The sequence below is a fragment of the Castor canadensis genome, chromosome 16 (assembly GCF_047511655.1).
Source record: "Castor canadensis chromosome 16, mCasCan1.hap1v2, whole genome shotgun sequence".
Classification (NCBI taxonomy): Eukaryota; Metazoa; Chordata; class Mammalia; order Rodentia; family Castoridae; genus Castor; species Castor canadensis.
The window spans coordinates 23837287-23909375 of record NC_133401.1 but is presented as its reverse complement, the minus strand read 5'-3'; the positions used below and the strand labels follow the sequence as shown (position 1 = coordinate 23909375).

The 72089-nt window shown below is 39.5% G+C and overlaps 2 protein-coding genes and 1 pseudogene across 6 annotated transcripts; 2 read left to right on the top strand and 1 right to left on the bottom strand.

Annotated features, from left to right (window-relative positions):
* Nucleotides 1-14095: 14095 nt before the first annotated feature.
* Nucleotides 14096-33750, bottom strand: LOC109699807 (uncharacterized). Of its 5 annotated transcripts, XM_074058133.1 has the most exons (7): nucleotides 33591-33750; nucleotides 29255-29354; nucleotides 29059-29119; nucleotides 28884-28974; nucleotides 26444-26570; nucleotides 25885-26016; nucleotides 14096-19233 (listed from the first exon to the last, which is right to left on the bottom strand). In XM_074058133.1, the coding sequence occupies exons 4-7, from the start codon at nucleotides 28953-28955 to the stop codon at nucleotides 17651-17653; spliced, it is 1914 nt and encodes a 637-aa protein (XP_073914234.1). In that variant the 5' UTR covers nucleotides 28956-28974; nucleotides 29059-29119; nucleotides 29255-29354; nucleotides 33591-33750; the 3' UTR covers nucleotides 14096-17650. The 5 variants fall into 5 exon arrangements, with proteins under 5 accessions (XP_073914234.1, XP_073914232.1, XP_073914233.1 ...); XM_074058131.1 differs by lacking the exon at nucleotides 29059-29119; XM_074058132.1 differs by lacking the exons at nucleotides 29059-29119; nucleotides 33591-33750 and adding an exon at nucleotides 29474-33584.
* A 23617-nt stretch (nucleotides 33751-57367) lies between these two features.
* Nucleotides 57368-58569, top strand: LOC109699810 (vomeronasal type-1 receptor 4-like). The gene has a single exon (XM_020184670.2). The coding sequence runs from the start codon at nucleotides 57454-57456 to the stop codon at nucleotides 58567-58569; it is 1116 nt and encodes a 371-aa protein (XP_020040259.2). The 5' UTR covers nucleotides 57368-57453.
* A 92-nt stretch (nucleotides 58570-58661) lies between these two features.
* On the top strand, nucleotides 58662-63025 carry LOC109699811 (mitochondrial import inner membrane translocase subunit Tim9 pseudogene; annotated as a pseudogene).
* The last annotated feature ends 9064 nt before the right edge of the window (nucleotides 63026-72089 follow it).

The window sequence follows — 72089 nt, the reverse complement described above, 5'->3', positions numbered from 1 at the left end:
TTAGGTCATGAGGATGGAGCACTCTTGAGTAGAATTAGTTCCTTTATAAGAAGATACACATTGAATTTGGTTCCCCACACTCCACGCCAGATAAAGACACAACATGAAGATGGCTGGGAGGAAGCAGTTCAGAAAAATTAAACTGGCAACTTCATCTTAGACTTCCTAGTCTCGAGAATTCAATTTCTCTGGTTTAAACATCTCAGTATATTGTACTTGTTCGAAGCGACTAAGACAGGAAAGGGACTATTCCATGACACATGAGAGAAAGCTAATAGGTCTTATAAGACAAAAAAACTTTTAAGTCTTAACTATAAAATATGCAATATCCTTAACTATTTTATATACTAACTTGTTAAAAATCCTTGAGGTTAATTATCATTACTCTTCAATTAAGGAAATCAAGTTCACAGCATTTATAGATCTCACTCCAATTTACACAAAACGTGAGACAAGAACAGTTTAATCCTGTAAGATTAAATGTCCTCACTCAGGCAATACAGAAAACAATAGTTCACAGAAAATACAAGGAACATAGAAAGATATATTTCAAGAAAGACAGAAAAGCTGAGCTGTGTTACTTACAGTGTTGCTTAGGCATCTCTCATGTACAATGGTATCTGACTCATCACTCACTAGACACATTCATTTAGGTAGTATCCTGAGAAAGCTGCCTAAATGATGAGTCGGTGTCTTTCCTTACACAATGACTGTAGTCTGGGGAGTGAGGGAATCCTACAAAAAATGAAGTACGTAGGAGTACAAAAAATAACAGGCCAAGAAGTGATGGTACAGTCCATAGATGTCTAGGAATCATGGGAAGAAAGACCAGGATAGAGGAAGGCAAGTGTAGGTTAAGAGATAACAGGAACATGGAGCAAACTTTGCACTTACAAATCTGTGGGGATATAATTACACCAGGGAAGTTGAAATTCCAAACTTGGTAGAAAAGAGGAATTGATTTAGCAAGCAGCACAATATTGTCCCATTCAAAGGGAGGCAGTGTGGTGATGTGGGAAGAAAGCAGGTTTATATGATTTTATTAGCAGGGGGATACACTGTGATATTTACATATGTGCTTACAGTGTATCTTAGTTAGATTTACCCCCTCCATCATTCGCCTGCTTCCTCCACCCCCCTCTTAGAACAATTTCAGGTTTCATTTTTCTATTTTCATATATGGATATAAAACATCCAACATATTCACCCTCATTCCCACTTTCCTTGTTGCCCCTCCAATGGTACCCACCCCTGGAAAAGATTTATTTGGAAAACCTGGAAAACCAGGTTTATATCTCTTACAATATCTGCTATCAAACAAATCAAATTGAATTACCTGTATGTTCTGTTTCTACATATAGTCAACAAAATCTGACATATGGACTCTGGGAGATTATGTATAGAATATACTTAGCAGAATCTGGAAGCTAAAACCCTGAATATGGTCATGAACAGGAGATAGAGGAGTTCATTCTGTGTAGCTGCAGAGACTCACTGAAATATTATCAAGAGGACAGCAATCCAGGGAGCCCATGGATGAGAGTCTCGATATCCTGTCTGAACAGGTAGAGAGATGTTTAAACAAAGTTCACAGGAGGCTTTTGCCAAGATCTAAGACAAAAATCTAATAACCAAAATATTAAACAGCATTTTAAAAAAGAAATTAAACAGTTTTAGTATATTCAAATTTTAATGGTTAATATCCTTGGTTTGGTATGTAAAAAAAATAATCTTTTTTTTTTTTGGCAGTACTGGGGTTTTTGAACTCAGGGTGTCACACTTTCTAGGCAGGTGCTCTAGCACTTGAGTCATTCCACAAGCCCTGATATTTTGTGTTGGGTATTTTTTGAGATAAGATCTCATGAACTATTTGCCTAAGGCTGGCTTCAAACCATGATCTTCCTGATCTCTGCTTCCTGAGTAGCTAGTATTAGGTATGAGCACCCAGAAAAATAATGTCCTTTTTCTTGGCTCTTGTAATTATTTAAAATCACATCTCTGGACCTCTTAACACAGACTCTAGCATAACAGAAGCACAAGGAGCAATGTCAGCAAGATTGCACACTAGACCACTTCCAGCACAGCTTCTTTTACCTACATCTACAGAGAGTTGACAGTACATCCAAATGTGACCCTAAACAATCCTGCTGCCCAATAGCAGGCCCCACATTCCCTTCCCAGGACCATCCCCAATGGATCATCCTTACATGTTTCATGTCACTGAGTTATAGATGAGAGGGGCTGAGTGATGGAATATCAGGCAAGATCACTCTTGAGGAGTCAATCAGGAATGTGGAAAATAAGCTGTTTAATACTTAGAATCCACACACCCTTCTGTACAACAACCACAATTCTACAGAAAAAAAAGGGGGGGAGGGATTTGAGAGGGATATCTATTTAGAAACTTTACCTCACATCTTATTAATTTAGCAGATCATGTAAACAATAGAAAGAAGTTGATGAATATTAAATATCCAAACAAGGTACTACTGTTAAAGCATCAACATCCTTACCAGATGCACAGTGAGAAATTATTTACCAGAAACCAAGTAGTTCCAATATATGATAAAGTAAAAGTGCTTAGATCTCATAATCTGAAATGGTACAATAAATTTAATATGGAGCATAATTTGGAGATTAAAAAAACCCAATGAGTTCTGAAATTAAGTTAAATTTGAAGATATATCAATTTTAGAAAATAATGAGTCAAGGTGATAATGGGTTGTCACAGAGTATATTTCCAGTTAATTATTATTTACAGAAAAGCAGGTATATCTCAATACACCTGAAAAACAATGAGTTAAAGTTAAGGGAAGCAGAAAGTTTCCACTGGAGGGGGAAAAACTCAGTTTCCCTTACAAAGGCACCAGGGTAAGAGAGTCACTTTCTCCTCTACTGCACTTGTCCTTTTCCAGCCCTGGGAGAGGCAAAAGGGTGACTTGCAATTGACTTAAGAGTCACCCTATGCCTAAGTAGCAGTTACAATATCTTCTGATGCAAATAACAAGGAAACGTACAAGCCTCAGACAGTTGGCTTTGAAGACTCAATCTTTTGTGTTTAATTTAGACAATTAAAAATTTATATTAGTAAGATAAAACAGCCAAACACAATATTTTACATACCAATCTTCAACATCCATCTAACTCAACACTCACTGGGTCTGGTTCCCTCATCTGCATTTCCCGACTCTGAATATTTCTCTTTCCTTTTCCCTCCCTTCCTTCCTTCTTCCCTCATTCCCTCCTTCCCTCCTTCTTTCCTTCCGAGAAAATAAGTCTTTTCTGCAAAAGTGTATGTCACCATTTTAGTAGCCTGTATTTCTGGCTGCTTTGTCTGGATTCCTGCTGAGCCTCTTCCGCCCACGAGAATTGCCCACTACGCTGTGTATCTTAACACCTTCCCCAAGTAGGTATAGAGTTTCAGCTGGTCTGGTAGAGTGTGAACTTTTGATCTGGGCCAATCCAGGTTAAGAGACAGGCTATTCATATCAGGGGTATAAGGGGGAATGAACTGCCTTCCCCCCTTTGTGCTGGTTTTGCCCACGTGCAGGCTGGTACCCTTCTGGCCAGAAGTAAAGTTTTGCATTGCTGAGACAACTCTGTTCCTGTGTGTTTAACTGGAATATTCATTTTTAACAAATTTGGTGCACTAGCTGTGAAACATGACTTCCTTCTGGGGAGAGGTCTGCCTCATTGTGGACGCTCTGGGTCATCAGGTGACCGACACCCCTGGGCTGGGGACTCATTCCTTGGTCTGGATTCTCTTAGCAATGCAAGGAGGAAGGGCCCACCATTCCGCGGAGGTCAAGCAATCCGATGCATAGGCCAAGGTAAGAAACACCACTGGATGGCAAAGTATTCCTTGGGGACCAGGGAGGTCTTCGAGTAAAAGTGAATGAGAGGTGTCTAAGACATGAAGTGAGTGCAGACTTCCTTTTCCCGTTTCCGTAGGTATCTAGGTGGCTACATACACCTTCAGGCTGACCGCAAGGCCCTAGTCACGAGTTTGTACAGACTGGCCTGTTGCTAAGTAGCGCCATCTATTGGATATCGTCCTGCAAGGGAATTGGTCAGAAAGGAACAAAGCGCTTGGGGTAGCATGTGAGATACCTCCTGGAAATTAGGGAGGGTGCACAGCTACTGGGTTCTTTCACCAGTCAAATAGACAGCGAAAGGCAATAATACCAGTAAAAAGAGCTCTGGGGATAAAGGATCCACAAATAAAATCCCTTCCCACAGCCCCTTAGGACAAATGTTAAGATACTGGTCTGATAACCTGAGGACCAAAGGCAAAAAGCAGCAGCAGATGAATAAATATTGCTGTTTTATTTGGACTCAGGGACCCATCCTCAAACCAGCAGTTTTCTGGCCACAATTTAGGTTGGATGAGGACTGGGTCTGTCAATTACTGATTGAATATGTTAATGACAAAAGCCCAGGGAGCCAAGAAGAAATAATATGCTCTCTGTTGGAGATAGGGACCTATAGTCCTATTCCCTCTAGAATCAGGGAAAGATGATAAAACTAAAAACAAAACAGAGCCAAAGCCCTCCAGATGGGACCCTTATCCCTGTTTGCCCCTCCACCCCTTAAGATTCCGGGGCTTCTCAGGTGGAATCCCAAGATCAGAATAAAAACCCTAGTCTGGCATCCCCAGAGGCTCTGAGGCCTCCCAACCAGTCTCTGGTTACAGCTGGTCCCTCTCAGGGCTCAGACAGGAACTTCAACAATGTCAGAGGGACATTCAAAACCTTCCCTTTCCCTTGTCTCCCAAGACACCATACCAGACCTTCTACACACTCAGAGAGGTCCCAACTGGAGGTGGAAACTTTGGTTTTGTTGATGCTCTGCTGACTAGCTCTGAGGTCCGAAGTCTTAAGAGAAATTAAAGCCCCTTTTAGAAGATTCACATGAGGTCACTGACGAGTTCAACCAGTTCTTGGGCCTATAAACTCATACTTGGGCAGAATTTATGTCAATTTTGGGAATTTTAATTCTCTGGGGAGGAAAGAATTATGATAAGGAGGGCCACCTTGGCTGTATGGGAAGGAGAACACCCGCCAGGCTGGAGTTGACCAAGCTGATAGAAAATTTCCTCTTGAGGATCCTCATTGGAATAACAATGATCCCAACAACAGGGGGAAAATGGGGGACTTGACAAACTCGATTATCAAAGGAATTAGGGAGTCTGTTCCAAAACATAGCCAAGGCCTTTGATGTGCAACAGAGAAAAGATGAGGGACCTGCTGATTTCCTTCACAGATTAAAAGACCAGATGACAAGATATTTGGGGTTAAATGTAGATGATCCCCTGGGACAAGGAATGTTTAAACTCCATTTTATAACTAATAGTTGGCTGGACATTGCTAAGAAATTGTAAAAAATAGAAAACTGGAAAGACAAGAGTTTAGATGAGTTATTATGAGAAGCACAAAAGGTTTATGTAAGATGGGATGAAGAAAAACAAAAGCAAAAGGCTAAGATTATGCTATCCACTCTGGGGCAGGCCACTGGAGAGAAAAACACTTCTCTAAGAGCTGAATACAACCTCCCCTAAAAGCCTCAGAAAGGAAGACCCCAGAAGGAAGAAAATAAACAAATGTCATCAATGTAAGAAACTGGGACATTTCAGATGAGAATGTCCTTAAGGGAAAAAGGAAGAGAGGATAATTCCCATTATGACCTTTGAGGAGGAATGGAGTTTTAGGGGTTCTCTTATATGGATAGGTCCTACAGAGAACCCTTGATAAATTTAAAAGTAGGACCCAAAGAAAAAGAGGTCACACTTCTGGTGGACTCTGGGGCAGCTCAATCCTCCCTCACTATGCACCCCCCTACCCTCCAGGTCTCTCTCTCTTTCTCTCCAGAATGGCTCTCAATTTCCAGAGTAAAGAGAGAAGAATTCAACATTCCTCTTTTTGTGTACACTCAAGTGAAATTCCAAGATAAAGTAATGTAGGTCAGCCTCCTTTTCATACCTGAGGCTGGAACCAACCTGTTGGCCTGTTAGGAAGGGATTTAATGTCTAAACTGGACATAGGAATAAAAGTGGCTAAAAAGAATTTTGAGATTTCTTTAAATTTTATGACTGAGAAAATTGAGAGCCAAGTTCTTCCCCAGGTTTGGACTAAAGAGGGAAATAGAGGGGGATTACAAATTTCTCCAACCCACATTGACCTTAAAAAAAACCCGACATAAAGTACAGAGGAGACAATACCCCATTCCCCTAGAGGGAATTTTAAGTCTGAAACCCACGATTGAGGGAATATTATGGCCTTCTCGAACCTTGCATGTCCCCCTTTAACACTCCTATCCCATCAGTAAGGATATCAAATGGATCCTATCATCTAGTACTAGATCTCAGGGTTCTCAACCAAACAGTTCGTAACAGACACCCTGGTAGTTCTGAGCAGGATATCCACCCCCATCATCAGTGGTTTGTGTGGTAGATTTAAAAGACCATTCTGGGCCTGTCCTCTAGTGGAGGATAGCAGGGACATCTTTGCATTTGAATGGGAGGACCTCCAGAGTGGCAGAAAAAAACAATATAGGTGGACAGTCCTCCCCTAAGGTTTCACTGATTCTCCAAATTTGTTCGACCAAATTTAGAATGAGTACTGAAAGAATCTGCACTCCCTCCCCAGATAAATTTATTACAATATGTAGATGACCTTCTGTTGTTCGGACTTACTGCAAAACAAGTGACTGATGTCAGTCAGTCTTCTACATTTCCAGGGCCACCAAGGACTAAGGGTCTCAAAAACTAAATTACTGTTTGTAGAGGAAGAGGTGAGATATCTGGGACACATGATCAGTAAATGGAAACTAGACTGAGCCCTGAGAGGATAGAGGGGATTACTAGCATGCCCCTGCCTCTAACGAAGAGGGAACTTGGAACATTCTTAGGATTCATTGGTATTGTAGACTTTGGGTTGAATCCTATACTCTTAAAACCAAAACATTATATTCCAAACTGCTAGAAGAGGAGTCTGATCCCTTAGTATGGGAGCCAGAGGAAATTCTGATAATAAAAAAACCTCAGTCTCTGATCACCTCCCCGTTAGCTCTACCCTCTCTGAAGAAATCCTTTCATCTCTTTGTTAGTGTGGATAAAGGAACAGCCTTGGGAGTCCTCACCCAGTAACATGGTGGGAAGAAACAGCCTATAGCTTATCTGTCCAAAATTCTTGATCCTGTCACTCAAGGATGGTCAGAATGCATCCAGGCAGTAGCAGCCACAGCCTTATTGACTGAAGAAAGTAAAAAGCTGATGTTTGGTGGATCTCTAATAGTCAGCACAACCCACCAGGTCAGGGTTATTCTTCAACAGAGGGTGGAAGACAGTTAACTGATTCCAGGATTTTAAAATATGAAGCTATCCTACCAGAAAGGGATAATCTGACTCTGATTGCTGAGAATTACCTAAATCTAGCTGAGTTTCTATTTGGAGGAAAAACACAAGATCCCATGGAACACTGCTGATTAGATATCTTATAGAGACTCCCTTTCAGGATGGATACAAATTGTTTATAGATGGTTCCTCTAAAATGATCCAGGGAAAAAGACACAATGGATATTCAGTGGTGGATGAAGAAAAATTAAAAGTTACTGAGTCAGGAAGATTACCTAATAACTGGTCAGCCCAGACCTGTGAATTGTTTGCATTAAATCAGGCCCTAAAGTTCATAAAGATAAGGGAGGAACCATCTATACAGATTCTAAGTATGCATTTGGGGTAGTACACACCTTTTGGAAGATATGGGCAGAAAGGGGATTAATTAACAGCAAAGGACAGGATCTAATCCACAAGGAATTGATTGTTAAACTACCAGAGTCTCATGCTTCCTGAAGAAATTGCAATAGTCCATGTCCCAGGACATCAACAGGGTGGCTCCCTGGAGGCTCAAAGAAATAATTTGGCTGATAAGGCTGTGAACAAGGCTGCCCTCCATCCAGAACTCCAAATGTTACATCTCACCCCCATCATCTAGGCACCAGCCGTAAACCCCATTTTCACTCCTTCAGAGGGGGTCCAACTAGAGAAGTTGTGTACTTCCCAAACCCCAGAAGGGAAATGGCTTCATCCAGATGGAAGAGAAGTACTTTCTAAGTCCCTTATGAGAGAAATAATGGCTCAATTACACCAGGGAAACCATTGGGAAATCCAAGCCATGTGTGATGCTATTCTCAGGGCTTATGTATGCACAGGAATTTATACCTTGGCAAAGCAGGTTATTAAGAGTTGTTTAACTTGCAGAAAAGTTAATAAGCAGGCTCTGAGAGAACAACTTCTGGGAGGAAGAAGTCCAGGATTATGGCCCTTCCAGAGTATTCAGGTGGAATACACAGAGATACCTCAGGTGGGCCATTTGAAATATTTACTGGTCATAGTAGACATTCTAACCACTTGGGTTGAGGCTATGCCTTTATCATGGACCACTGCAAAAGGAGTGGTTAAACTACTTTTGGATGACATAATTCCTCAATTTGGACTTGTTGAAAATATAGATCCAGATAATGGGAGCCACTTCACAGCCAGTATAATTAAGGAATTAACAAGGGCACTAAGCCTCAGATAGGAATATCATTCCCATGGCACCCCTCTTCCTCAAAAAGAGTTGAAAGGATGAACCAGACATTAAAGAGACAATTAAAAAAATTAGTTCTAGAGACCAGGCTGCCCTGGACAAAATACCTACCCCTTGCCTTGCTTAGGATCACAACAGCTCCCCAAAAGGATATAGGAGTTTCTCTTTATAAGATGTTATATGAGTTACCTTACTTAGGACGGCCCTCAGGCCTCCTATCCTTTGAAATCAAAGACCAGTTCCTCCAAAACTATGCACTTGGTCTTTCCTCAGTCTTGTCATCCCTTAGGCACCAAGGACTGCTGGTTCAGGCCCCACCACTTGAGTTCCCAGCACACCCACATCAGGCTGGAGATTACATCCTGGTCAAAACCTGGAGCAGAGAAAAGCTTGAGCCATCCTGGGGGGGACCATACCAGGTGATACTCACTACTGAAACAGCAGTGCGTACTGCTGGAAGAGGATGGACCCACTACACTTGAATAAAGTGAGCACTCCAGGGGAAGCACTGGGCTATGTCTTCAAAACCTGGTGAGACAAAAGTAACTTTAAAAAGACTTTAATGAGACTGTTGCTTCTTTTCTACTTAGGGAATGGCATAACCACTATTAATGTTCCACAGGCTTCCTCTCCTATAACTGTCAAATTTGATGCATGTCTTGCTGTCTCCCGTGGTGATCTTAGAAATCAATGTTCTATTCATGGCTTAGATATGTATATGTGTATATGCTCCCCCAACCCCGCCCTGCTCCTATCGGTATAATTGCACTAATCAATACAATGATCCTCCATGTGCTAGTTGGGGTGATGTAGGATTGACAACAAACCCAAAGGGGAGTGCTGCACAAATGACTTCATGGCATTCTAGGTATACAAGTCACCCCTTCTGGAAACATATACTGCCAAAGATGCAAACCCATAAGACCACACCCCTCCCAAAAGTCAGCATCTTCAATGTAACCTGCTTATGCGGATTATCAATGATTCTTCCTCTATGTCCACTAAGCCGTCTATCTTCAGAATATATGGGCTAGGAGCTCATAATGCACATAAACCCCATAGGTATGTTTCTTTTAGAATTGCTCCCAGAGCCCACTACCATAACACCCCTAATGTTCTCCTCTCAACATTATCATCCAAACTCCACCATGGTCAAATGAGAGTAACTATAGTACAGATAAGTCTTAAGACAAGCTATAGCCATTGAGACAGGTTATGGGGAAGCAAATGCCTGGTTGGAAAGAATGAGCTCTGCCATCCACACACTAAATAAAGTGGATTACTATGCATGTGCAGCTGGCAGACCTGAACGCCGAGTTGTCCCTTTTTCTCTGGGATGGACCATAGACCCTGTTGGAGTGGTTTTGTATGAATGCTCTCTTCCAAGAAAGGGCAGCCTGGGGCAATAGGTCTTGCCAGAACTTATTACTACTGTCCCCCTCAACTGATGACCCTGAAAGGCTAAGGCTGCTTCAGTTGATCAGACCCCCATTTCAAAATTCTAACTACACTTCATGCCTCTCCTGGTGTGGGGAGAAACTGGAGTTGCTGGGGAATGTCTCAGGGTGCAGTGAAGGCTGATCCTTTGAAAAGGTAGCTAATAAAACCACTCTAGCTGTTGGCAGCTGGCAGACGTCTGGTGGTATTATGGTAGATCCTTATTTGAGGTACTTGTGGTCAAATGGAGTGGGACTTGTACTTTAGTCCAATTGGCTACACCTTTCACCTTGGCATTTCAAAACTCTAAACGCTTTCTGGCTAGGAGAAAATAGAAACAGGATCTTACTTCCCCCAGAGGGTCATTTGACTCTCATGTTTATATAGATGCTACCTGAGTCCCACGAGGAGTTCCCAATGAATTCAAAGCAAGAAATCAAATGGCTGCAGGATTTGAATCAACATTGTTTTGGAGGTCTACTATCAATAAAAATGTAGAATGGATTAATTACATCTACCATAATCAACAGAGGTTTGTTAGCTACACCCAAGATGAAATAAAGGGAATTGCAGAACTAAGCCCCACTAGTAAAATGGCATGGGAAAACCGAATTGCTCTGGACATGATTCTAGCAGAAAAAGTGGGAGTATGTGTCCTAATTGGAGGAGAATATTGTACATACATCCCTAACAATACAGCCCCAGATGGAAAATATAACCAAAGCTCTCCACGGCCTGTCAGCCCTGTCGAATGAACTAGCAAAAAATTCAGGAATAAATGACCCTTTTTCTAACTGGTTAGAACAATGGTTTGGAAAATGGAAGGGAATAATGACCTCAATTTTAACATCCCTCATTGTTGTATTTGGGCCCTAAACTTAATTGGGTGCTGTGTTATCCCCTGTATACAAGGATTGACAATTTGACTCATAGAGACTGCTTTAGCTAAACAAACTCCTGTGTCACACCAGCTGTTGTTAAGCACAGCTGAAAAAGAAAGTCAACAGATTTTTAAAAGAGTTTGAAGAAACAAGTATAGCATAAAAATGGGGTGGGAGGGGAATTACGAAAAAGTTAAGTCTTTTCTGTCAAAGGGTATGTTGCCATTTTAATTGCCTGTATTTCCAGCTTCTTTGGATTCTCACTGAGTCTTCTCTGCCCATGAGAATTGCCCACTACACTGTGTAACTCAATACCTCCCCCAAGTAGGCATAGAATTTCAGTTGGTCTGGAAGAGTGTGAACTTTTGATCAGAGCCAATCCATGTCAAGAGGCAGGCTATTCATGTCAGGTATATAAGGGAGAATGGCCTGCCCACCCCTCTTTGTGCTGGTTTTGCTCACATGCAGGCTGGCACCCTTCTGGCCAGAAGTAAAGTTTTGCGTTCCTCAGACAATTCTTTGTTCCTGTGTCTTTAATTGGAATATTCATTTCTATGCCTTCCTTCTTTCCTCCCTCCCTTCCTCCCTCCCTTCGAGTCATCCCTCCCTCCCTTCCTTCCTTCCTCTGTCCTCCCCCTTCTGCATTTCTCTCTCCTCTGCATATTTCCTTCTACAAAGTGTTCCATCCACTCTGCTACAAACTTGTTAGACCCCTCTTTGTCCCCAAACTTTCTGATTGTCATTTGACTATTTCTGCCTCTTTTTTTTCCCATCTACATTCCCTCAGACATATTCCCTTTAGCTCACTGTTAATTCCCTCCCCGCTCTTCCTCTGCTCTCCTCACTGCTGATTTTTCTCCCCTAGCATCACCTTTCTGTCTTCCATGGACCCAACTCTAATTTCAGCCCCTGCCCATCCCTCCTACTGTCCATCCAGGTCCCGCTCCTTCAATCTGCTCCCCTACAACTCTCTGGAGATCCCTCTGTTTATTTAGCTCTGTTTTCCTTTTTTCCTACTTCTTGTTCTGGCTCACTCTTTCTCTTAGTGTCTTTTCTAGTGCACCTGCTCAACCTGTTCTACCCGGTGTCTTCCACAAATCTTCCCGCCTCCCTTAAGTGTCAGTCCTCCTCGTGTCTGTCCCTCACTCCCCCGCACTGGCCCTGCATGTCCCACAAGTCTCACCCAGGAAAAAGCTTGCAGTGTTAACCCGGAACGTCAACACCGGGCGAGCCATGGCCCCTGGGTGGGACAGGTGCGGATGCTCAGGACCCAGGAGGGTGTGGGGAGGGGCCCGGGAGACGCGGGGTCCCGTCACAGACACCGGATGACGTCACAAAGGTCAGGCAAGACAACCGCTCAGCGGCGGCGTCCACCTTCAACTCTAAGCATTGGCCCGGGCGCGACCCGCTTCAACCCTAAGCAGAAGCCGACCAGACACGCAGAGAGCGGATGGGCAGCTGGAGTTGGCTTCAACTTGTGGGGTGGCTCCGAACCCCAGTAGGAGTGTACAGGTGGTCGGGAGGAGGGGAAGCCAAACACAGGCTTGACGAGATGGAACTTGGACTCACCGGTCAACTCTGCCCCTCTCCAGCTTGGCCCCCATCCGGGTCTGTAGGAAACTGCGCATGCGCAGCTGATTCAGGCGGGGAGAAGGGCGGGGCGATAGGAGAGCGGGCTGCGGACCGTGGCCCCGATTGGACAGGAATAGCGGCAGGTGGGAGGGGCCAGTGAGGAGGCGGGATCTGGAGGCAGAAGTCCCCGCCCCTCTGCGTGTCCAGCCCTGGGTGACAGCCAGCCACAGGGGACTGCCCAGTTCTCGCATTCTTGGGCGACCTGTGGAGCAGATTTGCCTCCTTGGGGTTTGAAGTTAATGGTTCAACTAGTTAGGGTAAAAGATCAGAGCGGTGAATGCCTCCAGTGTTGGAAGCTGAAACGTTTTCCTCCTAACAAGTAGGAAATAGCTTAAGTTCTTTTCCAAGTAGGTGGCGTTAGTGAATGTAACTAAAAATAAAATCGCCTCCCAACTCAGAAATCCTACCCACAAAGGTAGTAGAGAAAGAAGGCAGTTATATTACTAAATACGCCTTAGCTAGAATGTGATACGCCTCACAGGCAATAGCTAAGATTGCAGTCAAATATTGTTGATCTGTAAAATTACTAAGAGCCTTATTTAGCTTCTGAAAACCTTTATGTATGTTTCAAAGGGCAGAAAAAGAGCTTACAATTTTCTAAACTAAATGCCTAGACAGAGAGGTTTCTCCTTTAAAAGAAAGAACATTAAGCTTTGTTATTTTAGCTTGTCTTCCCTTTCAGAAGCAACATCCATCCGTCCATACAAGCCATGTCATTTGAATATCTACTATACGCTTAACAAGGCTCCTTGTGTGCACTTGTCCAGAAAACTGTACTGGAAACCTAAACAATCATGTGAGATAATCCTTATACACCCTGGGATTTCAGTGTTATCCATCCATTTTTCCCAGGAGCATTTAGGTGCAGCAACATTGGTTTTCTAAGGGCAAAAGATTCTCTAACGCTACTGTCTCCTTTTTATTAATCATAACAACTGATCTTACAAATGACAGAAAGAGACCAAGGCAGAAAGGAATGGCAGAGTAGTGCTTCTGAGGAATTTTTCTGATGGTCACGTTCATGTATTATTTGTTTTAGAGCATTCTGCTGATAACTCACAGGCTATTTAGATTCTGCATTTCAGCACAAAAGTTTAAAAAAGTGAAAAATAATTTAGGAAACCATAGTGTGATTAGTCATCAAGTCTTTTTCTTTTTCTCTGGACTATGAAATTTTGTTTCCATATTTTCTAGCTCTGAATAGGGACACCAGCCAGTGGGAAGTGACCAAGCAGCCTAAGGGATTTGACAATAGAGATGTCTCTCTTACTATTATATATTCATTTACTTCTTCCAGTGCAGGCTAAACTCCTTGCAGCAGATGTTCAAGCACCTGATTTTAGCCAACTCCTGCATTAAGAGACTTCAGTTGAGCATCTTGTATTGTCAGTCCTTCCATTGATTTGAAGAATTAAAGGAATATTCCCTCTTCATAATTACAGAGCACCTATGTACACTTTGTTGCCTATGTACACTTTGTTACAAAATTTGGTCACCAAACATTTATGAATCCCCTAAATATTTCACTGGAATAATCAATGGAAGAAATCTACATTATATAATTTGTACTATGCATATGGGGGAAATTGTAACAAAAATCCATTTATTATAAAACAATTGTTCTGAAGTTGAACATAAAGCCATGTAACATACTGCTTAATATAACCCAAAATTGAGGATTTTATACCTTTGGAAATACTCTTCTAGTGAAATGGTTTAATCATATTTATTTTCTAATAATCATTTCCACACATTTTCACTAAACTACTATAAAAATGCATTAGGCAATCAATCTAAACAGTATTTCAAAACCATTTTTGACAGTCATATTATGGAATGACAGCTATGCATGTGACATTAAAAAGAATATGGTAATAAACTGTTAGCATGATGAAAATTTGTATTTTTCCCAACCAAAAAGTCCTAAGTACCAAGAGAAGACATTCAGGGCTGTACTAAAACAGGACTCCAGATACCTCTTCAATCTCACCATCACCTCTTCCTGTTCTCAGCTGGGTAAGGTGGTAAATCCTTTGATAGGAGCTTGAAGTTCAAAACACATTCAGGTACCCACACTCCAGCCCCTCAAAACACAAGGTAGTCACCATTCCCTGCTCTCTAGTCATTTCTGGAAGTTTAGGCAGTCTACTGCTTCCAACAGAAAGCCTCTTTATGTAAGAAACACTGTAGTATATGACATCACCACTCTTGACAAATACACCAAATTTTCAGTGGTGTTCAATTCAGTTCCAGAGGGAGTGGTCACAAGTATAAATTACCAAAAATGTTATGAGGGTAAATATATGAGGTTTCTGTTATGTACAAAAAAAAAATCCCATTGTGTATGTTCATTCTTAAGAGAAAATTGACATTAATCTTTTTCAATTATTGCATGGAGCACTCCAGAAACAAAAACAGAGACGTTATTTTTATACTTATTGCCCACTTTATGTCATATTCCTATTTTTGTACTTTTACTTTATGTAAATTAAGGTGTATTTTACATGTCTTGTTTGGCACACAAACGAAATACATTTAGAAATATTTAATAGCTGAGTATGGAGGCCCACCTGTAATCCCAGCATTAAGGAGGCTGAGGCAGGATTGCTAGTTCAAGGTGAGCCTGGGCTACATAGTGATGAGGCCATGTCTCTAAACAACAAAAAAGAAATAAGAATACTAGCATACAGCAATGATGCAGGCTTTAGGGTGTATCTGAACACTACTTCTCTGGGACTTTTTTTCTACCTACATAATTATCCCAGGACATAGTGATTATCTATACTCAAAATTATGTTGATCCTATCATGGGAAAAATGTTACAGAGCTTGAATATTAGGGGATTAATGGTGCATTGTAAGTGTAAATAATAGTTTTCCACCGAGGTAGGACAAAACTATGTTGGTAGAAGGAACAGGATTCACAGTTGTAAGAAAAAGATTAAATTTTATTACCATATAAAATTTTGCACATTCTGAATAAAACAGCAGCAAATGTAGTGCCAGCAGTTAAATGTGATTCCACATCAAGAACATGCTGTTGTTTTTGTTTCTTAACTTTCCTCTGTGGTAACTGTTGTCTCTTCAATTCTAAGAATAAGACATCAGTCATGCTATACAGCAGCCATGGGCATTCACTAGAGTAGGTGACCACATTTCCCCTGCATTATTTCTGACATAATTGGTCCCTAAGATCTTGGTTTGCTCTGTTTACAGTTATAGTACATTCCTTACCTATATCCTACATTGGACCTTTGTGTGGATGAAAGTATGTTGAACACAGTTAAACAAGAATACTGGCACTATAATTGTCTGTTACTCTCAGCCCTTTCCAAACACTCTTTAATACAGACAAGATTTGAAAAGGAAGTGCCCTGGTTTTCCAGGAGCATGGACTTGATGAAGTAAGGCCTTTCTGCCTTTCTACCAATTCTTTTAGACACCACCATGAAAGGTCTGAATGAAAGGCATAATTTCAACATGTTTACATTTAAAATTCAAAATAATAAGGCAACCTTTGCAAGAACTCTCAAAGAATGGAGTATTTTATAACCTAAGATAATTGGTCATTTTCAAATGTCCTTGTACCTTTGACATGTCATGAGTTTTAAACATGTTTTTGGCTCCTAATTATTCTGTAGTGTGCAAGACGAAAGGCTAATCTTGGGGATTTAGAGATCTATTTGTTTTTCATATAAATTTTCTAATATAGAATATGTTGTAAGAATTAAATAATTTACTACATCATTACATTTGAAAGAGCTGTTTCTATTATGAATTCTTCGGTGAATACTGAGCTCACACTTGTGACAAATGAACTTCCTATGTTCAGTATATTTGTCTGGTTTCTTTCCAGAATAAATCCTCTCATCACAACAAAGTTCTGAACATCTGACAAAAGATTATGCTACATATTTGTATGGTTGCTTTCCAGTTCAAACACAGTTCCAGTGTGATGCATGTACAAAAACTTTAGTGTACACATTATAGAGCTTCCTCAAAGATGTATTGTTTGATGCTTAGTGGATTTTGAGGCCTGGAAGTCTGTCACATGCATTATGCTTTCACAATTGTTGCTCTATAGCGTGGAATCTGTAGTGCTGACTATTGCTTGAACCAATACTGAAGTGTCTGCCATCCTTATGACATTTGTAAAGTATCTCCCAAGAATGAACTCTCCACGGTGTGAATTGTGCGAGAAGACCTTGGCATGTTAATTACACTTCTATGGTTTCTCTCCAGTACAGATTATCTGATGTCTTCTGAGGTCTGAGCACTGAAGATCGGATGTACAAATTCTTTACATTTTTCTGAAGTTCCTTTCCAGGATATATTATCTGAGTTGTACTATGGATAAAGTGCATACATTTGTGAGGTTTCTCTTCAGCATGAATTCCTTTTTAGGGTACTGGGGACTGCACTTACGGTCTTGCACCAAGCACTCTTATCACTTTAGCCATGCCATCAATCATTCCACTTTTGTTTTTCAGGTAGCTGAGACAGCTGGCTTCAAACTGTGATCCTCCTATCTCTGCCTACTGAGTAATTGGAATTATGGCATGTACCACAATGCCCAACTTATTTTACATAGGATCTCACTTTTGCCCTGGCTGGCCCCAAACCATGAGCCTTTTGTCTCTGTCTTCCAAGTAGCTGGGATTATAGGTATGTGCCTCCATGTTCAGCCCTCCAGCATGAATTCTTTGGTGAATCCTAATGTCAATTTCACCTCAAGGCCATGTTACATTCAAACTGTTAAGATTTCTCTCCCCTATGGATTAACTTATAGTTAGTAAGTTTCAAAGAAAAACTAAAGGGTGGTCTCCTCCATTACAAATGGAAAGTATCTCTCCAGCAGGAATTCTCCAATGATCTTACAAGGCTTGGGCACAGACAGGTTTTGCCTCATCCATTGTACACGATCATTCCAGGATGAAATCTCTAATGATGTGCAACTGTCACCTTCAGTGATAATGCAAAGGAGAGTGCAGATTGCATGTTCAGTTAGGCTTAAATGCATCCTAACAGCTTCACCACACTCATTACATTTGTAGGTTTCTGTCCATCATAAATGCTGTGATGTGCAAGGTGTCAGTTTTGACTGAAGATACTTCTAAGATTTCACTCCAGTATGAATCCTCCGGTGATGTGCGAGGGAAGAGTTTAGACTGAAGACTTTGCCACACTCATTACATTTGTAAGGTTTCTCTCCAGTATGAATTCTTCGATGACATGAGAGGTATGAATTTTGACTAAAGACTTTTCCACACTCATTACACTTGTAAGGTTTCTCTCCAGTATGAATTCTACGATGACATGCCAGGTGTGAATTGCGACTGAAGACCTTTCCACACTCATTACATTTGTAAGGTTTCTCACCAGTGTGAATGAGCAGATGTTCGGCAAGGTATGAATTACGACTGAACACTTTGCCACATTCATTACATTTGTAAGGCTTCTCTCCAGTATGGATTCTTTGATGATTTGCCAGAGATGATTTATGACTGAAAACACTGCCACACTCATTACATTTGAAAGGTTTCTCTCCAGTGTGAATTCTCCGATGTTGTGCAAGGTGTGAAATGTGACTGAAGACTTTGCTACATTGCTCACATTTGTAAGGTTTCTCTCCAGTATGAATTATCAAATGTTGTGCAAGGTATGAATTGCGACTGAAGACTTTGCCACATTCATCACATTTGAAAGGTTTCTCTCCAGTGTGAATAGTTCGATGTTGTGCAAGGTGTGAAATTTGATGGAATACCTTTCCACATTCATCACACTTGTACGGCTTCTCTCCAGTGTGAATTCTGCGATGACTTGCAAGGTGTGAAATTTGATTGAAGAACTTGCCACATTCGTTGCACTTATAAGGTTTCTCTCCAGTATGGATTCTCTGATGATTTGCTAGATATGACTTGTGACTGAAGTCTTTGCCACACTCATAACATTTGAAAGGCTTCTCTCCAGTGTGAATTCTCCAATGTTGTACAAGATGTGAAATATGACTAAACAACTTACCACATTCATCACATTTGTATGGCTTCTCTCCAGTATGAATTCTCTGATGACTTGTAAGGTTTGATTTCTGATTAAAGATCTTGCCACATATATCACATACAAATCGTTTCTCTCCAGTATGGATTATCTGACGCACAGTAAAGGGTGAGTCATGATTAAAGGCTTTGCCAGGCTCATTCCATTTGTAAGGTTCTGTAATAATATGTGTTTCCTGTCCTTGTGTGAATATCAAAGAATCTATAAAATCATTTTCATATTTATGAGAAATATTTGTTTTGACACTGGAAGGAATTCTTTGGTGGGGTGAAGCTAAGGAACCATCATTGATAGACTCCTCAAAATAATTCCATTCATAAATGCTCCCTTCATTTTGAAATAGCTGCAGTTCCGGCACATGTGACTGAAAATTTAATCCAAGCCAATTTTTAATATGCTTTTTTCTTGTATCCCTTCTACCTGCGAGATTTTCCTTTTGGGTCAAACAAAATTCTGTGTAAGGTCTTTCATTATCTCTCCAATGATACTCAAAGTCATGTATATTTTGCTGGATTTCCCTGAAGCAAAATTTTTCAATGTCATGGTTTTCATGTGTTTCTAACATCACTGCTTGGGATATTTCTCCTGTAATATTGTTCTCTTTCAGTGGAAATTCCTTGACACATTTAGGAGAGATATCTACAAGATATAAGAAACCATGTGTTTATGATTACTTACAGATAGAAAATAAATTCTATTTATTCACAAAAATTAATACTTAGGAACACAAAAGGAACAGCACTTTTTAATAAGGAAGAATTAATTATATAAAATTCAAAATTTTCTCAGCAAAGCCTAATTTCAAACAAATTGTGACTAAAACACTCACACTATAATCTACTTTAATGGGAACCTTGATCATAGACTTCTCGGGTCCCAGACAGATGAGAAATAAATTTTGGTGATTTGAACATACTAATGGCAGATGGACGTGAACGAGACATGAAAAGGAACATTTCATTAACACAACTGAAGGTTAAGTCTTATTTTCAAAAAGGAAATTTGGGTATTTACTATAGAAATATCTCTCATTTCTTTTTTTTTCCAGATGGGGTCTCTATATGTATCTCACTAACACTGAACTTGTGATCCTCTTGGCTCAGGCTCCTGAAAGGCAGTATTATAGGTGTGTGCTATTACGACTGGCTAAAAACCAATGCATTATTAATTATTTCACAGCACTAATGTATTTAAAAAACCTTGACCCAGGAACAATGGTGCCATAATCTGCTGAGAGACACCCTCCTTGCTGACCTCCTGGTGTTTTAACATCAAGCCCTAATAAGTATTTCCTCTCCAGTGGTGTTGCTCACCTTTCCTGAGCTGATAGCAAAGAAAAATAAGAGAAGTGATGTCTGGGGAAAGCTACTTTGGCAGCAGGGAAGCAGTAAACCTAAAAAGCTGACTGACCTAGGTGAAAGAAACTGATTTAAGAGCAGTGGGGACTGATCCTCTGTCTCAGCCTCCTGATTGCAGGATTACAGGCACGTACCACAGTGCAAACTTGGTTTTCTACTGAACACTTAAAAGAAGCATAAATGCCAACGCTCCTCAAACTCTTCCAAAATCCTGAGGAAGAGAGAACAAACATTTCCATACTTGTGCTATGAGGTGGTATTACCCTGAGAGAAACACGTCACAAAGACAATACAAAGAAACTAAAGACCAATATCCCTGAAGAATCTGTGTAAAATCCTCAACAAATACTACAAATTGCCTGAAGATAGCTCAAATGGTAGAACACCTGCCTCACAAACATAAGGCCCCGAGTTTAAACTTTTGTACTACCAAAAAATAAAAATATAAAAAATATGCACTTTTAAAAAAAAAAAAACATAAACCATGACCATATGGGATTTATTCCCAGAACGTAAGACTGTAAAGCAATGTTTTCTCCATCATGGCAGAATGAGTGACAAAACTATGTGATCATAGCAGTTGAATTAGAAAAATCATTTTGAAAAATGCCAGTACCTTTATGTGACAAAAACACTAAAAGCACTAGGAAAAGAAGGACTCTACCTCAACATAACAAAGAACATAGAGGAAAAGCTCAGAAGGAACTTAATACTGAAAAATGGTAAGCTCTTCTTCTAAAATAAAAACATAAGGCAGCCTGCTTGCCCCACATCTACGCAACATAGTACTGGAATCGTAGCAAGAACAGCCAGGTTTAAAAAAAAAAAAAAAAACAAAAAGCATGCTATTGAAAAGGAAGCAGAAAATTTTCTCTGTTCACAGATGACATAGTCTTGAATGCCCTGAATATTCCACAAAAGAATGTATCTGCTAATTAAGCAAATTTGGTAAAGTTGCAGAATATAAAATCAACATCAATATCAGTTCTGTTCATATTTTCTAAGTATGAACAAACCAAAAGACATTACAAAACCATTTCCATTAACAATGGTATCAAAAATATGTAGAAAGAGGCTTTATTCCCTCAGGTCAAAAGGAAGATCAGTTGACTGAAAACTATAAAACGTTGCTGAAACAAATAAAAGATACAAATAACTGCAAAGAAACCTCATGTTCATAAATTAAAAGATTTAATATTGTAAATTGTCAATAACAAAGCAATATACAAATTCATTGAAATTCAGCAAAATACTAATGGCACTCCAACCTAAAATTGATAGGAACTAGCACAACATCAACAATAGCAAAATAAACTTGAAAAATCCCACAATGTTGGAGGTCTTATGCTATGATTTCAAAATTTATTATAAAGCTCCATTATTCAAAACAATGCTGTCCTGACATAAAGACAGACATATAACCCACTGGAACAGAATAGAAAGAAAGAAACTCACAAATATCATCATGTAATCTTTATATGCCAAGACCATATAATGAGGAAAGGATGATCTAGTCAGTAAATGGTACTGAGAAGACTGGCTATCCATATGCAAAAGAATGAAGTTGAATCCTTACTTTACACCATACGCAAATATTAACTCAAAATGATTCATGACTTAAACTGAAGATTTTAAGGAGCTTGGGGTGTGGCTCAAGGGGTAAAGTGCACAAGGCCGAGTTCAAACCCCATAATCACCAAAAAAAAAAAGCCAGGATTATGACATTAAATTCAATAATGATATTCCTGAATATGATACAAAAATGTAGAAATACATAAAATGAACTACACCAAAGTTTAAAAATGTGCAGGAATAATCAATTGTGTGAAAAGAAAACCTACAGATAAGGAAAAAATTTTTAATTATATATTTGATAAGGGTTAATACTAAAATATATAAAAAAAACTTCCACAAGTCAGTAGCAACAAAAAAATCCAATTACAAGTGGCAAACCTCCAGCAATGACATTCAAATGACCAACAAGAACATGGAAGGATGAATGCAATCATTAGGGAAATGCAATTTAAAAAACACAGCAAGAGACTGCAAGTCTGGGCATGGTGGAACACACCTGTAATACCAGCACTCAGGAGGCTGAGGCAGGAGGATCAAAAGTTCAAGGCCATGCCAGGCACCAGTGACTCATGCCCGTAATCCTAGCTACTCAGGAGGCAGAGATTAGGAGGACGGCAGTTCAAAGCCAGCCAGGGCAAATAGTTTGCAAGACCCTATCTTGAAAAAATTCATCACAATTAAAGGGCTAGTGGAGTGTCTCAAGGAGTATGTCCTAAGTTCAAGCCCCAGTACCACAAAAAAAAGGTTCGAGGCCAGCCTGGGCTACACCACACAATGAGATCCTGTCTCAAAAAAACCAAAAGAACAAAAATTAAGAAAGTGTTGGCAAGGATGTGGAGACATGGGAGATTTTGAGCCCTGTTGATATGAACATAAAAGGTTGAAGAAGCCATGATGGAAAATAAGTATTTCTTCAAGCAATTAAAAACTGAATTATTGTATGAACCTGTAATTCTACTTCTGGGTATATACCCAAAAGAACTGAAAACATTCTGGAAGAGAAATGTGTACACCAATTCACAGTACCCAAGAGGAAGATGCAACCCAAATGGCCACTGCAAATGAGGAATCAGCAAAATATGGCAGAAACATTGCAACATTTTTGTGTAGCTCATCTCCTAAGCTTGATCCTTAATGTGATGATGTTTGGAGATGGCAGAATCTTTAAGAGGTGGAGCCTGGGGACAGGAAAATAGCTAACTGGGGGTGCTGCCCTCAAAAGGGATTAATGCTGGTCCCACAGTGCAAGTTAGTATAGTTCTCGTGAGAGTATCTTGATATAAAAGAGCAAGCCTGACCCCTGAAGCTCTCTGGTTTTCTGTCTCACCATCAGATCTCTTCCATACTTGCTCCTGCCATGATGCCATCCATCTGCCACGAAGTTCTCATCACAGGTTAAACAAATACAGCCACCTGATCCTGGTCTTTTAGCCTCCAAAATTGTGAGCCAAATGAAATTTTCTTTATACATTACCTAGCCTCAGGTATTTTGTTGTAGCAATGGAAAACAGATTAATGCACACATACAATGGAACATTATTTAGCCTTATAAAGACCAAAGACAGAAATCCTGCTATATGATACAATGTAAATAAATATGGAGACTATTGTGCTACATGAATAAGTTTAATTATATAATACAAATATTATGATTCCACATATATGAAATATATAAGTAGTCAACTTCACAGAAACAGAAGGCAGGATGGTAGTTGCAAGTGGTAGAAAAGAGATGGGAAATAAGGGAAAAGTGAGTTTAAATCTTCATTGGAATCAACGGAATTAAATTCAAGCAACAAGAAAAATGTGGTATATTTGAACCCTACTGACCATATACAATGTAAAATATTATAAAATTTATTTGATAAAACAAGAAGAGATAGGACATTATTGATACTACTACTGTGTGTATTTATGTACACAGCCGTTAGTATGAATGAATGAACACTCACATACACTCCCCCAAAATTAATGCATATGACTTCATAGATATGAGAACACAATAGCCTTATGAAGAAAATAAGCAAATGATCAGCAGTGGAGATGGTTTGCACTGAAAGGTGCTCTCAGTGGCAGCAAACGCAGAAATACTTTTGGGCAATGGTATAGAGTCCTACAAAGAGGTCGATGCACAGAGAGGTGGTCAGGGAACAGGACAGTACCAGGAGGTAAGGTAATAGGGACCAGGTGAATGCCACAGGAAATTCAGATGAAAGGGACACAAGGACTAAAACAGTTGTCCTATATGAAACTCAAGAATGCAATTTCCAGAACTTTAAAGATTGTGTAGAAAACAAAAGTGGAATCAAACACTAGTAGAGATATTTAAATATTAAATACCAAGATTGCTACAATGAATCCACACAGGGAAATCAACTTTGGATATTTCCAGCATCTGTTACTAGAACCCGGCAGTTATGTTTATGAAACTGACAACATAATATAGGAAAATATCTTAAATAATAAAGGAATGTCTATTTAGTGGTATTTCTAGGAATAAAACAAGTTAATAAAAGGAAAAACATGCTATAAAGCTATCAAAAAATTCCAAATTTAAAAATAAAAAATTTAACTGACTAAAGTGTACTTTTAATGGTAGGTTCGAAGTCAGATGAAACATAAATAAAAGGACTGATTAAGACCATCTGTTCAAAAAGTTCTGGAGCTTGTACAGGTGTTAGAGAAGGCTCACCAAGCTATACTTTCTATAGTAAAGAAGAAAATCTTCTAAAATCAATAGATACTCTGGTAGAACAATTCTAGAACATTATGAGTATCACCAAAAATATGTTAATTAAATACATTAAATCTTGGTTGACCACAAAAGATAAGTTCATTTATAACACATGGAAAGGTAGAAGATGAAAGTACTGCCTTAAAAAAATGATAATAGGGGCTGAAGGTACATCTCAGTGGTAGCACATTTGCCTAGCATTTATGAATCCTTGGGTTCTATTCCCAGCACTGAAAAAAAGAATAAAAAAAAAAAAAGATTTAAAAGTGGAAGCCTCATTCAACTTCAAAGGCTCTCTTGGTAGGATGTACCCAAATCGTATTTGCTAAATGAACTTAAAACATGGTTCATCATTGAAAATAAACAATGGCACACATAGGGGATAACAAATAGTTTGTGAACTTGGGTCTTGCTCTTGCTAAGATTTTCCTACATCATTAATTGCTAGCTCATTAACTTATGTAACCAATACTGTCTTGCTGACCTAGAAAGATACTCTTGTGACAGTCCTCAAAAACTAGAAGACAGCTGGAAACACAGCTCAGTCAGGTTCTACTGACCCTTTGTATCTCGATATCCTGGGACATGCTGACAACCTCACTCAGGGTGTCCAGGAGCATCTGACATATGGTGGGATGATACTGAAACATATTAAGCAGACTGTTCTGACTCATGACTTTTCTGTTTTGTAAATGCACTTTATGCAACAGTCGACAAGAATCTGCAGGTAACCTAAAGACAGGTTGTTACAGTAGAAAAACAAGTGGACATGTCAGATCCTAGGAATTTGCATATCAAAAATAAATTTCAAAGGCAAAATCACCAAATAGTAAGAGAGTAGGAAATCAGGAAAAGCTAAGACTTTTCTATATGCAGAGTAGAGAGGCGGAAGACAGAGAAAATTCCAACAAGGGTGTCAGATATTGTGGGACTTTAAGAAGAGACCACACTAAGAGCCTAAAGAACTGAAATGTGCTCCTGATACAGGACTGGGATCCAAGAGAGGACCTTTCTGTCAACTGTCTTTATGATAGTTCTGCTGAGTAGCAATCTCAGAAAATCCAACAGACTCCCATCAGACCTACTTGAGATATGAGTTAAAAGCAGAATAGAAGAAAATGCTAAAGGAACTGCTCAGGCAGACAGGGTAGAGTGAGCTCTGGGAAATTTCTGGTGTCCTAACTGCAAAGGAAGGGCACTCAACATTTCCCATGTCCTGAATGGGTCTTCCAAGCACAGAGAATGGGGTGAAACACAGAAGTCCAGGAGTAAGATGATGGAGGTCTCAGCTCCGATGAATGAAGATGGACAACTCAGCATGAGATAGAATCAAGAACAGAAGGAGATCCAAGGGGGAAGAGACCCCTCTGCCAGCCTTTGCTGTGTACCACAGAGTGAAGAGACCAGAATTCATTATAAAGTGATGTCAGCATCATCCACCACACCAGAAACTCTGCGTTTGTCTCTGAGCAATCGGATGAACACTGACGTGCCTGAAGAACAGAGTGATAATGGGGAAATTTCCTTTCACAGCTCATAAGAAATACATTTTCTCCCAGACCTCTCTTACTTTCAAAGTTTCTCAAACAGTACAGCTTTCTCTCTGCCCATCTGCGCTCTTACCTGTGTTCATGCCTTTGACACACTCCCACCCATTGGGGTTTCTTGATATTTTCCCATGGCCATCCACAGTCCAAGGCTCTCTACCTTGCTCCAACATGGAGACAACACTCAGGTCAAAAGGAGAGATTCCTGCTTGAAAAAAGAAAAGAATGTGAAGTGCATGGTATTTCCAAAACCCAGCCCTATATTTACTTGAGAAAGAGGACATTACAGAATGATCCTGAAAATATTTCACTGTAATATGCAGATATTGAGGTCTCTTCCAAGAACCAATGAAATGAAAGCACAAAGACAGCAAACAGAGAAGTGAATATTCTAAAAGTCTGCCATAGGTTTTATGACACTTCAGCTTTGGAACACCAATGATGTGTCATGAAGGGGGCAGAACATCTGAAGAAAAGGGACAGCTAAAGTCCAGAGGCCACATTGTGATGCTTTTCATTTCAGAGACAACAGGGCTTCAGTGTCAATTATGCAATACAGAGGATTCTGTGAAGACACAGAGGGAAATGTAGATACACAGGGAAGATCCCGACTTCTGGAGGGAACTCATCCTCACCCAGGGAGACCAGGTTCCTGTAGTTCTCCAACATCACGTCCCTGAACAAAGTCCTCTGAGCAGGGTCCAGGCATTCCCACTCCTCCTCAGAGAACTCTACAGCCACATCCCTTAATGTCAACTGCCCCTAAAATAAAAAAGCACAATGGGGCAATGGGGAGTTATAGTTTTCACTTAAAATCAGAAGGGGCATGAACTGCATGGACTGATTTGATGGATGAGTGAGCCAGATCCACACAGATGATGTTAAGAAATACACAATTAGCATGAGATGGAATCAAGAACAAAAGGAGAGTCAAAGGAGGAAGAGACCCCTCTGAAATGGCCTTTGCTGTGCAGCAGAGTGAAGACACCAAAGAGTTCACAGAAGCTGATGAGTGTCATCTATCACACCAGAAAAGGCCTGGAAGCATCATGCTCCTCGTCCTATATCTCACCCTACACATCTCTCCCATCTGAGTGTTCATCTGTATCCTTGTTAACAAGCTTTATAATAAATGGTAAGACTAAGTGTAGAGTTCCAATGAGTTTTATGAGCCTCTCTAGCAAATTATTTGAACCTGAAGATTGTGGGAACTCCAATTACAGGTGGCTGTTCAGAATCATAGCCCACATTGTGCTTGCAACTGGCATGTGAAGTGGAGGCACTTTTGTGGGACTGAGCCATTAGCCAATGCGATCTAGCTATTCCTACATAGAGTGTCAGAAGGGTGTCCTCCGAAAAACTGCTTGTCTGGCATGTTGGGACAAATTCCCACACATCTAGGGGTTCACAAAACCCTTGTGTGATGAATGTATAAATGGAAAAATGGGTTGAGGGTGCAGCTCAGTGGTAGAGTGCTTGCATAGCAGCAAACATTACATCTTAGGTCCAATCCTCAGCATCACACACACAAAAAAGAGGAGAAACTGAGGTTTTTTTCCCTATTTCCTCACATTCATTAGGTATTTTTGAGTTTCTTTATCTAATTGTGTTTTATTATACTTTTGGATCAGAGCTTATGACACCCTCTAAGTCAGTATGGACTTCTCATTTTGTGGACAATACAAGAAACATACAAATAAAAATCAACAGAGGCTTATCTCTATGAAAGTGTTAGATGTTAGGTTCAATACACTGAGTCACATTCAGCATACCGATGAGCTAGGGCAGGAGCTGTGTATTCTGAGAAGACAAAGTCCACAGTGACTTTAAAGAAGATCAAAATCTAAAAAGCACAATGATGAAGGTGACAATAATAACTAAAGTTTTTGGGTACTTGTATGTGCTACTCATGTTTTTTTTTTTTTTTTTTTTTTTTTTTTGGTGCTTTGAAGCAGGGCCCTGTGCCTGCTTGCTAGGCAGGCACTCTACCACTTTAGCCATGTCCCTAGTCCTGCTACAAATTATTCTAATTGCTTTAAATCAACTAGCTTACAGAATAACTTAATAGCCCACAAGAGAAATAAATGTTCCATCTTATGACAAAGGAAACTGTATAGGAGATACTCTTAAGAAATTTTTCTCTCCCAGCACACAAGGAGGCTGAGAAAGGAGGATCACAAGTTTGAGATCAGCATGGGCTACATAGCAAAACCCTATCTCCAGAAACAAACAAACAAACCCCCAATCCTTGCCTCAAAGAGTTAAAACTGGCAGAACAAACCCATGAAGCCAGGTGTCTGGGAATCAGAATTGAACCTAAAGAATTAAACATTTATGTAACAGACACAGCATCAAAAGTAAATTGACATTAGACTTCCTAAGTAAGAAAAGTGGAAACAAGTTCAAGTTAACATCATGCATCTGCTGAAAGGTCATTACATGTGTACACACACATGCATGCACGTAATTCATATTCTCATGACTGTCAATGCATTAACAGGACAGGTTACAACAAATTTAAAGCCAATGAAAATATTTAAGAAATAGGTCCTACCATTAAAAAACATAAAACTTAAAGTGGTGAGACTCTGCCTAGCAAACAGAAGGACTTCAAACCCCAGAACCACCAAAGGAAATAAAAATATTTTATTAAACATATGTATATATACAACACACATGTACACAGGAAACTTCCTACATTTCCAGTAGCAAATACATCACAGCACCTAAAAGACAGTTCCAGACCTATGAAAAGAAATTAGGGCTAGGGGTGTGGCTCAAATGGTAGAGTGATTGCCTAGCATGCACAAGATATTAGAACCAAAGTTAACTTTTTAAAAAGATTAACAAAATTGACAGATGCTTCCCAGAACCACACCCAGTAGAGCCTTTTCAAGTTTCATGTCACTGGATCACAGTAAGATGGAATCAAGTGGGAGGCTGAGGGAAGGCACAGGTGAGTGTGAGCAAACATGTCAGGCAGGAGCCTGAAGTCAGAGGACATCAGCAGCTCCCATGCCCAGCACTTTAGAAAGGAAGGAGACACAGAACAGTCAGCAGAGATCATCACTTTACCTGAGCAAGAGCCATCACAGGCTCCTTTGCTTTCCTCTTCTTCCTTCTCTGGGCTTCCTCCTCAGGTAACATCAGTCTTTAGCAGTTAACCCTGAATGTAGAAATCATACTATTTAATGCTCAGAATCACAACACCTTTCCTGTGCTGCACCTACACGCCCAGGAGTGACCTCACCATTTGGAAAGATGGTCCTCTGCTGCCTACAGCACCACAGGGAGGCAGGGACAACAAAGTCCTACAGAAAGACCAACTTCAGACTTCTTGACTTTCCTTCAGAAATCACTTCCCTTCTGGTTAGCAGTGTAACATACACACAAATACACACACACACACACACACAAACAGTAGTGAAGAGCTGAGCTGCACTTACCTCCTCTTCACAGCATAGACCCAATCCCCCGTCAGTACTGTGTGGATCATAGGCTGACCTCGGCCCTCAGAAATGGATGACAGACTCTTGATACTCAATGCTGCACACAGAACACATTACACAGAATAAATATTATTAAGGCTGGGCCCCAACCTACAATGTGAATAGGAAACCCTGGTAAGGGGGTAAATCTCATTAAGATATATACATAGAAAATACCTTAGTGCTCTCATGTGAAGCCAGAGTTGAGGACTACCCACAGGGCAAGCCCAGCCCATCTCCACCCTATGGCTCTACTCTCCCCATGGGTCCTTGTTGTCACCTGTATCCTGAGAGAGGGCTGTTAAAAGAAGAAATATGCAGAGCAGTCAAATGGGCCAGAGGTGGGAGAGATGGTATAGCTAGAATGTTAATGGCAGATAGGGAGCTCATACACGTCTCCATGGAGGTCTTACCAGAACAAAGACCTGAGGCAGAAAGGCTCTTTGCTACCTGCAGCTGAGGAGACAAAGTATTCCAGGCAGAGGGACAGAAACAAGTGAAGACCCTGATGCAGGAGGAACCTTGAAATCAGGAAAAGGAAAGAGACCTTCAAGGGAGTGATGGAAGAGGACACAGCAAGAGATGAGGGCAGAGAGGGACTGTGGGAAGCAGAGCAGGTAAGTCAAAAGTCTCCTAACATTTTTTTCCCACATTTCAGGAGAATTTTAGAAATGCCATATCGCCTCAGCCATCTGAAGTAAACATGTATTTTCTATTTTAAATTAAATATAGTCTATATTTTAAATATATATGGAGGTATTCTGCTAAGTATCAGGAAGTACATGGTCACCATAATCTAACATGTTGAGGACTGTACAGAAGGAGGTATTTCAGGAGCTTAGGAAGTCACATGTGCACCATGAAGGTGGAGATGCTGATCCCAGCAGAGTTGAGACACCTGGACACAGGATCCTAGGTTCATGGAAAATGTCTCCAGGGGAAATGGAGATATGTGTATGGTATCAAAGCCATGAAGGAGATGACAAGGAAAGGCAGTGGATACAGACAGAGCTGAGAAGAGGTTCCAGGCTAGGCAGGGACACCCCCAAGTTCAGAGAACAGGACTTAGGAGACACCAGCAGAAGAAACTCTGAATTGTTTATACAGACACACAAAAAAATTAAAGCAAATAAAATTTGAAAGACAGGTGGGGTGACCTCAAAGCTAAGAAAAGAGAAGAGGGTGTTACCAACTGTGCAATATGCTGCTGACAGAAAAAAGAGAGAGAACAGGAAATGAAATACTGGATTTAGAAATGGGAGGTCAGGGGTGACTGTGAAAAAGAAAGTATCAGGAAGCTGGATGTGAAAGCTTGAGGAAGAGGTCATTCTAGAATTAGAGAAGAAAACTGAAGACAGAGTATAAATAAGTTTTCTGCTCTTAAATATAGCAGAAGAGAATACATATTAAAGGGAGAAATGTAGTTAATACAGTATTATTTGTATTAAAGAGAGAAGAGTGGAAGGTAAATGAAGACTTTGTGTGCATGCGTGTACATAAGTTTGAGACAGGGTCTCACTATATAGCTCAGGCTGGTCTTGAACTTATATGTAACCCAGGCTTGCCTAGAATTCAAGATCCTCCCGCCTCTGCCTCCTTCATGCTGATAACAGACATGTGCCACCATGCCCAGCTGTATGTGTTTAAATGGAGAATACCTCCATCGGGAATGGTGGCCAAAATAATTCCCTTGTGGTTAAAATTGATGGTGCAGTGAAGGAAGGTTGCCACACTATACCTCAGCAAAGTGGTGTACAATTGCAGGGTCAGCAACAGCTAGGGGCAGGGACAGATAAATCAGGTCAATACTGAGTAGAATACTGAGAAAGGAGCTGGGCCAGTTGGCCAATCTCTTCCTTTTCCTGTCTGAGATGGGAAAAAACTGGTATGTTTCTGTTACTCTCACCATCAACACAGAAGGCTGCACTTCTACTCACCAAAATGCCTGTGATTTTTCTCACACGCGTCAGTTCTCTGGCAAACTCCCAGCTTGGTGTCCCACATTTAACTCTACTTCTGACAGTTTACTTAGTGATAGTTTCACATACTACAGGTTAAGTCTTCAGGCCAAAAAGACTGTCCCTCACTTCAGATGTGTACACAAGAAGTTGCTGTCACCTATGCATTTAACTAAATAGATAAAAACCAGGGTTCCTAAAACCTCTGCCCTGGTTTAATTAATTTGCTAGGATGGCTGTTCATCTGTGATCTTGGTGATTTCCTTTATAAGAAATACACAAGCCTAAGTAGTGTTTCCTCGAGTGCTGTGAGTCACTCTAGCAAATTAATAGAACCTGAGCATGGAGTCATGCAAATCCCTGACTTACAGCCAACTGATGACAAGTTCAAGTCCCATCTTGGGACATACCATTGGGAACCAAAGCAGAGGCAGTGTTGTGGGACTAAGAACTCAACCTTGCGGGATCTGATGCTATCTCCAGGTAGAAACTGCGAGATCTGAATTAAATTAGATATTGGTGTCTGTCAGAGAACTGCTTGCTGGTGGGGAGAAATGCCTACGCATTTAGTTGACCAGAGGTGAAGTATTCTGTGCTGAGTGGTACCGAGCATGAGATCAGGAAGCATACTGTGGTTTTCGCTTCCATCTCACACACTCCCCAAACAATACACCGTCCAGGAAAACAGAGGAAGGTGACCCATAACTGAGTAAGTCAATGGCTGGCAAGTGGCTCAAGTGGTAGAGTGCCTGCCTAGCAAGTGTAAGGTGCTGAGTTCAAGCCCCAGTATCACAAAAAAAAAATTACTAAGTCAAGTCCCTGCTGATAAGATGGCAAAACAAAGCTATTCTCTGATGTTAACAATTATAAAATGCACAAGGCTTATGAACAGTTTTGCATTTTCTTTCTTACTTGTATAATTCAAATACACAAAATTTAAATTTGTTGAGTATAAAAACAGAAATCCACATATTCACAACTTAATCATGATATCCAAAAAACTACATTCATCTGGATAGAGTCCTCTTCCCCATCCATTACTCTGTGATTCCCTCCCTCATTGTGTGCTTTCATTCTCACCTTCTTTCTAGCATCCCCTCCCCTTTTTCTTCTTTAATGAGTTTCTGCTTTCCTCTCCTTTTGTTTCTCCCTGCTTCACTGTATTCCTTCCCTCACACCTGTTCTGCCCCATTCTTGTAACTCTTTAACATCTTGATGGTCTTTCACCCCAGTCTTTTGATTGTCCCCAATCTCTACACAATTCTGCTTCTTTCTTCCCCCACTCACACTGTCTCTCTGCTTGTTGCACCCCTCTCTGGACTCCATATTCCTAGACTTCCTCCACTCTCCTTGTCACCTGTAGCCCTGCTTGTTGTCTAGACACCAAGATGCTCTACCTGCTGTGGCTGAAAATCATTTCTCCTCTCCTTCCATGGTGTCTAAAGTGTCTCACCCTTTCTTGCCCCCTCCCTAGTTTACTGTTCTTCATGTCTCAGGATTCTAAATTTCTCTATTTGCTTTTCAGCCCTGCAATTTTCTTGGCCACTTCTCCTTTTTCTTTGGTAAATAAAATTTTGCTGGAATATTGCCACACCCATTGTTTTACACACTGTCTATGGCTGCTTTAGTTACCACAGTTGAGACATTCTTCGCTTTTTCCTTTACTCTTACTCTCTCGGAAAATTTCTCAGCCCATTCGTCCTCTACTTTGCCATCTATTTATGGGATTTTCTCTTAATTTTTCTTAACTCCTCTCCGTCGCTCTCCATCCCTTTCACAGGGATCAGAGTCCCTTTGCCCACACATTCACAGAAACAGGAATGGAATGAGATGTCCACCTCTGGAAGAGCACATTTTACAGCAGTCTGGATGGGATTTTTCACATTAGAACTCAGGGTGTCAAAGGCAGGTCCGAGACACCTCCCCCAGCACAGGATCGGGGAAGCGGGGAGGGCGAGTGGGAGGCCGGGGGTGGGGACCGGTCCGGTCCAAGGACCGAAGCGCCAGGGATGCTGCGGGACGGGCATCCCTCACTTGCACAATTCACCCGTCAGCCGGGTCTGCAGAATCCCAGGCCATAGGCCGCCCGGGTTTTAAGAGGAAAAGGCACGGAAGGAGATGTTCACACGGCCCGCGGGCCGGGGGACCCTGAGGGCCAGCCTCTGAAAGGCTCTAACCCACAGGGTGACCCGGCCTCTCACAGCGGCGTCGGAATTCACTTGGGGCAGAGGGGAAGGTGCGGGAACTTTAAGGACTTGTAGGAACCTCCGATACAAGACACTGAAGCGCCGCGGAACCGCCTACCGCAGAGCAAATCTAGATAGAGGGAAACTCACGTGTCGCGCCGTGACCTTCACTCCAAGCGAACAGCTTCCGGGTCTGTAGGAAATAGCGCGAGAAACCGGACCAGGAACGAAAAGTGAGGGGCGGGGCCGGGGCTGGACGGGACAGGAGGAGGGCGGGAGGGACGTAGGAGAGGCCAAGGCGGGAAATGAGGGAGGTGGGCAGGTCCGGAGCTGGTGTAAGGGGGTTGGGGAAGAGGTGGGGCCTAAGGAAAGGATGGGCCTGTGCTGGGAATGTAAAGAGGGAGGATGGGGTGGAACCCGGCTGACAAGAAAGGGGCGGGGCGTGGAGAAGAGGACGGGCTTTGACAGGGAAACACAAGAATGTGGGCGGGGCCCTGGAGGGGCGGGGGCATGTATTTCCTTCCTTCCCTCCTTTCTTCCTCTGTCCCTTTCTTCCTTCATCTTTCCTTCCTCCCTTCCCTCCTTCCTTCCTTTCTCCTTCCATCCCTCTCTCCTTCCTTCCTTCGTTCCTTCCTTTCTTCCTCCCTCCCTCCTTCCTCCTCTCTTCCTTTCTTCCTATTTTTTGAAGGTCTTGAATTTCCTATCCTTCTGCCTCACCCTCTGGAGTGATAGGATTACAGGCACATACTACCACACCTGGCTTAGTCATTCTTTCTTGACAGCCTTTTTTTTTTAGCATATTATAGTTGTATATTGTGACATTTACAAAAGTGATTACAATATGTCTTAGATTTACCACCTCCATCTTTCGCCTTCATCCTTTCTCTCCCCATCCTTTCTCTCCCCAACAATGTCTTTTGATGTAGAGTTTTTAGTTTGAAGTGTAGTGTGTCTATTTTTTGTTTTGTACTTTGTGCTTTAGATGCCATATCTAAGAATCAGTTGCCAAATTCAAGCTGATAAAAATTTAGTAATTTGTTAGCCTTATGGTTTTTTTAAACAAAAAAGTGGGTAGCTTTAGTTCTGTTTTCATTTGCATCATTGGTGATTTTGATGTAATGTTTTGTATGTCATGTGAGGTGAGCATGTGGACAATTGTTTGCACCACGATCACTTATTGAAGAATCTGTTAAACAAGTGGCCCTAAGGGTATAGCTTTATTTTTGTACTGTCAGTTCTATTTCATTAATGAACATGTTCATTTTTTCACCATACCACATGGTTTTGATTACTGTCATTTTTTAGTAGGGAACTGTATATCCTCCAAGCTTGCATTTCTTTTCTATGAAAATTCTAACTATATTTTCAGAGTACCTCACATATCCATATGAATTCAAGGGCATGCTATTTTTTCTAACAGAAGGACCATTAGGATTTTGGTAGGGATTGTCCTCAATCTGTAAATACCTTTGGGGAATATTGTTACTGTTTTATAAGTGTTCCAATCCCTAAGCACAAATTGTCTTCCTATTTGTTTAGGTCATTAATTTCTTTCAGCAAAGTTTTATAATTTTTAATGTACAGGTCTTATACTTTCTTTTCCTTAAGGATTTTCATTGGGTTTATTTATTCATTTATTCATGTGTGCATACATTGTTTGGGCCATCTCTTCCCTCATCCCCCACCCTCCTCCCCCCACCCCTCTTGCTTCCAGGCAGAACCTGTTCTACCCTCTTCTCCAATTTTGTTGAAGAGAAGACATAAGCAATAATAAGAAAGCATTTTTGCTACTTTGACATGAGGAAAGCAATACAGAGAGATTCCTAGCATTGGTTCCACGCACATGTGTATTACAACCTGAATTGGTTCATCTCTATCAGACCTCTTTACTACTTCCCAGTCACCTTCCCATAGTAGTCTCTGTCAGTTTAAGATTACAATATTATCTCCTCTACAGTGGGCACATCAAACACTTTCAAGTTTTAGGTTTCCTACCTTTCCATATTCCTCCTGTATGTGTTCTCCCTTTAGCATGTGATGTATGTCTAATAATATTACTGCATTTGTTTTAGGTTTAAAGTCCACATATGAAGGAGAACATATGATTTTTGGCCTTCTGAGACTGGCTAACTTTGCTTAAGTGATGTTCTCCAGTTCCATCCATTTACTTGTGAATGACAAAATTTCATTCTTTGTGGCTGAGTAAAATTCCATTGTGTATAAATACCACACTTGCTTAATCCATTCGTCAGTAGTGACGCATCTTGGCTGTTTCCATAACCTGGCTATTGTGAATAGTGCTGCAGTAAACATGGGTGTGCAGGAGCCTATGGAATAATCTGAGTTGCATTCCTTTGGGTATATCCCTAGGAGTGGTATTACTGGATCATATGGCAGATCTATGTTCAGTTTTTGAAGAAGCCTCCAAATTGTTTTCCAGAGTGGTTGTACTATCTTACATTCCCACCAGCAGTGTCTAACAATACTTTTTTTCCCCACATCCTCGCCAACATTTGTTGTTGATGGTGTTTTTGATGATAGCTATTCTAAACAAGTGGGGTGGAATCTTAGTGTGGTTTTGATTTGCATTTCCTTTATGGCCAGTGGTGGTGAGTGTTTTTTCATGTGTTTTTTGGCCATTTGGATTTCTTCCTTTGAAAAAGTTCTATTTAGTTCAGTTGCCCAATTCTTTATTGGTTCATTGATTTTGGGGGAGTTTAGTTTTTTGACCTCCCTGTATATTCTGGTTATCAGTCCTTTGTTTGATGTATAGCTAGCAAATATTTTCTCCTACTCTGTGGGTGGTCTTTTCAGTTTAGAGACCATTTCTTTTGTTGTGCAGAAGCTTTTGAACTTCATGTAGTCCCATTTATCCATCCTTTCTCTTAATTGCTGGGCTGCTGGAGTTTACTGAGTAAGTCCTTGCTTATACCTATTTCTTCCAGAGTATTCCCTGCTTTTTCTCGTACTAATTTCAGAGTTTCGGGTCTGATATTAAGGTCTTTGATCCACTTTGAGTTGATGTTAGTACAGGATGATAGACATGGGTCTAGTTTCAGTTTTCTGCAGGCAGATAACCACTTTTCCCAACATTTGTTGAAGAAAAATCGTCTATTCTCCATCATATATTTTTGGCACCTTTGTCAAAAATAAAGTGGGCATAGCTGTGTGGATTCATATCCAGGTCTTCTATTCTGTTCCACTGGTCTTCATAACTGTTTTTGTGCCAGTACCATGCTGTTTTTATTGCTATGGCTTTGTAATACAGTTTGAAGTTGGGTATTGTGATACCTCCAGCATTCCTCTTTTTGCCGAGTATTGCCTTGGCTATTCATGGTCTCTTGTGTTTCCAAATGAACTTTAGGGTAGATATTCAATCTCTGTGATGAATGTCATTGGGATTTTGATGGGAATTGCATTAAATATGTAGATTGCTTTTGGTAGTATAGCCATTTTTACTATGTTGATTCTATCAATCCATGAGCATGGGAGATTTTTCCTCCTTCTGTAGTGTTCCTCAATCTCTTACTTCAGAGGTTTGTAGTTCTCCTTGTAGAGTTCATTCACATCCTTTGTTAAGTTTACTCTTAGGTATTTGATTTTTTTGAGGCTGTTGTAAATGGAATTCTTTTCATATATTCTTCCTTAATTCGTTCATTGTTGGTGTATAGAAAAGCTAATGATTTTTGTAAGTTGATTTTGTATCCTGCCACATTGCTGTTTATGTTGTCTAGGAGTTTTGGGGTAGAGCTTTTTGAGTCTTTGAGGTATAAGATCATGTCATCTGAAAATAGGGATACTTTGACAGTTTCTTTACCTATTTGTATTCCTTTTACTTCTTCTTTTTGCCTTACTGTTCTAGCTAGGAATTCCAGGACTATGTTGAATAGGAGTAGGGAGAGTGGGCACCAAGGCTCGTTCCTGATTTTAGGGTAAATGGTTTCAGTTTTTCTCCATTACATATGATGTTGGCTATAGGTTTGTCATATATAGCCTTTATAATGTTGAGGTACATTCCTTTTATTCCTAGTTTTCTTAGAGCTTTTATCATGAAACAAACAAAATTCACCAGGTTCAGGAACAATAGAATTTCAGTCTTAGTTTAAGTACTGGAGTTACTCCTCCGGAATCTAGTCCTGGTATTAGCATTAAAGCAGAAGCTCTGATGTGGTCTCACCAGCTGATTGGCTTGTGAGTAGTGTTTTGTTCTTCTGTCTACCAGTTTAATTGAAAAAAATTGTGAGGTGAGGTAGATTTGCCAGTTCATGCAGGGTGGTCAGAGCTATTGATTTCCCCAGCTGATAGCTGTGTTATTCTTCAGCTGCAGCGTTTGGTCAGCATCTCCCCCAGTGAGGTGTGATCTGTGGTTCAGGAGATCAGCTCTGCAATCTATACTTGCCCTGCTTGGGAGGTGTCTTTTCGCTGTGTTAGTTTACTGGGATTTCGACGATGGGTGTTTATGTCTTTGTCCTGCCCCCTTTCTCTGGGGCAGATTCAGTGTTCCATCAGCCCCCTCCGCTATCCATATGTTATGATGGTCCGCTGTTTGCTTTTCAGTTTTGTGGGGCAGTTTGGTTTTGGGTGCTGCTCACTGGCTCAGGAGATGAGCTCTGTGATCCATTTCCTGCCCTGGTTTGGGGAGTGGCTTATTGCCTGGCTGCTCTCAGCCTTCCTTGCCTTTCCTGCATTTGTTTACTGATAGTTCAGTGCTGATACCAGCTCCTTGTTCCTCCCCCTTTCTCCAGTGCACTTTCAGCATTCTGCCCCCTCTGCTGTTGTGTTAGATTACAGTTTGCTATTTGTTATTCACTTTTTTGGTGTGTGGGGGTGGTCACTGTGCCCATGGGCTATGTTGGTTTATGTTCCCGGGGGTATCTGGGGGAGTTCTGCATGGTGTGTGGTGCTCACCTGTTTGTTCTGTCAAATGATGCACAGGCAGGTTTTGAGCTGGCAGCAGCAGCAGTGGTGTTGGCAGCAACAGCAGTGAGAAATGGCTCCAAATTTTCTCAGTGTAACGTGGCATGGAGAAGTATTCCCAGGGCTAGGGGTTCAGAGTGTCAAAGGTTGGTGCTTTATTTCCACTTGATGGAGGAAGGAGAAAAGAAGGAAAGAAAAAAGAAAAGAGGGAAGAAAAAAATCGCCATAGGGAAGGAGGGTATTTCTGGGGCTGGACCTGCTTTGCTGGCTGTGCAGAGGGTTGCAGCTGTTAGGTGCAATTAAAGGCTGATTTGTGGGTCAGTCTCTGAATTTTTTCCTGCACCTAGTGTGACAGCAGTTATTATTTTGGCTAGTAGCAGTCAGAGTTACCCAGGTGTGTCTCCAGCTTCTCAGGGAGGTTTTGAAGTCACAGAGGTTAGGCTTTCTGCTTCTGTATCCTAGTTGCCATCTTGGATCCTCTCTTATAGTTTCTTAGTAAGAATTATTCTAACTATTTTGGAAGAATTTGAGAACTATTATTAATTCTTTGCTCTGTATTTGGCAGAATTAACTAGTGAAACTGTTCTTCACTTTTGTTTGGTAGAAGGTTTTTGATTGCTGACTCAACCTCTTGTTATATGTTCTCATCAAATTTATTAAATTTATTTTTGAGACCTTTTGGTAATTTATGTGTTTCTAGGAATTTGTCCATTTCATTTAGGTTTCTAATGTACTGGCATATAGTCTTATAGCATCCTCTTACACTCTTTATTTTTCTGAGTTCTGTAGTATGTTTCCTAGTTTTAATTCTACTTCTATTAACTTGTGTCTTCTTTCTTCCCTTGATCAATCCACATAAATTTTTGTCAATTTTGTTCATCTGTTCAAAGAATTAATTTTTTGTTTTATTCATTCTCAGTATTTTTTTTTATATTTTCACTTGAGATAAACTAAATTATTTCATTCATTATCATTCATTATGCATTTTTTTATTTTGCTCATTTTCTGTTTACCTACATGAGAAGCTTTGATTTTGAAATTTTTTTAGTCCATACAGCAATACATTCAGTAAATACCATTTTTGCAGCATCCAGAAATTTCTTTTGTTGTTTCATTCTTCTGAGTATTTTCTCATTTCCCTTATGATACTTTCTTTGACTTGTTGGTTGTTTTCAAGCGTAAAATTTTTATTTTCCACAAATTTCTTAACTTTTTAGTTTTCCTTCTGGCATTTGTGTCTAGTTTCATCCTGTTTGACCAGAAAAAACACTTTATATGACTTTAACCTTTATTTAGACTTTATTGAGACTTGTTTTGTAGCTTAATGTACGGTCTAGCTTGGAGTATATTCTAAGTGCATCTATGAAGAATATATATTCTGATGTCATCTGGTGGAGTGTCCTATATATGTTTGTCAGGACTAGGTTGGTTAATAATATTGCTAAAGCCCTCCATTTTCTTATTTGTCTTTTGTATGTCTATTCTGTCTGTTACTGAAAATAGTGTCTCCAAATATTATTGTAGAGTTGGTTTTATCTCATCCCTCATCCTGTCAGTATTTCTGTCAGATATTTTGGGACTCTGTTAAGTATGTAAATGTTCTCTTCATTGTAATTCATTGATGACTTGATCTTTTTATTAGTATATAATGTTCTTTGTTGTCACATAACAAATTTTAACCTAACATCTGTTTGTCTAAAGTTTGTATAGCTACTCAGGTTTCTTTTGGTTACTATTTGCACATAAAATGTATTACTTATCTAGAATTACCATAACAAAGTGCCATAGACTACCTGGCATAAACAAAAAAAATTTATATTCTTATAGTCTTAGAAACGATAAGTTCAAGATTGAGGTGAAGGCAGGGTTGTTTCTTTAGTGGCCCCTTTGCTTGTCTTATAGATGCCTTTCATCTCCCTGTGTTTTCACATGTTCTTCTTTCTGTGTGCATCTGCATCTTACTCTCTTGTAAGGAAGCAGTTGTATTGGATTAGGACTCACCCCAGTGACTTCATTCAACATTAATTATCCCACACACACATTGTGAGGTACTGGGGGTGAGGACTTAATTCAAAGTGAACACAATTCATCCCATACCAAAATCATTTTCTCTTTCTCTAGTTTTTAATTTTTATTAGTGGGTATTAATTGTACAAAGGAGTTTTACCAATGTAGTTACATATACATGTATATTGTACTTTGATCATATCAATCCCATCTATTGCTCTTTCTTCTCCTCCTCTCCCTATTTTAACAGTTTTTAGAGGATTTGATTATTCCATTCTCATACATAAATGCAATGTACTTTGATATTATTCACCACCATCATTCTCTTTTCCTCTGCCCCTCAACTTGTCCCCCAAGTCCTGCATTTCACACACACACACACACACACACACACACATGTGTGTATGTATGTATATACACACATACATAGTCTAGATTCCATATATGAGAGAAAACATGTGAAATTTGTCTTTCTGAACCTAGCTTATTTCACTTAACAAAATGAGCTCCAGTTCCACCATTTTCTTACAAATGAGATAATCTCTTTCTTCTTTAAGACTGAATAATATCTCATGAGATATATATATATTATTCATTATATATGTCACATTTTCTTTATCCATTTATCTCTTGAAAAGTACCTGGGCTACTTCCAAAGTTTTGCTATTGCGACTAGTGCTGCAATAAAAATGAGTGTCCTGGTATCTCTCAAATATGTTGATTAACGCTCATTTGGATATATGCCCAAGAGTGATATAGTAGGGTCAAAGGTAAGACTATTTTTAGTTTATTGATGTACCTCCATACTGATTTCTATAGTGGTTGAACTACTTCTACTTTACATTCCCATCAACAATGTATGAGGATTGCTTTTTTCCCCACATTCTTGCCAGCATTTGTTGTTTGTTTTCTTGATGATTGCCATCTGACTGGGGCAAAATGGAACCTCAGTGTAGTTTTGACTTGCATTTCTCTGACAGCTAAAGATGTCAAGCTTTTTTTCATTTGTCTACTTGCCATTTATACTTCTTCATTGAAAAGTATCTCTTCAGTTCCATTGCCCCTTAATAGATTTGATTATCTGGTCTGTAGGGTGGACTGCAGGAGGTCCCAAAAGGTGATAATTAGCCAGGGAGACACTTCTTCTTCCCAGGAAACATCTGTTTGCACCAGAGAGACACCTCCACCCTCAGGCAATTTTAAAAAAAGGCTATAAAACCCAATTTCCAACCTGACCTGTGGGACCACCAGTTTCCAGGTTCCACTGCATGTAAACTTTTCTTTCTCTTCTCTACAAATAAAATCTTCTGACCTCTGCTGCTCAAGTCCACCTTTGATTTCTATCTCAGAGTGGACCAAAAATCCTCAACACCTGAACATTCCTCGTATCATGTGCATATCATCTGCCTACCATCTTGGCAACTATGGAGGGACACTTCTTCACCTGAGGTTGGTACAGTTTGTGCCAAACTGGAGGGGACTGCCTAGGATTTGGCCACGATTGTCTGGTACTCCAACGGAGTCTGTCCTCCAGGAGAACCTCCCCCCCCCAACCATGGCTCAGCTGTGTGGCTCTCTCAGGCCAACTTTCTCTCTCTCAACCTCTCTCTCTCTCTTGCTAAGGAGGTTTCTCCCTTGGGAAGCTGGGGAAAAAGCTCCAAGCCCTCTACAGCTGTTAAGGCAGCCCAAGAAATTGGGAGCTGACTACGGGTTTATACCAGACTGCCAATGCTACATGGGTGGAGCTAAAACCTCAGTGCACTGAGGCTTTTTTTCCTCTCGACTCTTGGCTCCCTCCCTCCTTAAATTCTCTCCCTTTCAGATCTGACCAACTAAGGAGGAGGTCCAAAAACAGCCAGTGGAAAAGAAAGTTTCTCTTCAAGCTACAAGAGTGCCCTATCCAGAGCAACTCCCTGGTGAGACCCAAATGCTGAAGATGCAACTTCCTGACCCTCCCTGAGGCTCTGAAGATGGCTAAGTATTGCAACCCCTCCATCTATGCCTGTGACAAACACGCAATCAGATCTATACACTTTCTTCACAGTTCCCATGGCCTGAGAGTGATGTCACCCTCACTTCCAGTGCTCCAGTACTGCCTCTGGTGGGATCGACCTGGACAGCAGTGATGACTAATAATCCCTCATGCATTGAGCCTGGAAACTCTCTTTCCCACAATCCTCAGCTTCTTTTTTCCCAAGTAGATCAGGATGAGTGGCCTCCCCCTTTGTCCTAGACAGCAGTGGGCTTCCTTTTTCAGCTGACTCTGGGAAAGATCCCTACATCCCCCATTCAAAGCCTAATCCTTAGACTATGTCCTCAAGAGCTCCCATGTGTCTCTTCCACAGCCCCAATTTCAGCTGAGTAAACCAAAAAAGTGCTACTTTCTAACTTGGGGTTAATTGTTTTTGTTAGGCCTCAGGTTGATCTGGTTAAGCAGGTTCCTGTAGTCTACCCTCAAGGGAGAAAAGAGAGCTTTACCTGAAAAGCTACCTAAGGAGATAAAGACCTCAATGGTCTTCTCTGTTTTACCATACATACACACACACACACACACACACACACACAAAATGCCTTCAAAAGCTCCCTCTCTTTTCATAGAAAATATATATGTTTCACAGGATATGTAGGGGGACAAAAAGTCTACCTCATCAAGATTCCCTGTCCATGCCTCCACAGGGGTCTCCCTCTGGCCCTACAAACCTTCTTGGTTACTTTAGAGCCCCTCACTGATAGAGTTGTTTTTAAATTACAAGCCTTCAGCTGGTAGAGAAGAACCAGGTATCTGGGTCACAAGGCAAACAGGGAAGAAAAAAAATGATCAGGGTCTCTCCAGCCAGGTGGCTGGAGCCAGATGTACCTAAATGCCATCCCCATGACCTGAGCCACAGATGGCTGTGGTGAGAGAGCACAGGAGAGAGGGATGCCCTCCTAGAAGATCTCCTCACCTGGGGATGCCTAGATAAAAGGATAAACCCCTTCTTAAGATGATCAATTTCCCTTGCTTCCCATTTTAGATGGGAAAGCAAGCCTCCAGGATCCCAGAAGGATCCCCCCTTGCCTGCTTGCTAAAACATTGGAAAGACCTTGATTCAGAAAGTCTTCAATGAAAGCAACTCAAGTTTTACTGCACCCAGGCCTGGCCACAATATCCTCTGGGAGATGAGGGTAAATGGCCCGAAGGGAGCATTAGTTATAATAACATTCTTCAATTAGATATGTTCTATGAAAAGGAGGGAAAGTGGACTTTCTTTTTCCTAAGAGACCATCCAGAATGGCTGAGCAAATGCAGGTAGATACCCAAACCATGGTGATACTTTACAGAAAGCCCCCAAACTCCCTTGAGGACCCAGAACCCGAAAAACCATCTAGTGCTCAAGGGTCACCAACAATGTCAAAGGGGCCTCCCTCATGACAGAAATCAAATCTCCAGGGGAGCCATAGGGGATATATCCCACCCTGAGGAGACTGGTTGATGCCCCATCATCTCCCCTTTTACTCCTTTATCCAGCTACTTCTCACCCCAAACATTGTCCCACAGGACTCTACCCCCTCCAGTTAATTCCTGGAGGGTATAGGGCTCATGTTCCTTTTAGTTTAAGTGAACTTTAAAAACTTAAAAAGGATTTAGGAGATTACGCAAAAAACCCAGATCAGTACATCCAGCATTCAGAGAAATCAGGCAAAACTTTGAACTGAGCAGGAAGGATGTAATACTATTGTTATCTCTGACTCTCACTTCTATGGAAAAGCAGCAAGTATTAGATCAGACAGCTGCAGCTGGGATGATTATCATTTAGATAAATGTGACCCTACAGGCCTATCTCAGAATGGGCTCTTAGGGGAGGAGGGGAAAGGGGGAAGAAAGACAAAGACACTGGATAACTAAAGGGAATCCCAATTCCCAATTCCCACAGGAGATCAGGCAGTGCCTAGATATGATCCTAAGTGGACCCTGAAAATGACAAGGATGAATGGACCCATACCCACTTTATCCACTACATTCTTGAGGGTCTAAACAGAGTAAAGATAAAACCCCTTAACTACTCCCAAGTCATGGCTGTACAGCAAGGACCCTTAGAAACCCCAGTAACTTTCCTACAGAGACTTAAGGATGCTTTACAAAACATACCAACATTATACCAGAGTCATAGGATGATGGAATCATCCTAAAAGATAAATTTCTAACACAGTCAGCCCCAGATATTCATAGAAAGCGTCAAAAGCTTGTGCATGAAGGGGGCAGAGATTTAGACCAATTGGCCCAGGTAGCCACATCCATATACTATAATAGGGATTTAGAAAAAGAAAAAAGGATCTGGAGAGGGAAAAGAGAAAGGATAAATGGTAGGAGGCTCTGATTGCAGTGCTCAGAGAAGTTCCCCCGGGGCAGAGTCCAAACCCAAGGATATGCCTTCAACGTGGACAGACAGGCCATTTTAAGAGGGAGTGCCACCAGACGAAGCCCTGCCCCATTTTCCTGGGAAATCATTGGAAGGCACACTCTCCTTGGTTCCCAAGGGAACCGAGGCCAGAGCCTCCCATCCAATTATGGATCCCAGGGCTTCCCATTCAGGCTCCTGTGACCACCATAAAGGCAGAGGAGCTCTGGGCGATACTTACTATTGAAAAGCACAAGGTCAGCCTCCTTATTGATACTGGAGCCAGCATCTCAACTCTTCCTTTCTCACCCAGACCCAGGTCCTCCAAGAAAATTACTGTTTGGGGCATATCAGGCCAGCCTCTAGAGCATTATTTCACTCAGTCTCTAGCCTGCTTCTGGGGAGATTTCCACTTCTGTCACTCCTTTTTAATTGTCCCAGAAGCCCCTACTCCTCTGCTAGGGAGAGACTTTCTATCTAAATCAGGGGTACAGCTCCTTTTACCCCCAGGGGAGTACTTTTGCTTGCCCCTAATAGAGGAACAAATAGACCCCATGGTGTGGATGGATGGACATACTATGGGATGGGCAGGAACAGTGGTGCCAGTCCTAATTCATCTCAAGGACCTCTCTTAGTTTCCCCATCCAAAACAGTATTCTTTAAGACCAATAGTTAAGGAGGAACTAATTCCCACAATTAAAGATTTAAAGAGACAGGGACGACTAATATAATGCTGCAGCCCATATAATACTCCTATTCTTGGTGTCAGGAAGGGACCTAACAAATGGATGCTAGTCCAAGATCTCCACCTGATCAATGAAGCAGTAGTGCCTCTCCACCCTGTAGTTCCAAATCCCTATATGGCAGAATGGCAATATCCACAAGCTACTCTGCTACAATATGTAGATGACCTCCTCCTCTGTGGACCAATTAAGGCTGTCATTTCGAGATCCACTGAGTCCTAGCTAAACTTCCTAGCAGATAGAGGTTATAAAATTTCTAAAGAAAAAGCCCAATTGTGTCAGTCTAGGGTTACATATTTAGGTCTTATCCTGGAGAAAGAAATAAGGGCTCTAGGAGAAGATAAAACCCATCCAATCCTGATGTTTCCTCTACCCAAGACTCTAAAACGATTGAGAGCCTTTTGGGGGGTGATAGGATACTGTAGAATTTGGATCCTAGGATATGCAGAAATAGCCAGACCCTTATATCAGATCCTTAAGGAAGCACAGAAGGATGTATTACCAGCTTTTTACTGAATGGGATAACAAGTCAAAAAATGCATTCCACCAGTTTAAAAAAGCCCTTAATGGCAGCTCCAGCCCTGGATCTCCTGGTACAAGACAAGTTTCAATTATATGTCTATGAAAAAGGAGGTTTGACCCTGGGAGTGGTGACTCAGCTCTAGGACAAGACTCCCTTGCCAGTAGGCTACTTAAATAAAGAATTAGATCAGGTAGCCAAGTGATGTCCAGGTTGTCTTTGAGCAGTTGATGCAGTTAGTCTTCTAGTGCCTGAAGCTCAAAAACTTATCCTAAACCGGCCCCTCACAGTTTACACTCCACATGACCTAGGGGAAATCTTAAGTTGCTGTAATAGTTTTAGGGATAACAGCATTGATTGCAACCCTAGTTAGAATAAGCTATGGGATGACTACCAATCATGTAACTGCAAAAAAAAAAAACTAACCAAAGTAGTAGAGGGCACCTCAGACCAGGTAGGCCTTGCCTTTAAGGACATGCAAAGCTTTTTGGTCATCCCTTGCCTATATGGTCACAGACTACCACCCAGCATGAGATTTTCTTTTGGCTAAACAAGGAGGGGTATGTGCCATTGCTAATACTTCCTGTTGCACATATATTAACACTTCATGCATTGTAGAGGAACATGTAGACTACATTCTCCAATAGGCTAAGTGGCTCTGAGAACAGTCCCTCAAAACTCAGATATCCACACAGGTATGGTACCAAATAAAATCCTGGCTCCTCTCCAGGACATGGTTCTTACCCTTTCTGGGGCCTGTAGTTGCCATCATTCTCTTACTTGTGTTTGGGCCTTGCATTTTAAACTTACTTGTCAAGTTTGTTTCCTCTCTGCTAGAATCTATCAAACTACAGATGCCCCTGATGGAGATGAAAATGAGTTACTATTGTGGTTACCCCTCTTATTTGCTTGATAACCCCTCTGGTGGTCAGCCCTGATGTTGTGGGCCACTTCATTTTCCCCTGTCAGTGGGAAGCAGTCACCAAATAGACTTTGTTGTCCCTATCCCTAACAGCAGTTAGGGCAATCATTGAGAGAGGGGACTTGAAGGGCAGGGTGCAGAAGGTCCCAAAAGGTGTTAATTAGCCAAGGAGACACTTCTCCTTCCCAGGAAATGTCTGTTTGCACAAGAGAGACATCTCTGCCCTTGGGTAATAAAAAACAGCTATAAAACCCAATTTCCAACCTGACCCATGGGACCACTGGTTCCCAGGTCCCTCTGCATGCCTCCATGCAGTCTTTTCTTTCTCTTCTCTACAAATAAAATCTTTCTGACCTCTGCTGCTCAAGTCCGCCTTTGATTTCTATCTCAGAACGGACCAAGAACCCTCAATACCCAAAAATTCCTGCTTATCAGGTCTTTTATTTTTATTTTTTTAAATTCCTTGTATATTCTGTGTATTAATACCCCATTGGATGAATATCTGGCAAAGACTTTCTCTCATACTGTAGGCTGTTTCTTTGCCCTGTTGACTCTTTTGCTGTACAAAAACTTTTGAACTTAATGAAATCCTAAGTCAATTGACAATGAAATCCTTGTCAATTCTTGTTCTTATTTCTTGAGCGATTGGATTCCTATTCAGAAAGTCAATGACTATGTATAGATCCTCAAGTGTTTCCCCCTAGTAATTTCAGTTTCAATTTATGGTCTTTAATCCAAGGGGAGAGATATGGAAGGTGTTTAGAATCTTTGTCACGAATCAGGTAGGTGTAGCTGCTTGGGCTTATTTTTGGGCCTTCTAATGTCTTCCATTGGTCTATGTGTCTATTTTTGTGACTACCACGCTGGTTTTTTTACTATGATTTTCGCATAGCTTGAACTCAGGTGTTGTGATATTGTGACCATTGCTATTTTTGCTCAGGATTGCTTTGGTCTTCAGTGTCTTTTACACTTCCATATGAATTTTTAAATTATTTTATCTATTACAGCAAAGAATTTCATTGGAATTTTAATGGGGAGTGTATTAAATTTATAGATTGTTTTGGTAATTATAACCATTTTAACAATATTTATTCTGCCAATCCATGAACATGGGAGGTCTCTCCATCATCTAGTGTCTTCTACAATTTATTTCCTCAAAGTTTTATAGTTTTAATTAATTGTAGAGGTCTTTAATATTTTGGTTAAGTTTATGCCTAGGATGTTTTTGAGGCTATTATGAATGGAATTATTTTTCTGACTTCTCTTTCAGTGAGTTTGTTGTTGGTGTGTAGAAACACTACTTCTTTTACCCAGACATAGTGTTGCAATTCTCTAATCACAGCAACTTGGGATGTGGAGGCAGGAGGATTGCCAGTTTAAGGCCAGCTGGGCAAAGTTAACACAACCCTATCCAAGCAAATATAAACAAAATTATGGGGGCATGGGTCATGTGTAAAGCTCTTGCCTAGTAAATGTGAGGTCCTGGGTTCAATCCACAGTACTGAAGAAACAGAAAGAAAGAGAGAAAGAAAGAAAGAAGAAAGAGATTGAGGAAGACTATAGAAAGTGGAGAGATCTCCCATGCTCATGGATTGGTAGAATCAACACAGTAAAAATGTCTATACCCCCAAAAGTAATCTACATGTTTAATGCAATTACCATCAAAATCCCAATGATATTCATTAAAGAGATTGAAAAATCTACTGTTAAATTTATATGGAAACACAAGAGGCCACGAATAGCCAAGGCAATACTCAGTAAAAAGAACAATGCTGGAGGTATCACAATACCTGACTTCAAACTATATTACAAAGCAATAACAATAAAAACAGCATGGTACTGGCACAAAACAGACATGAACAGTGGAACAGAGTAGAGGACCTGGATATGAAGCCACACAACTATAACCAACTTATCTTTGACAAAGGCGCTAAAAATAGATGATGGAGAAAAGACAGCCTCTTCCACAAAAACTCCTGGGAAAACTGGTTAGCAGTCTGCAAAAAACTGAAACTAGATCCATGTTTATCACCCTATACCAATATTACCTCAAAATGGATCAAGGATCTTAATATCAGACCACAAACTCTAAAGTTGGTACAGGAAAGAGTAGGAAATACTTTGGAATTAATAGGTATAGGCAAGAACTTTCTCAATGAAACCCCAGCAGCTCAGCAACTAAGAGATAGCATTGACAAATAGGACTTCATAAAACTAAAAGGTTTCTGCTCAACAAAAGAAATGGTCTCTAAACTGAAGAGACCACCCACAGAGTGGGAGAAAATATTTGCCAGCTACACATCAGACAAAGGACTGGTAACCAGAATATATAGGGAACTCAAAAAACTAAATTCTCCCAAAATTAAAGAACCAATAAAGAATGGGAAAGTGAACTAAACAGAACTTTCTCAAAAGAATAAATTCAAATGGCAAAAAAACACATGAAAAAATGCTCACCATCTCTAGCAATAAAGGAAATGCAAATGAAAACCACACTAAGATTCCACCTCACCCCTGTTAGAATAGCCATCATTAGCAACACCACCAACAACAGGTGTTGGTGAGGATGCGGGGAAAAAGGAACTCTCTTACACTTCTGGTGGGAATGTAAACTAGTACAACCACTCTGGAAAAAAATTTGGAGGCTACTTATAAAGCTAAACATTGATCTACCATCTGATCCAGCAATACCACTCTTGGGGATATACCCAAAAGACTGTGACACAGGTTACTCCAGAGGCATCTGCACACCCATATTTATTGCAGCACTATTCACAATAGCCAAGTTATGGAAACAGCCAAGATGCCCCACTACTGACAAATGGATTCAGAAAATGTGGTATTTATACACTTTGGAATTTTATGCAGCCATGAAGAAGAACGAAATGTTATCATTCACAGGTAAATGGATAGAATTGGAGAACATCATTCTGAGTGAGGTTAGCCTGGTCCAAAAGACGAAAAATCATATGTTCTCCCTGATATGCAGACATTGAGGCAAACACAACAAGGGGATTGGACTTTGATCACATGATAAAGCGAGAACACACAAGGAAGGTATGAGGATAGGTAAGACACCAAAAAACTAGATAGCATTTGTTGCCCTCAATGCAGAGAAACTAAAGCAGATACCTTAAAGCAACTGAGGCCAATAGGAAAAGGGGACCAGGAACTAGAGAAAAGGTTAGTTTGAGAAGAATTAACTTAGAAGGTAACAAACATGTACAGGAAATCAATGCAAGTCAACTCCCTGTATAGCTATCCTTATCTCAACTAGCAAAAACCCTTGTTCCTTCCTATTATTGCTCATACTCTCTCTTCAACAAAATTAGAGATAAGGGCAGAGTAGTTTTTGTCTGGTAGCAAGGGGTAAGGGGGGTAAGGGTGGGAGTGGGGAGGGGAAAGGGGGGAGATATGACCCAAACATTGTATGCACATATTAATAAAATAAAAATTTTAAAAAAGAAAGAGACAGAGAGAGAGAGAGAAAGAGACAAAGAGAGAGAGCAAGAAAGAAAGGAAGAAAGAGAAAGGAAAGAAAGAAAGAAAGAAAGAAAGAAAGAAAGAAAGAAGAGGAAGGGAAGGAGGGAGGGAGGAAGAGAGAAAAGAAAGAGTTGGGAGGAAGAAAAAAAGAAAAAAGCTATTGGCTGGAGTTCTTGTGAATTTTGTATACTGCCCCTTTGCTGACAGTGTTCATTAGATCTAGGAGTCTTTTGGTATGGTCTTTAGGGTCTTTTAAGTATAGGATTATATCATTGCAAACAGGAGTAATTTGGTTTTTCCTTTCCTATGGGTTCCTCCTTTTTTAGTGGTAGTACTAGGATTTGAACTCAGGGCCTCATGCTTGCTAAGCAGGTGCTCTACCACTTAAGCCACTCTGCCAGCTATGTGCCGCTTTCATTTTTTCTTTTGTTTTATTGTTCTAAGAGTTCAAGGAGTATATTGAATAAGGATGATAGTAATGGACACTTGTCTCATTCCTGATTTTAGAGGAAATGTTTTCAGATTCTCCCCATTCAGTATAATGTTGGCCGTGTATCTCTCACATGTAGCCTTATTGTAGTGATGTATGATCCTTCTATTCCTACGTTTTCAAGACTTTTATCATCAAGGGATGTTGGATTTCCTCAAAGGTTTTTTTTGCATCTACTGAGATGATCTTGTGGGTTTTTTGTCCTTAATTCTATTTCTGTGCTGGATTACATTTCTTGATCTGAGCCATATGTCGAACTATCCTTGCATTAGTGGATGAATCCAACTTGATCATGATGCATGATCCTTTTAGTGTGTTGGGGAATTTGGTTTGCAAGTAATTTATTGAGGAATTTTGCTTCTGTGTTCATCAAGAAATTTGTACTCTACTTTTCCTTTTGTACCCTTATCTGTTTTTGGCTTTAGGGTAATGCTGGCTTTGTAGAATGAGTTTTGAAATATTCCTGCCCTTTCTATTTTATGGAATAGTTAGAGGAGCAGGGATAAATCATAAGCATGAGCACAACTGCTTTCACTTAATTCCGTGATCTCTTCTAGTTAGTTACATACTTGAAGGTTATTTGGGAAATCGTTGAACGTGTACTTAGTCAGAAGGAAGGGTGATCTTGTGTGAAATGTGTTTACTCTACCTTTTCAGTTGGCCTATAAGCTCTCAAAGGAGAATGGATACTGGGAGAGGTCAAATTGTGGATTTGTGTTTGGAAAACAAAATTTTGATTTCAGCTCTTGTATTTTAAATTTCTTCATTAAGTACATAGTTGGTGAGTGATCCTTACCAAAAAATTCAACAAAAATAAATATAGAGAATTCTGTCTTTGTAGTGATCCAATCATGCTTAATTGAGGAAGTAAATTGTTTTATCTAATAATTGAAAGGATGCTGTACTCTGCCTTTTACATGCCATCCTTCCTCCCCCTTTTTTGGTAGTGCTGGGGGTTGAACACAGAACCTTGAGTTTGCTAGGCAGTTGCTCTACTACTCAAGCCACTCTGCCAGCTTCTGGAATCTACCTGTCAAACCATGTGACACTGGTGCTGTTTGGAAAGGCTACTTTTATACTCATCTGCATTTCTCTTTAGGATATTTTCTGGTTAGACTTCCTATCAGTAGTGGCATCATATTGGTGAATTCTACTTTCCTAGAAATTTTTCATATCATCATTTACAAATTAATTTACATTTAGTTATATTCTGTTACACCTGTTAGGATTGACACAAGGACAGACATGTTAGAACCAAACCCTTACCCCCTTGCAGGTGGCTTGCTGGAAACTCCCCACCTGACCCCAAAGACTAACAAAGGGACACTTGTCAACTTTTATCTCTAAGTGGGTGCCAAGGACAGTTGAGCAGACAGTGACCCAAATATAACTTATCTTCCTTAGATAACAATATTCCTTAGTGATCTTCCTGGTACTTTTCCACTAGACCCCTATATCTTCCCAAGCCTGTGTATAGTAGTGGGCTCTAGCTCTCTTGTTGGGGCCCTCCTCCACAGGGCTCCTGCCTGAACAATAAACCCTGTGCTAGTGTTTGAGCCATCTCTCTGCTTCTTCTATGCCTCTTTCATTTCTTGCAAAACCTTCATCTCATCCCATTTGCCTGATGAGTACTTTTTTAATGGAGCAAGTTATAAGTCTGAGCATGAAGAAAAAACTTGATTTTAAAAAGAATATGTCAGAGAAGCAGGGAATCTAGTAAGATACATAATTTCTCTGTCAGTTCTTTGTACAGCAGATCTCCATAGTTCCTACTCACTCCATCCTTCAGGGATTATGAAAATGTAAGAGTCTCTGCCACACACAATGGTCTCTTCAGAGATACTTACAAGAAAGTTTTAATTGCCTTTGGTAATTAACAGCTAAGAAAAAGTTGAAAGTTCTTGGCTCCCAAAGCCTATGCTGTCATTGCCACTACAGATGAAAAAGGTAATTGCAGTTCTGAGGGGAGGTGAGGTCACAGTATCACAAACTTATATCTCAGGGTCCCTCTGTGTGCTTCTCTCCTGTGCTGGCTGTCCTGACCAGTACACTGAGCACAGCATCTTTGCAGGGAAGGAGTCAGGTGAGTATTTTGTATTTCACTTTGTGAGGCAGAGAAGTAAGGGAAGGAAATCTGAATAAGTACTCAGGTCTACAAAAAGGATTCACAAAGGTGGAAAGAAGGAATGACTCTTTAGGTATTAGCTGAGATAGTAAAGAGAAATGAAGCTCCCGTAACCTAGGCCAACTCCTAATGGCTCCTAATGTAACTAAATGAAATCTTCACTGACAATTATTATGAGTGAATCATGCAGTGATTATGATGTGCTTAAGGATGAAATATTTCAGCAGTTCATGTAACCTTACCAGAAGCAAAGGTTAAACTGACAATATTAACAGTATGCTTGTCATGTACTCCTGGGCATACAAAAAGGTAGAGTAGGATTGTAAAATTACCTCATGCTGTGCAGAAACCATGTATGTGAAATCATTTCTGGAATTAAAAAAGTGTTTTAAATTTACCTCTGCATATATGATATACTTAGCAGAGGCGGTGATTGTCACTGACTGAAGACATCTGTACTCTGATGAACATGACAAAAGCACTTTCTTATATTTATGAAAGCAGCATATAAGGAAAAAGGAACTTTATTATTGTGGGTTTCAGACAACAGCTGTTTTCCCTATTGAGTTGTGGAGTTCATTTTCCTATGTTATCAACATTTACAATGTTTAGCAGTAGAATCTCCAGATTCCATTTTTACATATATCTCTTGTTTTTTAATATATTTCACACATCTTATTTCATTGTTAGTAGTTTAACTTAACTCATGCAACAGTTAACTGATAAGTAAATGTCTGGAAATTGGCAATAATTAAACTTCCATCCTATATTACATATTACATATTAGTATGTCATGTATCACATGTAGGAGGAAAGCAGTGTTGCTCAGCAATTTCATAAAAGATGCTAAAGTCTATTTCCTTCAGTAAAGTCAGAAAGTGAATCTTTCTAATACCAAAACAATATTGAGTCAACTTTGTATCCCATAAATACAGCTTCCAGACAGGGCAGTTTCTTATAGGGTTTAATTATGATTAATCTATATTTTATTAAGATTTTGCAGACTCTATTCATATTTGATAATGAATGATATGGTCAATTGCTATGCAGAAATGGAAACTGGTTTGATCAAAATGGTAAAAAATGCCAATGACATAAAAATGACAAAGTATTTTTAAAAAACGAATTACAGATATGGATTAGTTGAAACACATTTGGTATAGTGTTGTTAGTTTAGCACAGTGGTTGGGATACTGACTTTCCAACCTGCCTGATCAGATTCAAGTCTCCACTCTGCACCTGAGTAGTAAGAGAATGTAGAGCGATCACTTAACTTCTCAGTATCTAAATTATACATACTCTGCAAAAAATTATATCACTGGATAAATCACACCATTATGCAAATTGAAGAAAGCATCAAATATGGACCATTATGACAGAGAGTCATACATTATAACTAATACTGAAAGGTGGTACCTTCTGGGAGGCTCTTAACAAAACAAAACTATACATGATGATTCTCAATGAGAATATTGGATTTGGGTTGATACAATCAGTGTACCCCACATCTCTTGTTCCCTGTGTCATCCTCTGTGCTAAGATGAATATCAGTACTGGAAGTGACAGAATGGCCTCCAGGGATTAGACAAGAAGAACATCCACTTTGTCAGAATGCAGTTGGAATCCTGATCTCTCTTCATCACTATGCCTTCCTTTGTGTATCATTGACTGCAGAGAGATATCATTGATTTGATTCGGAAGCACAGGAATGTAGCCACCTGTTTCAAAGTACATCTAATGCACACCTCTACACTTAGCATCAAGACAGTCACAGGCAGATGCTGTGTTGGAAGACTCCATCAGGTATTTTAGATTAAAACATTTTCTTTTTCCTCAGAGTTAGCAGATGTGTCCCCTGATGCCACCTGTGTCTTTTCTTGAATCAATATTTTGCTATGTAGTCTAAGCTGGCCACAAACTCTCTATGTAGCCCCTACCTAAACTGAAACATTTGTCCTCCTATAAAAACCTCAGGAAGCTAGGAAGATAGGTAAAAATTATGGAAAGTTCAGGACTTTCAAAACTGTATAGCCTAATTTAGAACATCTCAGGTTAGACCTCTCACTCATTCAGGCCCTCTGAGCCCAGAGAGCTCCATTTCAATTGCAAATCCTTTGTTAAACTTAGAAAGAGTGGAAATTTTCTCCTTCATGGACTTAGTGTACCTGAAAATTGGCATAAATGTATTCCACCCAGATCTTCCCCCAGCCTAAAGGTCATTGAAGACAGGAGTGATGCAGGTTTTCTCCCAACCTCCAAGTAAAGAACAGCATAAAAAATGACCAAAAATAAAAATCTTTCACTTTTTCCAGAACGCATCTCCTCCATTCCACCTGGCAGAGATCCCCCCACCTGTAATCCCCTTCCCATTTACCTATAATAAAATCCGTTATTTCTCTTATTACATCCATGTGTTCTGCTTGGATTCTTCCTTGCTAGAGCATACAAACTGAAATCTTCTGATCAGCAATATCAGTGACCACTGGCATGAGTCACCATGCCTTATAGCACATTGTGAGTCTCTCAAGTCATCAAGATGATGCCACAGGACTACAGGGGTTAGAACTTCACATAGTCTCCCAATTACGGTGGATTGTTCATTTCTTCCTACTGGATTCTGTATTACTACTTATTATGGTTTATCCCATGTTTAGGAATGCATAATACACCAAAAAAAGCATCACAAATCAAAATTGAGTCAAAAAAGACTGGTGGGGTCTAGGGCAAAATAAGAGACAATACTCAAAACATTGCTATTATCTAGGGAAATCCTGGGGATTATGATGTGTGTGTGTGTGTGTGTGTGTGTGTGTGTGTGTGTGTGTGTGTGTGTGTGTGTGTGTTTCATAGGGTCCAGACACAATAGGAGTCCATATTCACCCTAATGTCATTTCTCCCAAATGTATCCTGTACCTTCTTTTAGTGTATGTACTTATAAAGAACAAGTTATCACGTCTAATGGAACAACTGAGTATACAGTTTTTATGTAACACACAGATCAAGAAACAGTATTGTCAGGATCCCAGAGCGCCCTTCTGTCTCCTCTGTATTGCTACCCCTAAACTTATATTTTGTTGCATATGTTTGTAGGAGTGGAACTTTTGGGGCATAGGATTGTATCTATTCTAATTAGCATTTAATATATCGATTACTCTTGCCCACTTGGTACTTTACATAAATTCTTTCTGTGAATTCATTCATATGCATTTCTTGATAGTTTTAAAGAAAATCTCTTTTGTTTTGGGAACCCTCAACCTCAGTTTTTGGGTAATAACTTTTCTTCTTGAATCATGCATACAGCCCTTGTGTTTGTATTTTGTTTTTGACAAAGGACCTTGCTGACTTCTTGAGGGCTGGCCTTGAATTTATGAACCTCTTGCTTCAGCCTCCCAAATAGCTGGGATTATAGGCATGTGTCAACATCGCTGGCTTGGAGATTTATCTTCTCTATCATTAAATATCACTGGTGATATTTATTAAGCAATGCTTTTTGGAGTCCCATGTATGAATGTCTAACAATTTAATTATGCTGTTCATGGACATGTGGGTCCTTGGAGTCTGAGCACCTTAATGTAAAAAATATTGCTAGTATTTGCAGTGTGTTAATGATCTTTCAGTAAATGTGTATGAATTTCCATTGAGTAAGTTCATAGAAATGAACTTATTGCAACATATATTTGCATATGATAAACTAATGCAGATATTGCCAATTTTCCAAAATAATTGTACTCATGTTAACACACAGAGAAATGTGTAAGTCCTTCATCAACCTACGTTCTTGTCAAACAAAATGTTTCATGTCAGTTAGTGCTCCAGACAGTATACCACATACTGGATTTATTTGAATTTTACTAATTTCTAAAGACATTGAATAGTTTCCATGTATTCATTATACAAAGACTAATTGCATATTTGACATTCCAGCTGTAACATTTTGCCATTTTTTAATTTCCTTGTATAACATGCAAGAGCTCTTCATGATGGATACTAATGTTTCTCTCTTTCCCTCTTTTCTGTCTCTGCTTCTGTCTCTTTGTGTTTCTTTCTCTATATCTCTCCCTTTTTATAAAAGTATATGTGGAGTTTGATAAAAATAGTTCTTAGCTTCAGTATAATTTAATTTGTCATTCGCCCATGTGGATATTGTATTTATAAGAAACATTTTCTGTTTATACTGCAGAAATATTTCTCCTAAGCAATTTAATATTGATCTTAAATATTTACATTTGAAATTCACTCTGAGCTGGTTTATTATTTGATGTGGGTAGTGATAGAGGTTCTTCTATTTCTAGTATAACTAAAATAAATTTAAGCTTAGGGGATGGAGATTGTTTATGAAAAGATGGTATTATGCTTCCTTTCCATGTGATATCACTTGTATTTTCTCCTCCAGATTAACACCAGCTGGTCCTTAGTGACGAATCCCTATGAAATATACTGCGATTTTGCCCCATCTCTTCCTGCTTCTTGAAATCTTTGTCAATCACAAAAGTACACATCAACAAAGTTATTCTCAGTGTCAAACTTCCACAATGAGTCCTTGTGCTTGGAGGAATGATTGCAACCATAATTTAAGTGAAAATGTAGTCAATGATAAATTAGACTCTGGGGATCTGACAATAGGAATGATCTTCTTGTCACAGACTGTCATTGGAATCCTGGGCAATTTCTCCCTTCTTTACCATTATCTTTTCCATTACCACACTGAAAGCAGGTGGAGGTCAACTGATTTGATCCTCAAGCACCTGCTCATTGCCAACTCCTTACTCATTGTTTCTCTAGGAGTTCCTCACACAATAGTAGCCTTAGGGTTGAAACATTTCTTCACTGATTTTGACTGCAACCTTCTTCTGTATGTTCAGAGAGTGGGCAGGGGCGTTTCCATCAATACCACCTGCCTCTTGAGTGTTTTTCAGGCGATCACTATCAGTCCCACAAACTCTTGTTGGAAAGATCTTAAAGTAAAAGCTCCAAAGTACATTGGCTTCTCCATTTCCTTCTGCTGGATACTACACGTGGTGGTAAATTTCATTTTTCCTCTGTATATGTTGTGTGTTTCTGGAGAAGAGAGCAGCAGAAATATCACAAAGAAAAGACATACGGGTTACTGTTCCATAGGTCATGGGAAAGTCGCCAGCTCCATGTATACAGCACTTATAGTGTTCCCTGAAGTTTCTTTTTCTGCACTTATATTCTGGGCCAGTTGTTCTATGATTGTTCTCCTATACAGACACAAAAAGAAGTTCCAACATATTCATAGCACTAAGGTTTCTTCCAGGTGCCCTGAGTCCAGAGCCACCCGAAGCATCTTAGTTCTGGTGAGCACCTTTATATCATTTTATACCCTCTCCTCCATGTTGCACATTTCTATTGCTCTTTATAATGACCTCAGTTGGTGTTTGTTGAAGATTTCTGATCTAATTTCTGTGTGTTTTCCAACTATCAGCCCCTTTCTAATCATGAGCCAGGATTCCTCTTATTCCTGGTTGTGTTTTGGGTACATAAAGAACACAAAACTCTTTAATCTTTTCATAAATACATAAATGTATATTTTGCACAATTACTTCTCACTAATCTCATAAGAAGGCAATACAGAAAAGGAAGTAGAGGCTACAAATCTTTCTGATGTTGACTAATGAGCATATCAGCAGCTCAATATGAGACCTGCATGAGAATAATAGAGGTAAATAAAACAGGCTAGGCATAATTCTGGTCCACAGTATTCTGATCACATCATTTACTGAGCAGCTTCTTACTGCAATTTAAATAAAAATTGTCCTAAATATTGCTTTTAATGTGTCATGATGTTTTTCTCAGTTGTTTGCAGATGGGAACAGTTGTCCAATTGAATACAGTAAAAAAAATGGGTCATAGATATTGTGCAATGATAGTTTTCTCAGGTTATTTTGTGTATGTACATGGGTAATTTTTGCTGTGGATTCTCTTTTTATGTTTCTATGCTAAAGAAGAGCTTTGAATGATGGGAATACTGTCAACTTTTGGAACAGAATACAGATTTATTTAGTGTGCAATATACAAGGTGAGAAGAATTTTTCAGTTTCATAAAAAGTTATACCCAAGAAGCCTCCAGATCTTTTACCAGCATCAAAAGAAATCCTGTGAATAGGTGAGAGAGCCTTCAAAGTGTTGGGTCTGGGAACCTAAAGGACAGATGAGTGAGTCATTATCCCATCCCCATGGAGAGAACCATGAGCCCTGCACCCTGAGAAGGAGATACATGGCTTCATAAATCTGCATTTGTGCACCCTAGGGAGAAGTTACAGGATCTTATAAACCTGCCAGGGGGGTAATAGATAGATGCTTTCAAGGTTGTTTCTCCCAATAAGGGGCAAATAGACCAGCTCATTGAAGAGACTCCATGGGTGCAAATCCACAGCCAATGGACAGAACCCACCTAACCCTTATCCTAACCCAAGTTAAAGTGTCCATAAAAAGCCCCAGTCTTCACCTGAGCAGGGAGCCACCGGTTTCCGGGCTCAGCTGCACTGCTCTAGCTGCAGCCTTTCCTTTCTTTCTAATAAATCCTACTTTGTGTTCCGACCTTGTTGTCTCATGAGTCAATCTGCTGCCTCATGAGCCAATTCTTTGACCTGTGAAGGCAAGAACTCTCAACACTGGCCCACAACAAAAGGTTAAATGACATTTGGGATTGTGTTAGAACTACAGTAACCATGCCAGCTTCCCAGCACTGTGAATGTTGGTTGCCAATATTCTGGAAAACTCCTTTCTTATATAGGAAAAAGTTGAAATTAGAGTAACAAAGCCAACTTCAAAGTTGTCCTACTACAATGTCCATGCTCCAGATACCATGACTTTTGATATCTCAGGGCCTTATCCCCCAACCAGATGGTGCTTGCTAGACATGTTAAAGCTTCCAGAAAATGTCCATGTGGAAGGCTGAGGAAATAAGTGACTATATTTGTATCTCTGTGACTCAAAGATGCAGGTTTTGGTGAACCAGAATAATGATTTAATTCACACTAAAGGGACAGATGTTCCTCAGATAGTATAATCAGGAGAGCATCGAGGAGAGAATATAGACCTGGGACCTCAAAGCCCTGAGGTCTCTCCGTACCAGACACAGACATAGAACAAAATCTTAGGCAATGACACATTTTTTCATTTCTTTGGCAAAATTCCTGAGATTGGGTAATTTATGGAGAAAAGAGGATTATGTATCTTGTGTTTTGGAGGTTCAAGAAGATGTTACCACATCTTCTTGGTTGTGCAGTAACCACAAAACAGTGGTGGACTGCCTTGATGCTGGATGCTGTCATGGCAGGACTATGTGAGAGAGGGAAAAATCACATGATGAGAGAAGAAGCAAGCGAGTCAAAGAGGTGGTCAGCTTTGATCCTTTATAAAAACCCTCTCCAAAGAACTAACAGGCTTCCACAAGGAGCACGTTGTTTCCAAGAGCAAAGTGCTCTCGCACTTGAACCAATTGGCCAGCCTTTTTTGTGTTTGTTATTTTCAAGATTAGGGGTTTTCTATATGTCTGGGCTTGCCTGGACTGTGATCCTTCTATTTGTGCTTCCCTACATGGCCAGGGATGATAAGTTCTTGCCAACACACCCAGCCATTGATTGAGATTGCCTCTTATGAACTTTTTCCCTGAGCTGGCTTCAAACCATAATCCTCCCAATTTCTACCTCTCCAAGTAGCTAGGATTGTCATGGCTGGCAGTAACATCTTTTTGAATAGGATTTTAATTGCTCAGGAAATAAGAGCAAGAATTGATAAATGGGATTGTAACAAATTAAAAAGTATCTGACATCAATGGAAACAATTGCCAGAATGAAGAAAGAACTTACAGACTGGGAGAAAAATCTTTGCCAACTATTTAATAAAGGATTAATATCTAAAATATATAAAGAGCTAAAAAATTAAATATCAAAAGAACAAATGATCCAACTAATAAATGGGAAAATGAATAGAACTGAAAATTCTCAACAGAATTACAAATAACCAGTCCATGGAGAAATGTAAATCAAAATAACACTGAGATTTCATCTCACCCATTCTGAAGGCAATCATCATAAAAAGAGGCAAAAACAAATGCTAAGAATATAGGAAAAATGAATCCTTATACGTGGTAAGAGGGAATGTAAATTAAGCAGCTACTATGGAAATCAGTATGGAGGTTCCACAAGGAACTGAAAGTAGAATGACAATATGACCCTCCAATACCAGAAAGAATGTAAGTCAGCATAAAATAGAGAATCCTGCACACCCATGTTTATAGCAGCACTATTCAGAATGGCCAAATTGTGGAATCAGCCTAGGTGTCCATTGACCAATGGATGGATGAAGAAAATGTGGTACATATACACAATGGAATATTTAACTATGGAGAAGAAAGTAATTTTGATATTTGCAGGAAAATGACTCATGATACCATTTTTCAGGAACTAGTATCATAATATTAAGCAAAGTAAGCCAGACTAAGAAAGAAAAAGATCACATATTCTACTGCATGTATGGAATACAGATGTAAAAAAAAAAGGCCCAAAGGTAAAATGTGACAACTTCTGGGGAACTAGTGGGATGGGAGAGAATGAAAAAGAGGGTGATGGAGGGATGAATAGGATAGAAATATTTCATATGCATGTATGAAAATACAAAAAGAAAACTTGTTATTTTCTGTAGATAACAATGGAGTATAAAATTTTTAAGAGAAATAATAAATGCATAGAAACATTAGTAAGACTGAATTGAGCAGTACGTTCTGTATACATGTGTTCAAATACTACACCATACCCCAGAAATAAGAACAATTAGTTCATGTTAAGTGAAACAAATGATTTAAGAAAATTTAAATTTAAATAAAAACCAGTAAGCTTTACTGTAGGAAATAAATCATAACCATGACCAGAACATATTTCAGTTAGTTCCATTAGTCCTTTCGTGGATTATCAAGCTAGAGGGTCATTTGAGGAATCTCTTGTGCAAACAGGGCTTACTGTGCCTTCTCAGTTGGCTTATACACTCTCAAAGGGGAATGGACACTAGGCCAAGATGAACTTGAAATTTGTGTATGGAAACCAATGCTTGATTTCAGCACTGATATTTTAAATTTATTCATTAGTTATATAACTAATGAGTGATCCTCACCAAAAATTAAACAAAAGTAAATGTATGGACTTGTTTATTATAACCATCCAATTCTGTGTAATTGAGAAAGGAAGCTGGTTTACCTAACAGTTAAGAGAATGGCAGAATCTTCTTGTTAAACCATTAGATCTTGGTGTATTTGTAAAGGACACTTTTATAAACATCTGTATTTCTCTTTAAGATATATTCAGTTTAGATATCAGAGCTGGTCAAACATTGGCAAACTACATTTTTCCTATAAAATTTGCATATCATCATTTCCAAATTAATTCACATTTAATTATACACAATTAACTCTTTGCAATTCTTTCATTTCATTCTATTCACCTGCTGAGTACTTCAATAATGGAGCAGTGTAGGAGTTTGAATAGACAGGACAAACTTGATTTTAAGAAGAATATGGGCTGCCTGCCCTAACCCCTACCATCCTCCTTGTGGCTGGACAGGCATCTAGCAGTCCTTCAGTGTCCTACCAGTGTCTGATGCCTGAGACTGTGATTAAGAAAGAAATCAGACCTGGCTGGAGACATTCAAGCAACTACATTTCCAAAATAGAAAGGAAACTCATGCATCAGAAAAGTGACTAGTTAACATACCAAAAGTATATCGCTGCACAAATACCAAATTTGGATCAGATAAAATAGGTGAAGGAATTCCTTGGAACCTACAACAAACCTACTGAAACCTGCCTTTTGGACTACAGTAAAGGCTTCACAAGAGAAGTAAACCTTGAAAAGATGACTAGTTCAGAACATAGCTTACAGAAATAGTTAAGAATGACACAAAGAATATCTATGAGATTTTTATGGATATCATATTCAGCAGGATGAAAGCCTGGCAGGCAAAGAAGGGCTCCTACCGTAGAGAAGTCCTGTTCAATGAAAGTTTGCCAATGACCATTGCACTGGAAATGAGAATTCACCTGATAAAATCCCCCAAAAGCAATAGGCACCATGTTAAACCATATGTCATGACTACTTGGTAAATGGAAACCAATGGAGAAACAAAATCACTGTTTACCAAGAAAAATCAAAATACAAGATCATTGTTCAGTGAAAAAAATAAGATGCAACATTTGTTGAAGCCATAAGATTCAGCAGCTTGATCACTTGATTAGAGAAATAAACCATAAATCATAAATCTTCATTTATTATTATTAATTTTATAGCAAATTATGTACCAATCCTGTATGATGAAAATAATTTTATTGCTAAAAGTAAAATAAATGTAAGTACCGAAAATGAGAAGAATATGACAAAGAAGCAGGGAATGTAGTGAGACACATTCTCTACCAGTTCCTCACCAGATCTCCATATTTCCTGCTCCTTCCATACTCAGATCATGAAAATGTAAGAGCCTCTCCCTCACACGTCCATGGTCTCTGTGGAGATATTCAAAGAAAGTTTTAATTGCCTTTAGTAATTAGCAACTAGAAAAAAACTTGTCAGACAAGTTCTTGGCTCCCAAAGCCTGTTTTGTCATTGCCACTACAGGTGAAAAGGTAATTGCAGTTCTGACGGGAGGGGAGGTCACAGTATCACAAAGCTGTATCTCAGGGTCCAGCTGTGTGCTTTTCTCCTGTGCTGGCTGTCCTGACCAGCACACTGAGCACAGCATCTTCACAGGGAAGGAGTCAGGTGAGTATTTTGTATTTCACTTGTGAGGCAGAGAAGTAAGGAAAGGACATCTGAGTAAGTACTCATGTCTGGAAGAGGAATTCTGGATATAAACACATCCATCAAAAAGATGGGAAGAAGGAATGATTCTTTAAGTATGAGCTGAGATAGTGAAGACAGATGAGGCTCCTATACTCTATGTCAATTCCTTAGAGTTCCTAGTGTAATTTAATGAAATCTTCATAGATGATCCTTGCCGGTGAGTCATCTCAGTGATTGTGAAATACGGCTTCATGTGAGTCAGGATGTAATATGTCTGTTATTCATGTAACATTACAAAATTCAAGTGTCATATTCACAGTATTACTAAAAGTATGCTTATCAGGCGTCCCTGCCCATGAGAAAAGGTAGGGTTGAGTTGTGAAATCCCTCATTTGGTGCAAAAACCATGTATGTAAAATAATTTCTGGAATAAAAAGCTTTTAAAATCTACCTCTGCATAAATGGTGCACTTAACAGAGACAGTGGTTGTCATTTACAGAAGATACCTGTGCTCTGATTAACATGCAAGACCACTTTCCTTCTTGTAGTAAGGGAAGCAGCATTTAAGCAAAAGAGAACTTTTCTATTATGGATTTCTAGCAGCAGCTGTCAGGATGAAGATATCTTGTATTATTTCCTATGGCTTCAAAATAATAGTTTTAAATTTTGCATTTAGTAAATGGATCTTGTATATAGGGAAATCTCTTTTAGGATTTAACTGTAATTAGTGCATCTATATTTTATTAGGATTTCAAAGACTGCGTTCATATTTGACAATGAAAAGTACAGTCAATTGTTATGTAGAAACAGAAACTTCTTATGATCAAAATTATAAATAAATGCCAATGGTGAGCTGGTAGAGTGACTCAAGGGTAGAGCGCCTGCCTAGCAAGTACAGTGCCTTGAATTCAACCCCTCAGTACTACCAAAAAATCCAGACAGGATGTAACAAATGCTAAACAACTGATTACAGATTTGGATTATTTGAAAACACAGCTGTTATGGTGGTGTTAATGTAGCACAGTGGTTGGGATACTGACTGTCCAATCTGCCTAATCAGGTTTAATTCTCCATTGTGCCCCAGAGTAGTGTGAGAATTTAGAAAGCTCACTTAACCTCTCTGTATCTAGACTATTCTTGCTTTGAAAGAAAAAATATGCAAATTAAAGAAAGCATTGTCAGAGAGTTGTACATTGTGACTGATACTTAAAGGTTACATGCTCACCTCTGGGAAGCCTCTTTTTAAATTTTCATTAGCATATGTAAGTTGTAAAAAGGGTTTCATAGGGATATTTCCATACATGCATACAAGGTACATAATCAAATTTACCCCCTCTATTACTCTTTCTCATCTCTCTGCTCCCCCCTTTTAAAAACAATTTTAACAATTTTAACTTTGACGAAACTCATCCACTCTTCTGCCTATCCTTTTGCCCCACTCCTGGCTCCCCTCTCTCAAGCAGTCTGTTTTAACATTCCTCTCACTCAATTTTTTTATTGTTGTGCTGGATGAGGGTACATTATGGCATTTACAAAAGTTCTTACAATATATCATAGCTGAATTCACCATCTCCACTCCACTGCTCTCCTTTATCCCACCTCCCTTCATTCCTGGAATAGTAGTTTCAATAGGAATCATTTTTGCATTTACACACACATGTACACAGTTTCTGCACCATAATTACCCTTCTACCCCTTTCCCACCTCCTTCCCTCTTCCAGTGGTACCAACCCCCCACAAGACCTGTTCCATCCTTCTGTTTTCTGATTTTGTAGAAGAAAAATGAAAAAAAGAAAAAAGTGATGTTTTTGCTTGTTTGAGGCAAAGGTTAGTTACACATGGAGAGTCCTTGTGACACTTTTATGTATGTATGTATTATAAATCAAATTGATTCATCTCCTCTAATTTTGTTCATTCTATCTTAGCTGTTTTCTTATGATGGTTTCAACTGGTTTAAGAATTCTATATTCATTCTTGTATAAAAAGAGTATATTAAGGATATTCATCTTCTTAGTTTCCTTTTCTTATCCTCTCCCTTTTGTATGTGACCTCCTCTTAGTGTGACCTGTTTTTTGTAATATTGCTGTATTTGTACTGGGTCTATATTCCACACATAAGAGAAAATATGTGGCTTTTGGCCTTCTGAGTCTGGCTAACTTCACTTAAGATGATGTTCTCCAGTTTCATCCATTTACCTGCAAATGACAAAATTTTACTCTTCTTTGTGGCTGAGTAAAATTTCATTGTATAAAATACCACATTTTCTTAATCCACTCATAGTCTCTTACTCCATTTTTAGGAACTAGGTTCCGCAATATGAGAAGTACTTTATAATATTTGTCTTCCCAGTCTGGTTTATTCTGCTTAACATGAAGATCTCTAGTTCCCTCTGTTTTCCTACAAATGACATATATTCATGGTAAATAATACTATATTGTGTATATATATATATATATATATATATATATATATGCATATATAACATTTCCTTTATCCATTCATTAACCAATGGGCACCTAGGTTGAGTCCATATTTTGGCTATTATGAATGGGCTGCTATAATATCAGGATGCAGGTATCTCAATTGTATGTTGATTTACATTTCTTTAGGTGTATACCCAGTGGTGGTATAGCTGAATTATATGGTAGTTCTGTTAGAAGTTTTTTAAGAAACCTCCTAAGTAATATCCATAGTGGCTGCACTAATTTGCATTCTTACCAACAGTGTTTAAGGGTCCACTTTCCCCATGTCTTCACTAACATTTGTTATTGTTTGCTTCTTTGATGGTAGCCATTCTGCCATGATGTCAAATATACTTAAGGTCATCTTGATTTGCATTTTCTTTATGGCTAAGAATGAGGAACATTTCTTCATGAATTTAGGTCAGTTGTACCTATTGTTTTGAAAACTGTCTGCTCAACTTACTTACCCATTTATCAATTGTTTAGTTTGTGTTGGTGTTTAATTTTTGAAGCTCTTTCTATATTTAGATTACTAATCCTTCATCTGATGATTACTGGAAAAGATTTTCCCTTATTCTGTAAGTTTTTTTCTGGTTCTGATAATTGTTTCCTTTGCTGTGTAGGAGGTTTTTTTGTAACTTGATGCAATCCCATTTGTAAATTCTTTTTATTTTCTGAGCAATTGAAGATTTATTCAGAAAAGTGTGACCTATGTGTATATCATCAAGATTTTCTCAGAGTAGTTTCAAAATTTCAGGTCTTAGATTAAGTTCTTTGATCCATTTTGAATTAGTTGTACAAGGTGAGAGACAGGGGCCTAGTTTCGTTCTTCTACATATGGGTATCCAATTTTGGAAAGTCTCTTAACATAAGAAAATTTTGCATGATACTTTTCATAAAAATATTAGCTTTTGGTCAATATAGCCCATGTCTCTTGTTCTCTTGTGTCATTCTCTGGCCTGAAGATGACTATCTGTCATTGAAACTGGCAGATTGGGCTCCAGGGATTAGGCCATATGAATTTCTGCATTTCTCAGAATGCAATTGGAATCCTCCTTTATACCTGTGCCTGCATGCAAGGGGAAGTCCACTGATTTATTCTCAAGGCCCTGAATATAGCTACCCCTTGTTTATTTTGTTTTAAAATACATACAAGACATGACTCTATACCCAACATCAATACACTGGCAGGAAAGTTGGTATACTCCATCAAGTAGTTTAGATGCAATGGTGGATGAATTTTGTATTTGTGTATGAAAATAAAGTAATGAAATGTGTTGAAAGTGTTCTAAGAAGGGAAGAAGGGAAGATAAGAGAGAATATTGGAGGGAGTGAATCTAATTAAGATATATTGTAAGCACATATGTAAATGAAATGTCACAATGCAGCCTCCTATGCAAATGCTATACGCTAATAAATTTAAAAAGTGAATGCACTGAATTTGTAATTGAATTGCTTAAAAAATCAAACATATTAGACTTATAATTATAGCTTTAAAATGTTAAAAAGAGCATTAAGTTTGAAAAGAGACATTTTTAAAGGAACTTTGTTCTGCTCAATTGGAGTTTATTCACAGTAATAAAAGGCTCTCTTATTTTGTATTAAAAATTTTTTTTTAATTTTAGATTCAAACATTTTCTTTTTCCTTGAAGTTGGTGGCAGTAGTGTCTTCTGGTGTCATGTGTGCCTTTTTTTAAGATTGGGTTTTGCTATGTAGATCAGGCTAGCCTGGAATTCCATATGTTGTATAAGCTGGACTCAAACTTGTGTCCTCCAGTCTCTGGAATTCTGGGATTATTGGCATGGCCCACTATGCCTGATACCACATGTCATAAGCCCCAGAAATCATAGGTATTAGAGCCTGAGATAAATTCTCTCAACTTAGAGTGACTTTTTCATTTCTTTCTACTGGATTCTGTATTGCTAGTTATTACAAACTCTCCTGTGTTTAGGATTGCCAAATATACCAACAAAAACATCACAAATCAGAAGGATTTAGGCTACTGTTCTGCTGGATTCCATGACAAAATCAGAGACAATATTCAGAACATTGCTATTTTCTGGGGACATTTCTACTTGGGGCTTATACATATACTTATGTGTATGTGTCTCTATGACTTTTAAAGTGTACAGACATAATGGCAGTCCACATATCCTTAACACCAACATTTCTCCCAGATGCATCTTCTAAGTTTAATGGTATGTGCTTATAAGGAATGAGTCATTGCATCTTGAAAGAGCACAGCTCAGTACAATTTCACAAAGGAAACAGCTCTTTTTGTGACACACAGAGTTCTTTTCTGCCTCTTGTATGCTACTACACCTAAGCTTGTAATTCTGTTGTCTGTATTTATAGAAGTGGAACTTTTGGGATGAAGGATTATATCTATTCTAACATTTAATGTATTAGATTACTCTTGCCTGATTGGTACTTCATATAAATATTATTAGTGCAAACTCTTTCATATTTGCCATCAATAAGCATTTCATGAGAATTTTAGAGAACTTCTCTTTCGTTGTGGTACTGGGAATTAAACCCAGGGTTCTCATAATTGTTAGGCAATTACTTTACCTCTTGAGTCATGCATCTAGCCATTTGCTTATATTTTTTGACACTAACTTCATCCAGGCTGGCCTCAAACTCATGATCTGTTGGGAGCCATGAGGCACAATCTGACAAGGTTATTGTGGCTTAGCAGGATCCAGACAAGGTCGGAGACTGCAGGTGCACCACACCTCTCACTGGGGTTTTTAAGGGAACATGGAGTGGCTTCCTTTGTCTGGAGAAAAGGGACATTAATGACCTGAAAGTATTTGTTTAGTATGAGCAAAACAGAAAGGTTAGGAACAGGGCAACATATCCTTGGCAACCAAGGTCTGGGTTTTTTGTATATGAAACTAGGTGAGACTAGGGAGGTCCGGGTTTTGTTTATGAAACCAGGGAGGTTGGAGTGAGGGCATTGTTTACTAGGCATAGAAGTTCTTGCTTTGTACTGCTTATAAGTCTGATGCAAAAATAATAATTTGCCAGTTGGTCATCAGCCTTCTGGTCCTCTTGATTTGTGTCTGGCCTGTTCATTCCTTTCCTGAGCCCTTTTGGGTCAAGAACCTCTGCAATCCCAGCAATGATCCATATTCCCAAAAAGCTGGGATTACAGGTATGTGCCACAAACCCTGATTGGAATACTTTCCCTTATCATTAAATATTATTTATGGTATTTATCAGCATTGTTTTATAGGATTCCATTTTATGAGTAACAAATAATTGAATTATTATACTGTTAATGGGTAAGTCGGTGGCTTGGAGTTCAGAGCCATTATGTGTAATGAATATTGCTAGAATGAAAAGTGTGTTAATCATCTTTTGGTGTGCATGTATGAATTTCTGTTGAGCCAATTCATGGAAATGTACTTATTGCTTGGGCTTGAGTTTGAACTCAGGGCTTCACACTTGCAAAGCATGCACTCTTCCGCTTGGGCCACACCTATAGTCCATTTTGCTGTTGTTATTTTGGAGAATGGGTCTTGCAAATCATTTGCCCAAACTGGCCTCAAACTGTGATCCTCCCGATCTCATTCTCCCAAGTAGCTAGAATTATAGGCGTGAGTCACTGCACCCAGCTACAATGTGTATTTATATATGATAAGTTCATGTAGATATTGCCAGTTTTCCAAAATAATTCTGCAAATTTCAACACCCAGAGAAATGCATGAGTTCTTAGTTAATCCATATTCTTGTCAAACTGGATGTTTTCTGCCATTCTCATTTTAGTGCTCTGGATAGTGTATGATGGTACCAGATACTGTTGTTATTTAAATTTTCCTGATTTCTAATCACATTGAATACTTTCCACATATTTATTATACACCAAATAACTTTATTTTGACACTTGAAATATTTTGCCTAGTGTCTAGTGTGTTCTAGACATGATTTTGCATTGTCTAGTATAATCTGCAAGAGTTCTTCATGATGGATGCAAGTGTTGCTCTTGCTCTTTACTGTTTCTTTGTAGCTTTCTCACATACAAAAGTATGTGTGTCTTTTGATGAAAATGTAACTGGGACCACAAAAGGGAAAAACTTGATGTCATCAGCTTGCATAGTGGCAAGTTGTGAAAATACAGTCTTTAAAAAGTAAATACAAGCTGGAGCTTATAAAAACATGCGTGTAATTAAGTTGACTGTTAACAGATTTTCTAAGGTTAAAATTTATTGTACTAATGATAAAAGAGAACCTAATTCTCTGTGCCTATAACAACAAGCTATCTTAGAAATATTGTGTTGTTCTCAAAATTTGCAGAAAAAAACTGGCTTAAGGAAAAGTTTTTGTATTATTAAGATAACTGTCAGGACTTTTTTGGTGCCACTGGTTGGTAAAAGAATTTACCAAGACAAGCAGTTTGAAAACACAGGAAGTTTGCTCACACATAGAGAAGCCATGGGCAATTGAGTACGGGAGTGCTCCTGCTTCTCTGATATGAGAGTTGGGACAAAGTGAAAGCAAAGCAAAAATGCACTGCCTAGATGAGATATTGGGAAGACTCAAGGAGGAGCACTGCACTGGAGGTCCAGTGACCTCAAGCTTGTATTGGGCTCTGGAGAGATGGTTATGTGTCATTCACTCTCGGAGACTGGGCTGCATGTCATTAACTCCTCCCACAGTTCAGGTTTAGGGTGGTATTTGGCCTTGGATGGTCAGACTGAGTCTATTAATTTGTTGGGCTCCCAGGGCTGCAGGTAAACAAGACTCTGCTATATGTCACAAGACATTTTGTTAACTGCAGAAATCTAGGGTGTGATTCCTTATCAACATCCAGCCATAGTTCTCAACCATCAGGTTTCCTACCTCCATACTTAGTCCTCATCAATAATTACTTATGCTGTCTGTTGATTTTTTGTCAGGGTTCTGGCTCCTGAGGAAACTGAGTCTTAACTGAATGAAAGTTTAAGAGTCTGTTTATGTCAAGTCTTCCAACTTGACCTCTTCATAATTGTGCTTAAACAATTATTTTAAATGATTCTATTACTGTTAGTGCCCTTTATGTGTCTTAGACTAGTGAGATGTTGAGTAGTATATTTAAATTTTATCTAAATGTTGTACAATTGGTTGCAGAATAAAAAACCTGTAAGTTCAGTAAATATGAAATTACCAGCTAATATGCTTTGTTTATCTAAGACAGATTGCATCTGAACCTCCTGCATATAAAAATGACCAATAGGACATTTGGCATTTCTGTTATTTATGGTCAGTACCATTAAGATGGGAGAGGACTGACATTTGGGAACCCCGGTGTTTAAAACCTAAACTTTATCTATTTGTCTTGGCAAGGAAAGCATTGTTATATATATGATATACAATTAGGAATTTAAAAATTGGGGCAATTTGGGGATCACTGGCACTGTTCTCCTAACTGATGGGAAATCTAGGGTTTTGACTTTTTTCAGTGCTATACATGGGGTTATCTATCAATACCTATCCAAATTTTCAAGGTTTTACTCCAACAGTACAACTAGATAAGTATGTATGTATGACCTTTGTAAAACTGTCTTGCTGTTGTTGGCTCCTTTATAAAGCCTTCTAAAATGCGAAGTTTAGGAAAACTCTATACCAACCTGGTGTCCTCCAAATTGAAACTATTAGTGATGATAGCCTGTTGCAGGTTTTAATGCATGCGTTTCTAACAGTAACAAGAAGTCAATGATAGTGATATAATGCTATCAATCATAATTATTACCCTAAAATGCTGTGTTCAAAGGAAGTAACTAGATGTTTTGTCAATTACTAAACTGTTTATCAAAATTTTAACC

Excerpts from the sequence above, each read along its gene's own strand:
- LOC109699807 (XM_074058133.1), bottom strand. The coding sequence starts at position 28,955 with ATGTTACCTGAGGAGGAAGCCCAGAGAAGGAAGAAGAGGAAAGCAAAG. Across the intron at positions 26,017-26,443 it reads CAGGAACCTGGTCTCCCTGG|CAGGAATCTCTCCTTTTGAC; the intron begins GTGAGGATGAGT and ends TCTTTTTTCAAG. Across the intron at positions 19,234-25,884 it reads TGTCAAAGGCATGAACACAG|ATATCTCTCCTAAATGTGTC; the intron begins GTAAGAGCGCAG and ends TATATCTTGTAG.
- LOC109699810 (XM_020184670.2), top strand. The coding sequence starts at position 57,454 with ATGAAATATACTGCGATTTTGCCCCATCTCTTCCTGCTTCTTGAAATC.